Consider the following 72,089-nt stretch of genomic DNA (forward strand, 5'->3'; position numbering starts at 1 on the left):
GCAGTTTTGAGGTGCATCTTTGGAGGGAATTGAATTCAGTGCACTGAATACAACCGCTCGGCTCCGAAGAGAAAATCTGAATGAGTGGTTGCATACCAGCTCCTTTTATACCCATATGTCCGGGGGAGTGGCATGCAAATTCCACTCGGCAATTCTCATTGGCCTTTTTTAAAAAAAGCAGAGGTGTTTGGGGCTCCCAAGTGTGACCCCTAGTGTCACTACATTGACACAACTTCGAGTGAGTGACAGATAGGGAACTACCAATTGTCATAATCGACTAGTCAGTCGGTTGTTTGAAAGACTAGTCGACTAGTTGATAATAATGTATAATTAGGCTCCGTCATGGTCAGTGACCCCAATCAGACACTTTTTAGAGGAAAACACAGCTGCTAAGTGCAGCACTTCAACATGTTAACTAAAGGATATTCAACAAATAAAAAGCAGAGTCTTAATGACCGGTAGAAATACATATAACTGGAAAACGTCATTATCCATGAGTCGCTTCTTTAATAATGGCAATATTTGTCTGCACATACTTGTCTGCAGGTTAACCACCTGGCTTGAGTGTCACCCAGGGCAGATCCTTATGAGGTATGAAGAGCCTTCAAAAGGATAGTCTGCTCACATTACTTTATCTGCCCTTCACTCCATGCTCACTGATACTATCAGTGTCCTGAAAGCCCTGCTCTATGCTGCAGATCAAAGACCCTCTTTTCAAAACTCGCCATGCTGATTACTGTTAATTCGCTGCTATAAGTGGTATTTAGACTCCATTATCATCACCAAAAGGAAAACTTGTGCATGAAGTAAGGCATGGAGAGAAAGATAGATGAAGAGAAAGGCAAAGCAAGAGAGCAAAGAGAAAGAAGGAAAGCCTGTATCTTTCATTCTTACCCACTTTTATAAGAATGACAGCGTCCATAGTGTGTCTCACTTTCTGGGTGTCTAAGTGGAGAGGGCTTTGAAAACCGACATTTGAGACTAGCTGCACCTGCCGATCTGACCTGTTGTAGCAAGTCAAGCACTCATCACTACCATGAATATTAACACAGATAAACATAAAGCTAAATACCAGGCCATGCTCTGTTAACTTAATGTGATTAAGAATGATTGGGCTCTTGCTTCACCACACAGCAAGGATCAAAGAGCATGCAATGCCTATGAGAGTTCCAGTGGAACCCATTTCTTATTTCCCTCTACATCTAATTCATGTATCTAATGCATGTAAGCAACACTGTTCACTCCCATGGCTATCTGAGAATGTGGTGCCCTTTCACATAGAATGAAAGTGTTTGCAAGACATATATTAAAACATAGGCTGCAATGTATGGCTCTGGATGAATAGGCCTGTAAAGGAAACTTGTAAAATTTCTTTATGTGTGGAAAGTTGATCATTTGACCAAACAGGAAGAAAAGTCCACTAACTTTGTGATCTGCGTATATATGACATAATGCCAAAAGGAAAAAATTAGGAATTTATATTAAGTCTGTCCAACTTTTTGGTGTAGTGATATAATCAGAAGTATCTGCTTTTGAAGGGTTTTTAAATGTATTAAATGTGCATGTTAATTGCCTTTTAGTATATATTAGTATTGTACTTTATTTGCTACATTCTTTTGTATTAGGCATATAAGCAAAACAAGATAAGATTACTTTGCCTATATGAAGTAAATTGGCCATGTATCAAATCACTGACATTACAAAGATTAAATGACCCCACTGGATTAAGGGATAAAATTACTATCATATGCAGTTACAATATTTGTGTTAATTTTTGAATTTAAAACCTCACCGCTGCTGGCCAGGTTGAGCTATGTAATTAACATTTTGCACATACACATTATATCCCGCTTCTCATGAAGAACGAGTTTATATCAACTCGTACAGTATACAGTGTATATATATATATATATATATATATATATATATATATATATATATATATATATATATATATATATATATATACACTATATTGCCAAAAGTATTCGCTCACCCATCCAAATAATTGAATTCAGGTGTTCCAATCACTTCCATGGCCACAGGTGTATAAAATGAAGCACCTAGGTATGCAGACTGCTTCTACAAACATTTGTGAAAGAATGGGCCGCTCTCAGGAGCTCAGTGAATTCCAGCGTGGTACTGTGATAGGATGCCACCTGTGCAACAAGTCCAGTCGTGAAATTTCCTCGCTACTAAATATTCCACAGTCAACTGTCAGTGGTATTATAACAAAGTGGAAGCGATTGGGAATGACAGCAACTCAGCCACGAAGTGGTAGGCCACGTAAAATGACAGAGCGAGGTCAGCGGATGCTGAGGCGCATAGTGCGCAGAGGTCGCCAACTTTCTGCAGAGTCAATCACTACAGACCTCCAAAGTTCATGAGGCCTTCAGATTAGCTCAAGAACAGTGCATAGAGAGCTTCATGGAATGGGTTTCCATGGCCGAGCAGCTGCATCCAAGCCATACATCACCAAGTGCAATGCAGAGTGTCAGATGCAGTGGTGTAAAGCACGCCGCCACTGGACTCTAGAGCAGTGGAGACGCGTTCTCTGGAGTGACGAATCACGCTTCTCCATCTGGCAATCTGATGGATGAGTCTGGGTTTGGCGGTTGCCAGGAAAACGGTACTTGTCTGACAGCATTGTGCCAACTGTGAAGTTTGGTGGAGGGGGGATTATGGTGTGGGGTTGTTTTTCAGGAGCTGGGCTTGGCCCCTTAGTTCCAGTGAAAGGAACTCTGAATGCTTCAGCATACCAAGAGATTTTGGACAATTCCATGCTCCCAACTTTGTGGGAACAGTTTGGGGATGGCCCCTTCCTGTTCCAACATGACTGCGCACCAGTGCACAAAGCAAGGTCTATAAAGACATGGATGAGCGAGTTTGGTGTGGAAGAACTTGACTGGCCTGCACAGAGTCCTGATCTCAACCCGATAGAGCACCTTTGGGATGAATTAGAGCGAAGACTGCGAGCCAGGCCTTCTCGTCCAACATCAGTGTCTGACCTCACAAATGCGCTTCTGGAAGAATGGTCAAAAATTCCCATAAACACACTCCTAAACCTTGTGGAAAGCCTTCCCAGAAGAGTTGAAGCTGTTATAGCTGCAAAGGGTGGGCTGACGTCATATTAAACCCTATGGATTAAGAATGGGATGTCATTTAAGTTCATATGCGTCTAAAGGCAGATGAGCGAATACTTTTGGCAATATAGTGTATATACATACAGTTGTGCTCAAAAGTTTGCATACCCTTGGAGAATTGGTAATATATGTACCATTTTTAAAGAAAACATGAGTGAGCAGGCAAAACACATTTATTTTATTTCTTATGGGATTCATATTCAACTGTAGGTTATAACAGAATGGCACAATCATAAAACAAAACATGGCAACAAAGAAAAAAATGAAATGACCCCTGTTCAAAAGTCTGCATACGCTTAGTTCTTAATACTGTGTACTGCCCTCTTTAGCATCAATGACAGCGTGCAGTCTTTTGTAATAGTTGTCTATGAGGCCCCAAATTCTTGCAGGTGGTATAGCTGCCCATTCGTCTTGGCAAAATGCCTCCAGGTCATGCAAAGTCTTTGGTCGTCTTGCATGAACCGCACGTTTGAGATCTCCCCAGAGTGGCTCGATGATATTAAGGTCAGGAGACTGTGATGGCCACTCCAGAACCTTCACCTTTTTCTGCTGTAACCACTGGAGGGTCAACTTGGCCTTGTGCTTAGGGTTATTGTCATGGTGGAAAGTCCAAGAGTGTCTCATGCGCAGCTTTCATGCAGAAGAATGCAAATTGTCTGCCAGTATTTTCTGATAACATGCTGCATTCATCTTGCCATCAATTTTCACAAGATTCCCCGTGCCTTTAGAGCTCACACACCCCCAAAACATCAGTGAGCCACCACCATACTTCACAGTGGGGATGGTAATCTTTTCACTATAGGCCTTGTTGACCCCACTCCAAATATAGCGCTTATGGTTGTGACCATCAAGCTCTATTTTGGTCTCGTCACTCCAAATTACAGTGTGCCAGAAGCTGTGAGGTGTGTCAAGGTGTTGTCGGGCATATTGTGACCGGGCTTTTTTGTGGCATTGCCGCAGTAAAGGCTACTTTCTGGCAACTTGACCATGCAGCTCATTTCGTCAAGTAACGTCATATTGTGCTCCTTGAAACAACTACACCGTCTTTTTCCAGAGCAGCCTGTATTTCTCCTGAGGTTACCTGTGGGTCTTTCTTTGTATCCCGAACAATTCTTCTGGCAGTTGTGGCTGAAATCTTTCTTGGTCTACCTGACCTTGGCTTGGTATCAAGAGATCCCAAATTTTCCACTTCTTAATAAGTGATTGAACAGTACTGACTGGCATTTTCAAGGCTTTGGATATCTTTTTATATCCTTTTTCATCTTTATAAAGTTTCATTACCTTGTTACGCAGGTCTTTTGACAGTTCTTTTCTGTTCCCTATGGCTCAGTATCTAGCCTGCTCAGTGCATCCACGTGAGAGCTAACAAACTCATTAACTATTTATACACAGACACTAATTGCAATTTAAAAAGCCACAGGTGTGGGAAATTAACCTTTAATTGCCATTTGGGTGATTTCAGTTATCATTATGATTTAAAAATGAGCCAAACAACTATGTGATAATAAATGGCTTCATATGATCACTATCCTTAAATAAAAGAAAAAAGTTTTTTTTGCATGATCAGTCAGATTTTCAAAATCATTGCCAAAATTTCACAATTTCTGCCAGGGTATGCAAACTTTTGAGCACAACTGTATATATATATATATATATATATATATATATATATATATATAGTTGTCCCCAAAAGTTTGCATATCTATCTATCTATCTATCTATCTATCTATCTATCTATCTATCTATCTATATATATATATATATATATATATATATATATATATATAATTTATTTTTTTTATTTTTGGGGGGGGTGAAACCATAAATAATCTACTTTTAGAAGTTATTACTAGTGAGAGTTATTAGAAAATTTGTGTTACTGCCATTTTTCCCTTTTAATTTTTAATTTTTATTTTTATAAATTTGTGAACATGTTGTGTCACAAAGTCACACAACTTTGCATACAGTTTATTAATGTAGATAAATGTATTAATCTTTATGGGATATATAAATGCTGTGGTTGCTTAGCAACAAGTAGCCTATATACAATGTATATAGTTTATTAATGTAGATAAATGTATTAATCTTTATGGGATATATAAATGCTGTGGTTGCTTAGCAACAAGTAGCCTATATACAATTTTAAATCTTGAAAGACCAGCTTTGCCGACCCATTTGCACTACATATTTGAAATGTTGCAAGCATGTTGCTTTAAATGTCATACCACCAAAATCTGATTGGTGGAGTGTTGCAGACATATTTTAGCCCCCTCTGAAATAGCTTTTTAGGCATGAGGGGTAAATTAATGGAACAATAAACATTTTTCCCCAATTATCTCGCACAATCCACTGCTTACTGTGACCGATTGCTGCATAGTGGAAAAGCTGCATGTAACTGCTGGTCTAGGCATAGGCAGAGTGTGTGAAAGGCTTCCCCTGGCTACGGGCATGATGTGTGTATTAATGAATGTAGGTATCAATTGGGAATTGCAATTGCCGCTCCGATATAACATTTCTCGTAACTGCTGGTCTAGGATCAGTTTTCCAAACTCAAGTTCAAACTTTGAAATAAATGCTAATCAGAAGGAAAAGCTGTCTCTAGATCAGTGACGCTGTGGCCAAATTCATCTTCTCTTGAGTGGCACAAGGAAAATGTCTTCATTTCTGAAATAATTGTACATTTTTAAAACAAATATTAAAATTAGTGTAATTCTTGGATTAAACCATATTTATTCAATTATGGTAGGCTAGTACTGAAAATGAGTTCATCCAAGTTTGTAACATCAGACACATTCCTTGAATTTGAAGATTCTCTCCACTGGATTGTATCTTAACTTCCTACATTTTTCAAGTTATTGCTGCAGGACTGCTTGCAGTTCCAAGCGGTTCATTTAGTTTTGAGTCGCTAAAGTTTGAGTACTGGCGGCTGTGTAGATAAAGGTTCACATCCCATTCAAAACAACACTCCAAACAAAATATTTGTTATTGTTTACTATCACATTTATACAGGCCTAATCTTGCCATATTAATAATTTCATGAGCTAAATGAGCAAGCATAGCTATGTGTGTTTCCATCAGCATGGCAGCTGTCTTACCGAATTCTCCAAAATCTTGACAGCCAAGGAGACATCTGATTTCAAAATGTATAGTGAAAAGAGTAATATTTTGGTCTGTTCTCACCCAAAATGTGTTGGATCTCTTCAAAAGACATTAAATAAACAACTGAAGTCTTAATGATTACCTTTATGCTGACTTAATGTCCTTTTTGAAACTTGAAAATTTGGTCACCAATCACTTGTATTGTATTGAAAAACAGACAATCATATTTCCATTAAAGTATCTTAATTTGTGTTCCGTGGAAGAAAGTCATTTGAGTTTGAGATGACATAAGTGTGAGTAAATGATGAGAGTATAAGCATTTTTGTTAACTATTCCATTAGGGGTTCAGATTAAACACACAAGCCCTTATTTTGCATCAAGATCTTTTGGTGTGAATTTTAAAATATGTTTCTATCATCTTGTGGAGGTGAGGGTGTGGTCGAGCGCCCGTCTGGGGAGAGAGAAAGGGGTAAGGGCATCCGTGAGATGAATTGTGACTAATTACTGTTTCTGTGTACACAGTGAGAGTCGGGGGAGATAAAAGATGATCAGTCCACAGAAAGAGAGCAGTAACACACCAGAGACTGTGTATTTATGATCAGAGACTTTTTACGATTATTGCTCAAAAGCTGGACCTTGTTTCAGTTTATGTTGAAAAGCAGTCTTTTGTTTGATATACGCTGGAAAGTGATTTCTGTTCTATTTTAATAAAAAGCTGACTCACTTGGAATGCGGAAACCTGCTCCCGCTTCCTACTTTATCCCGGGTTTCGGCACCAGTGTAACAAAGGTTCATTGTTGGTCAGAAAAAGGAGGAAGCGGTAGCCGGTTTCCACGTTTCAAGTGAGTCAGCTTTTATTACATAGATACTGTATACACAGTATATATATACAATAAAAATAAAAGCATCAATTTAGGCTACTTATCTACAATATTCCGTTTCAGTTCTCACAGTTTTAGCTCACTTTTCTGCCCTGATACCTTGTACCAATGTTGATTTAATGTCACATTATATTGACAACTAACAATGTCAACACAGACTAATCCAGGTTTTGCCTGGAGGCTGATTACTCATGGATTTTTGATGTAGTCCATCCAACAGGCTGATATATTGCTCCCTCATATCCCGACTCTCTGCACCAGTCGCAACATGTTGCAATCTGAGGGAAGTTGGTTGGAAACTCCTTTTGGCACATCTCCCTGGGGCTATCAGATGAGACACAAATGAAATAAGCCAAGACACAGGAGACAACACTAGAGTCTTGGACTCAGATCCACTTCCTCCTCATGTTAACCAGCAAGTAACACAATCCTTTCCACATTGAGTGAGTGTAATTGTATGGTTTACTTTTGTGTTTTTGAAAAGAAGAGGTAGGGAACACTGAGGGAAGAATAACAAAATCCAGTATCCAATAGTTATGCTTTTTGAGTGCCTAACATGTTGTCCACCCTCTACACATGGAAATAACTAATCGGGCTGTAATTGCATGCCACCTTAACTTTCAAAGATAGCGTATGGGAAACCAAATCCAAACACCATTAATAATGATTGCCAACTTAGCATCAAATCTACAGAGGTTAGTGGCAAAATAGTTAACAGTTCATTGCTGGCTTAGAATGTAAGTGTTTCAGACAGCTTGGAGGACATTCTACTTATTCCAGTCGAATGAGCTTTAGCTTTGTTGAGGTGATTGAGGCTGTGCTCTTTGGTTCTGTCTGCCACTATTCTTCCCAAAACACACACAACAAGTAGAAAGAGAGGGAAAGACAGCATCCAAAATCTTGCCACCTGCTATTGTCTGTTTGTTTGTATGTTTGCCTTTTGCCCCCTTAAGAATTCTGCTTTGAATCAAATTAAATTGAGTTACCAGCACTGATTTTTATGTTAGCAGATTACATCAAATGACACACACAGGAGCAAAAATTACATTGGTGAGGGCTTTCACATCACTTTCAAATCCACAATAACGAGCGCAGAAATTACAACTTAACATGCATGATCTCCCTGCAAAGCCTTCTTATGTAATCAAATATGACATGGTGCAGAATTGTCTGACTCCACAAATTTGCGCAAAATTTGATGATCCATGTTATCCCAGCGTGATTTTAGAATGTTCAAACGGACATCTTGTGGGCTTGAATGGATGCAAGGAAATCTGACCCTTTGTTCAAAGGAGTTAACATGGTTAATATAATAAGTATGCTTACATTTAATTAGTGACCGAGAAAGAATGCAGAATGTTAAAGTCCCTGTGAAGTGCCTCGATGAGCACAGTTCGATTTGGTGTTTTGACATATTTCCTACTGAAACAGAAAGTGGGGGTAAGACATGTTGAACGACTTGTCCCTTTTCTTAAATAGTTAAAATGCTTTATTTTACAGCCACACACATACTCCTTTCCACCACACTGCTCCTGTCAGAGCTGCTTACCTGGGAAACTTGAGAAGTGATCTCAAAACTGGCCAGCTTTTCCAAAGACTTGAGAACTGAACAATGATCTAACTGACAACATTAATCCATAACCAGCCCACAAATGCATACAGCACATCATGGTCTTTGCTTAAGACGAGGCTGGAGCCGTTTTGCAAGTTCAATCCACATGATTGAAAAACAAGTGAGTAAAAGATAAAATATCCATGTTTTGAATCACAATACACTATGCATAAAGAATAATTAACACTTACTCGAGCTGTAATGTCCTCACATGTCCTCAGCTCACAGCTTCATTGAATTCTACCCGCTCAACACCAGTAACGAGAAGACTTATGCCTTATGGGAAAAATTGCAAAGAAAAAGCCACTTTTTAAACAGAAAAACAAAAAGAAAAGTTTAGAGTGGGCAAAGAAACACAGACATTGGACAACAGATAATTGTAAAAGAGTGTTATGGACCTTAACCCCATTGAGATTTTGTGGGATCAGGTAGAGTGTAAGGTGTGTGAGAAGTGCCCGACAAGACAGCCACATCTATGGCAAGTGCTACAGGAAGCGTGGGGTGAAATGTCACCTCAGTATCTGGACAAACTGACAGTTAGAATGCCAAGGATCTGCAAAGCTGTCATTGCTGCACGTGGAGGATTTTTTGATGAGAACTCTTTGAAGTAGTTTAAGAAGTTCTGAATTTCTTTTTTTTTTTTTTTTTTTTTCAAATTGTAATAGTAAATTATCACATTATTAATGTCCTGACTATACATTGTGATCAGTTGAATGCCACTTTGGTGAATAAAAGCATCAATTTATTTCCATAAGAACAAAATCTGTACATTATTCCAAACTTTTGTCTGCCAGTGTGTGTGTGTGTGTGATATATATATATATATATATATATATATATATATATATATATATATATATATATATATACAGGGTTGGGAAGGTTACTTTTAAAAAGTATTCCTCTACAGATTACAGAATACATGCTGTAAAATGTCATTTGTAACATATTCCATTAGATTACTCAAAGTCAGTAATGTAATCTAAATACATTAGATTACTTCTTCAGTACTGGCAAATTTGTCACTTGTTTTGAAAATTCACTTAAATTTATCTTGCTTTAAGGATTTTGTTATATATATATTTTAACAGAAAAACAATATTTAATTCTCATTAAGAATAAGATTTTTGCTGTACATCTTTTCTCTAATATCAAAAGTCTTACTAGAGAAAAAAAGTGATGTTCCAATGTGCATTTTTGTCATAGATATATTGGTTGTAGCTTTCTATACAATGTTAAAGTCTAGATTGGTTAGCATTTCTTGTAAAAATACCCTAACCTCATAAAAAAACATTGACAAGGCATGTAATCGTGTATTTATTGGATTTATGTTTCATCTGTCAAAGCGTTTCTAACTGTTTTGTTGTTAAGCTGTAGAAACATTGTGTAGCTCCTCTATTACGCTCCCAAGAGAAAATTCCTCAATGATGTCATATCCACCTTTTTACTCACAACAGTATGAATCATAACACATCATATTTCATCAGACTGCATCTTTTATATGCATAAACGTTTTTCAACTGAATAGTCTAAACAATAAATGAAACAAATGACAATAAAATGCAAAGTAATCTCTTCAGTAATCAAAATACTTTTTGAATGTAACTGTATTCTGATTACCAATGATTTAAAATGTAACTGTAGTGGAATACAGTTACTAATATTTTGTATTTTAAATACATAATCCTGTTACATGTATTCCATTACTCCCCAACCCTGTATATATATATATATATATATATATATATATATATATATATATATATATATATATATATATACAGTATGTAAAGTGTACACGTACTGTATACAGCATTAGCTCATGAAACTGAGGTTCTGAATCAATCAAAAAGAGTCAGACACTGAACTTCTGGCCTGTACGTTGTATTCAGCACCCTTAGTGTGAGCAGGATCTGGCCCTTGGCCTGCCCTGGGTTATGGTTTCTTTTTCTTTTCTCTTATCTTGCCCCCTGGTGCCATTACTGTATTTAAATTTAGACCATAGGGCACATGTGAACCAGCTGACTGGGGTGCTAATCTCTGGACCTTGAAGTGCTTCTCTTTACTTTTTTCTTTTTGTGAACATATATATGAGAGATCGATTACACATGGCTGAGTGGTTGTGTGACAATAGCCCTGCAGTGAACTTCACCTATGGATCGACAGGGCAGCTGCAAAGTTATGGTGACTGAGCTGTATTGCGCTGCCTTATAGCTACGATTTGAATCAATCTGCCCTCAAAGAAAGGTTCACCATATCTGCAGCGGGGTCCAGTGACATGGGCGACAGGTGGAGAATGTGCTGTGGGGGGGCTGGGGGGTAAGAGACACAGAGGAAAGTCTTAATTTCCACATCTAACTCAATATCCTGCTAACAGGTGGTCTAAGCTTTATTTGGAGGAGGAGAACAATGGAAATGTATTTGTTATTTTTTTATTATTATTATTCTGTTTATTTTACTATGACAGTGTCATTGATGTGTCTCTTTGACAGCAGACTCTGGCCTTCATTCTAGACCTTACATGTCCAAATACTCCCTATCTTGACTTCATCCAAAGGTTAGTGATGTGAAGCATCTGTTTTCCTCCACTCAAAGGTTTGACTGCAGGTTTTTTCTGACTGTCATTTTTGACACAACAATCGACTGGAGTGCGACAGAGAGATGTGTTTTGATTAAACATTTTGCAAAAACACATGAAAAGAGACTTAAAATTGATACTTACATAATTTTCATACCCTTGAAGACAATTTTTTTTGAATGCTTACATGTGAAACAAAACACTGATAACTATCAAAAAATAAGATAATTTTATAAAACTTGACAAAGCAAGAAAACTGTGTAAATTATCTGAAACTATTTAGTTTTTCATTAAGTAAACAAACCATAATGTATTCATATAATATCAAACCATATGGAAACCCTATCAAAACAGAAACAGAAATGCAGAGCGAAATCAGTAATAGACAAAAATCGATGTATGCCAATCGTTTTGGAAAGTTCACCCAAAAATCTAAATTTGGTCATAATTTACTCACCCTCATGTTGTTCCAAACCTGTATGACTATCTTTCTTCTGTGGAACACAAAAGGAGATGTTAGGCAGAACATCCTCCCTGGAATCTATGCCCTTGATTAGACATAAGCATAACACTATAATATTCATAAAAAAAGAAAGAAATTGAAGGTTGTAATCTGATTACAAGAATTTAAAATGTAATGCATTGCACTAAAAAAGTAATTAGATTACAGTAGCTAATTGATTTGTAATTGGATTACACCCAACACTGATGGTGACTGAGATGAACGTTCTGTCTAACATCTTGTTTTGAGTTCCATGGAAGAAAGAAAGTCATCCGGGAATAACATGAAGATGAGTGAATTATGACAGAATTTTATTTTTTATTAAACAGTTTACGACCTTTCCCAAATAGGCGAGCACAGTTTAAGGTGTTTACATTATTGCAAATTACGTTGTGGCATATTAAGCATAATCAGTGTAAGATTGTGCATGTAAAAACACTCAAACAATAACGTTTACGCAAATTCTGCGAGTTTCTATCATAGCCTTATGTTCCATTTCATTGACTCTGTTACTGACATGACGATAAATGTATTGTCTAATTCAAGTCATCCCTTTCTGCTTAAAAGATAAATACATAAGTGGTGGACAGGACCATTCCACTGACACAGAACTCCCAGAATAAACGTGTACAATATTACTCCATCCATCAGCGGTCCCTGTCTGCAAAGCGCTTTGGCACTCAGAGTTTAATCCATTAAAGTGCACCCTTTCTCTCACCGGCCTGACATTGAGAGGCTGAATCCAACTTTGTGCTGACATCTCGCACAGAGATCACCTTTTTATTCAACCAGTGCTGCCATCTCTGCCTCTTTCAATAATATCCTGACTCTTGGGTCACAGAATCAGGGCTCCTAGTCCCGTTGCAGAGATTTACTTGGTGAAAAGAGATGATGAGGGCAGCTCTACCTGTTGACAGGAGAGCACTGAGCTGTCTAAACAACCATCCCTGGTAATGACATTAATGAAGGGCCTCCCATAACTGCACAGGTTAAAGCAGGAGTGGTAGTCTTAATAAACATGTCTACAGGGGTTCAGCGAGTCAGGCAGGTGACTATTTCTGAGCAGTTTAGTTTGCATGCTAGTTTGCTTGACAGATTTTAATAAGACAATGTTGGGTGTGCTGACATATAGAAAATGCTGCAGAAATATTATGTATTTAGATAGTGATTGGGCATTGTGCAAATTCCGGGTACATTTCAACAGCATTATCTGTGAATCTTTAGGCTGATGTTTTAGGCTGTTCACATAGCATCATATTTAATCATTTAATCCCATTTTATTTTTTTAATAATTTTTTTTAAAGCATTGCGAATACAATGAAGCAAACTACATGGTTGTTGTTGTTGTTGTTGTTTTGTTTTGTTTTGTTTGTTTGTTTATAAGTTAGTAAAAGTATGTGATTTATTCTAGGTCATAAATGTAACTGGTGGGAAACCTCAGAGTCAAATTTTTTCTCAGTTCTTAATAAGACTCAATAGGATATTTGCATACTGTAAAGTAACATAATTATTTATTTCTTTATATTTATTATTATGTTTACTGACATGAAATTGTGGGGGGAAAGGAAATAATGAGCTAATAATAATTGCATATTTCTTTTTCATTTTTCTTTGTTTCATTTATTGTAACAACACTTTGAAATCTACATTTTATAATGGGACTTAATCTGTCACCTATTAAAACATTAGGCCCTGTGTTTTCCCACTGGTCACAATTGTGATCGCTTACATGTTTTGTGTCAGGGTTGTATGTGTTTTGTACCATGCCATGTTTGTTCCTGTTTCCTTGTCATGTGGTCCCCTGGTCATGTGATTTCATGTTTCCCTTCATGTTCATGTGTCTTGTTTTCATTGGTTTATTGTCTTGTTACCATGTTATCAGTTCTGTCTTGTCATTGGTTATCATTGTCATGTTTCTCCCTTGTCCATGTATTTAAGCCTCATGTTTGGCATTGTCCATTGTCAGGTATTGTTAATGTAACATTGTTTGGTGTAACCAAGTCAAGTCAAGTCAAGTCAAGTCAAGTCGTTCATGTTCATGTTTTGTTTTGTTCACGTTTGGTTTTATGATTTTTGGATTCCACGCTTGTAAAATAAACTGCACTTGGGTTCTTCAAATCATCGTCTCTTCACCTACATTACAACTTGTCCTGTGAGAATGATTTATATGAGCCACACAAATCTTATTTTTATATCAATAATAGACCCTTTATATATTATACAGTATGTACTAAATATGGTAGTTGTATGTGTATTACAACAAGTTTTACTTGCTTTCTTTAGCAGAGTTTTGACACAGACATCATCTTTCAGAGGGGCACAGTACTGGCCCCATTCACTTCCATTTTCAGTACCTTACTGTAACATTATTTAAATAAACGAGGGTCAAGTCTGTTAAATGTGCTTAACTTGTATTGAAGATTCCTTTACATGGCTCTGGTCATGTGTCTATTTGCACCTCCAATGTGGAAATGTTCACATGAAATCAAAACACTACACTGCAGTCTGCACTTTTATTTGCAGCTGGCAACTCTGTGTAAAATGCATCAACAAGTCTTTCTAGACCACTCAAGTTTGAAGATATATATATATATATATATATATATATATATATATATATATATATATATATATATATATATATATATATATATATATATATATATATTTCACAAATGTCACTGGTGGGATTAAATGGTTTAACTTACAAGGGTGAAGATATGTGACAGTTTTGAAATAAGTTACTAAATTAAGCAAAATAAAAAAAAAAATAATAATAATAAAATAAAACAATAAGAAAATGAATAAAATGGTAATATTCCATATTTTGATTAAATTAACATTTATCTCAATAGCCAGAGACATAGTCTAATGGTTAGCACACATGCTCTGACACACTGCATGGTGGCACTCATGCTGGTGACATGAGTTGGAATCCAGCTTGTGTCATTCCCCAGTCCCATTCCTCCCTCCTATCCCTTTCCATCAATGTATTGGCAAATCTCAAATCAATTACTGGAATGTTCTAACTATAGATTAAATATTTTTGAGAGAACAGAATTTCGGATTTAAAGAAAATACAAAAAAGTATACGTCCAAATGAATTTTTACACATGAATTATATGTTATACGTAATGGAATCCACACACTGCTTTTGACATCGTCCTCATTCTTAATGTTGTTCAGTTCATTCTCATGATCTAAAAATATCTTATAAGTATGTTGTCTTCCATCAGAAAGATGGGAAAGTTAGGGAAACTGGGGAGTGATGAGGTGGAGGAGGGAGTTTGTGGAGATGGAAAATGGTCAGCTTGTGTTGCTAATGGACAAAACTATGTGAGGAAATGTTATCTTTAGGAATGGAGAAAAGCAGACTCCAAGAGGGTATTCTTGTTGACACTATTTAACATATAACCTTTTGCCTTAATGTCCTCAGAGAAAAACAAAATAAAGACGACAACTGTTGGTGATTGGAGCCGCCGTAGCAACCTTATGCAGGGGAGAGAAAGGAAGAGGGCAGTAGCTGGTGCTTTAAAGTGTCAAAGTCTTTGTAGCTGTGACTAGTTTATGATGCTGAAGTCTAGCATCCCACTCAATGAGATCTTTGTCCTGGACTGAGACCAGGGCAGTGGGAAAACTGCCCACATTTAGTCGGCAGGCCCATCTATCTTGCTGCTAGGCCTTGCTGTCCCCTTTGTACCAAAACTCCTGTGTATTAAAGATCTCCCGGGTTAATGTGCTGGAAAATTGGCTTGCATTTAATAGGAGGGGGCCAGCTAAATGAAAGAAAAACAACTTTGGGAGGGCAGAGAAGGACGAGAAAAATATCTGAAGGAGTGATCTGAGAGGGCAGGCCCTCAAGACTTGTATCCTGTGACCTCGATAAAAGAGAAGCCTCTATGTCACAGTGGAGACGTTCCTGTAGTCTGGCAGAGTGTGTTTCCATTCATTTATCATCAGAGTCATAAGCAGTGGTTGTTACTGTAGATGTGTTGACCCGGTCACCATGCACAGAGAAATACATTACACATAAATCTAAGGGGAACACCAACGAAGGATGGAAAAAAGAAGAAAAAAAAAATCATAAAAAAAAAAATATTAAAGCAATCTAGAAGCAGGATTGTGTTCTACCGTCAGCTGGAAAGGAGAAACCAACATAGAGGGATCTAGTTGACCCAAAAATGAAAATTCAATAATCACATACTCACCCCAATGTTTTTCCAAACTTGAACGTATATAACTCCTTTTATAGAAGAAAATACTGTATATCATACAGGTTAGGACCAACATGAGGGTGAGTAAATTATGACAGAATTTTCAGAATCTTTTGGCATGAACGATCATTATATTATGGCGTGAACTATCACTGTCATTTATTCACCATGCCACTCCATCTTTGTCCAACTAATTCTTACAGAAGCTTCCCACAGACATCAACTCAGTAAAGTTGGTCAACGATAGTGGTGAAGCAGAGTGTCACCTGCCCGGTGGCTCGTTGTGAAGTCACACTCAAAATGGACCGATCAGTTCAATCAATAAGCTCTGGGTGTCCAGCTCATTGGACATGTTTATGGGTGTGGGGAGGCCAATAAGGAGAGTCTTCCCAGGCTTAGGGAAAAGAGCCCACTCAGCAGCTGGTCAATACTGGACTCATGTCCTTAGGTCAATTTTGTGGTAACCCCAGAGAGCCACTAAGACAGCTACAAGTCCACAGAGGCCGATTGGGTTAATAGCTGTCCTGATGGCCTGAGATTTCCAAGAATGTCTTGACTGAGGCACTGATGGTCAAAACATACATTTCCCATACTAACATGATATTTGCACATACTTTAACAAAAACAACAACAATAAGAAGAATGTATTATTAGTAGTAGTAGTAGTTATTAGCAGTATTAATGTTATTTTTATTAATATTATTATAAAATAATAATAATTATTATTATTGCTGTTAATGAAATTTCCAGGTGAGGTTTATCTTTAACTCCATCAGCCCTTTTTCATATTTTTAAAGATTTTTTGTTTATATTGTCAGTGTGTTAGCTTTATCATCAAAAGGGATCAGCACCGAAATATATTTTTGTACGTAAGGGGACAAGCTTTAAGCATGCACCCCTTGAGGACTACAAGTCAAACATTGGCCATTGACATCCTACAATCTAAACGCTTGCTTTTTCCTACTCTGTGACCCCCCGGGGTCAAAACGTTTTGGTCTGAGAACACACAGATGTTACAGTAACATTGCCAGGAAATCAGGGCCAAACAGCACCTCTGACCCTTCTGTCAGCTGATCCAGCATGGCCTCTTTTGAAATGGACTCCCCACTTCTATAAATGACCACATTTTCCCACCATCTTTCCTCCATTCATCCTCCTCATTCGCAGCCATTCGTTTGCAAGAGCCCTGCGGTCACCGAATAGCGATGGCCCAGTGGCCTTGTGAATCTGACCCCTTGGCTCAAGAAAGGTCAAAGGGCTCACACCAGGGTCAGGGCCTCTTTTTATGTCTCATCTCACCAAAGGCTCTGAAATGAATGGGGAGCCTGGGGGAAACAAAAGCTTTCAGGAGAGACAAGAAACTGTGCTCTATACATCAGCACAAATATCGTCACTTTCAAAGTGAGAAACCAGGAGCTGGAGGGAACATTAGATCTGTAAAAGTTTCTAAAGAAGCCAGGATAAAAAAAACAAAAAACAAAGACAGCATGCGGCAACTAACTAATGACATAATGGGCTACCTGATCCTACTCTTCATTGGATCCATCACTGTAGGGTGGAGTTAAAGAAGACATAGTAAAGATGGCAGGACATTTTTGCCATTTAATGTGACTGATCAACCTGCATTAATGATATATAGTTCCTGGATAACTATGCCTAGAAAATGTGCCTTGTACCTGAAAGGAATTCAGATGGGTTGTGTTTATTTACTGTGAGGATGTGTGGGACATTTCCCCACCACATTTGCCATAGCCAGTTTTCTCACCACCAGGGATTTGTCTTATGTAAAAGAAAATCCCCAGTTCTTAAAGAGGCCATATTATACTTTTGGGGATTTTACCTTTCCTTTAGTGTGTAACATAGCTGTTTGTGCATGTAAATGTCTGCAAAGTTACAAAGCACGAAGTCCACGCAAAAGGGAGTTATTCTCTCCCACAGACAACACTGCTCAAGAACTACAAGAAACGGCTGGACTGTAGTCCAGCCATTTCTTCCGTAAAGTATCTACATCACTATGAAACACATTTGCATAATGCCCGCCTAAGGGCTACTTTGGCCCGCCCTCAAACAAACATAGTTATAGCCGAGGCCAGGATGAGTTGGTTTAGTGTTGCCGTCATGTCGAGAAGATGCTGTTTTCTTCACTGCGAAAGCAAAACCTCTTTGTTTGGAATTCCAAAGGCAGATGAATTGAAGTATCAGTGGTTAAAATGTATTTTTACATATATTCCTCAGCAGTACAACCACAACTGATGCCAGAGTTTCAAGACGGTTACTCCTGAAAGATGGTGCATTTCGATCTTTGTTGGGACAATCTGGCGCTTCAGGATCACAACCTGTAAGTATGCTTGATTATTTGTGATTTATCTGCTACCGAGAGTTCAGAAGCAGAGTTTTATGTTGTAACTACGGTGTACACCCAGTGCACAGCTTTAGGCCTCTGCTAACCTGCTAGCTAATGTTATTGTGTTGAAATAGTTTTGCTAATCAGCTGCGAGCCCACTTTTACCTACAATTGTGTAGAATTATGCAGATTGTTTGTCATTCTTACTATCATGAAGAGTGATCAAGTGTGGAGATGGCTTTATTTTTACAAACGGTAATTTTACATCTGCAATCCACGATAGTGCTTGGCTAACTTGCTATGTAATGTTATTGTTTTGTAAGGGTTTACTATTCAGCTGTGGGCCGGCTTTTACCTAAAACTGTGTAACAAAATGGTCGATCACAAGAGTCTTATATAATTATATAATTACAAGCTGTAATGTTATGGCCGCTGTCGGTAGTCCACGGCTAACTTGCTCACTAACTCTCTAATACACCCGGTAATGTACAACCGGGAGTAAGCCTCTGTTCTCCGTTCATATCTCGGGCAGAAAAAGTTCGGCTACACCCATTTCAGCAAAAGATGACTAACTTAGATGCACTACTTGTCTAGAGCTTCCCAGGAAGACTCGGGAGCTGAAACTCAGTTATGGTAAGGGACGTTACATTTCTGACACATACTCTATGTGGTTGACCAATCACAACAGACTAGGCCAGCTGAACAATCAGAGCAGACTGGGCTTTTCGGAAAGGGGGGCTTTAAAGAGACAGGAGTTAAATCCAGAGTGTTTGAGCTAGAGGATGAAGAGAGGGGAAAAGAAATGTACAGTATGAGAAAAAAATAAAATAAATATATATATGTTATATCTATAGTGCTGGAATTTATTATTTTTAATGTTATTATAAGTGGTCATTTTGGCTGTTATCAGTGGCATAAAGTTACAGCAGCAATTCTCTAATGGACACAGATGCTCATCCCGCTTGTCAGCAGTTTGCATACATTCCAATAAAGTCACATAACAAAATGTATCCAAAAGTGATGTACAGATGCAGTTTTGGTTTATTAAAATAAAACTTTTTTTTTTTAGGCCTGACTTGAACCCGCATTTTATTGCAATCAGTGATTTTATTTGATATTTTTACCACTATCAGGAGTGTCAAACTCAGTTCCTAGAGGGCCACAGCCCTGCAGAGTTTAGTTCCAGCCCTGCTCCAAAATGCCTCCTTGTAATCTTCAAGCACTCCTGAAGACCTTGATTAGCTACTTCAGGTGTGTTTAATTAGGGTTGGAGAAAAACTCTGCTTGACTGTGGCCCTCCAGGAACCGAGTTTGACACCCCTGCCTAGATGAACATGTTTATAGTTTATAGTCATAGTTTATAACATCTGCTGGTATATGCATTTACCCACTGATTTACAAAGTCCCAGGACCAACAGTGCCAAATTAAGGATGAAGTTGTCAAATTAATTATGTCAAATATTTACTTGATTTGCTCAGCAAGAATGAAACGTGTGTGTGTGTGTGTGTGTGTGTGTGTGTGTGTGTGTGTGGGTGGGTTTAGGTGGTTTACGAGGACTTTTTTTTAGGTTACAGACTGGTAATTACAAGGGTATTATGCTAAAAAATTTGGTTTATGAGGGCATTTCTAGTGTCCCCATAATTCAAATCACTTAAAAAACATACTAAACGGTGTTTTATTGAAAATGTAAAAATGCAGAAAGTTTTTTGTGAGGGTTAGGTTTAGGGGTAGGGTTAGGGTTAGGGAGAGAATCTATAGTTCGTTCAGTATAAAAATCATTATGTCTATGGAGAGTCCTCATAATGATAGCTGCACCAACATGTGTGTGTGTGTGTGTGTGTGTGTGTGTGTGTGTGTGTGTGTGTGTACAGTATATGGTCCCACTTTATATTAGGTGTATTTAACTACTATGAACAAACATTAAAATACATCAAATACAATGCAATTATTGTGTAACTATATGCTGTTCTGAAAAATTTACACAAGATACATATTTGCTACTACTGAGGCTGAGGTAGGTTTAGGGGTAGGGTTGGGGTGGGGTTAGGTTTAGGATTAGGGGTAAGGTTAACAGTGTTACTACAGATGTAATTAAATGCAGTTACTTTTAATTTAAGTACAATGCAACAACATGCATGTAAATAATAAGTACATTGTATCAAATGCTTAAGTACATAGACATCTAATATAAGGTGAGTCCATATACACACTCAATGAGCACATTATTAGGAACATTATGGTTCTTATAAAGTGCCTGACGTGGTCTTCTGCTGTTGTAGACCATCCGCCTCAAGGTTTGATGTGTTGTGCATTCTGACATGCTATTCTGCTCACTACAATTGCACAGAGTGGTTATCTGAGTTACCGTAGCCTTTCTGTCTTCTCAAACCAGTTTGGCCATTCTCTGTTGACCTCTCTCATCAACAAGGCATTTGCGTTTGCAGAACTGCGTATCACTGGATGTTTTTTTTTGTTTTTGGGACCATTATGAGTAAACTCTAGGCCAGTTGTTCCTAACCCTGTTCCTGGAGGCCCCCCAACACTACACATTTTGGATATCTCCCTAATCAGACACACCTGATTCAGCTCATCAGCTCCTTAATGGAGACTCCAAGACCTGAATTGGGTGTATCAAAAAAAGGGAGACATACAAAATGTGCATTGTTGGGGGTCCTCCAGAAACAGGGTTGGGAACCACTGCTCTAGACACTGTTGTTTCTGAAAATCCCAGGAAATCAACAGTTACAGAAATTCTCAAACCAGCCCATCTGGTACCAAAAATCATGCCACGGTCAAAATGACTGAGATCACATTTTTGCCCCATTCTGATTGTTGATGTAAATATTAATTGACGCTCCTGACCCGTATCATGATTTTATGCATTGCATATGCATTGCAACGCTGCCACGCGATTGACTGATTGGATAATTGCATGAATAAGTACTGTAGGTGTACAGGTATTCCTAATAAAGTGCTCAGTGTGAGTATATAGTGTTTTTAAGTTAATGACATAGAACTTTTTAACACTCACAGCAATTTCAGTTCCTAAATTTGTTCTCTAGCCCAGACTGACATGACCCTAACAGACCATCAGTATTTTATGTCAATATTAATATGTCCTAAAGTGAGCTCCTATTCCCCTTTAGTAGTCACATTGTTTACTAAATTCAAGCTTAGCTGTGTTTGTTTGGAAAGACTTGTGGAATTGTCATAAATCGTTATGACAGAAAGGCATAATGTGTCTCATTGTTCACTGGTCATGTTCCGGTACAACAGCAAGAAAGCGCTGGCTTATTCTAAAAAAAAAAAAAAAAACATTTATCACATCATCAAACATCCGGAAGAAAGTTTCTTAACGCTGTGTGTTTTTTTTCCCTACAACCTGTTTTCTCAGCCATTGCTTTTGACCTCAGTAAAACTATATCAGCAAACTAATAACTGGGCAAACCACCAATCTACTGAGTCCTTATCCCTGGTCTTTTGCTGTAATGTGTTGCAGATTCCAGAGTTTATCGGCAGCAGAGTCATTTTTAAGCAAATGGCATGTGGTGAGAGGTCAGAGTCAGGGGCCCAGTGGGTGAAAGGTTGAATAACTCAAAGGAAAGTTGTAACTGTTCGATGTTCGATGTGGGGAGATGTTTAACAGGTTAAGACTTCTCCAGCTCTCATTGTTTTAATCCAAAGGAAAAAAACAAAAAACAGCTGGGCTGATTCCCATCCCTCTTTCTGTTTCAACATCAAATCTATAATTGTTCAAGACTTCTCCAAATCATGTGCTCTGTTAATCTAAATTATTCCATTCTGCTCTGTTTTTTGCTTTGTCTTCCTTGAGCAATCATCTTTATATAAATCACTCACGAGACCTTTATAATTTAGCTATTATAAATATATAAATAAATATCATATAACATAGTGTTTCTAAAGAGATTTGAAGACTAATGACCATTGCTGCAATCAAATCTTTTATAAATTAATTGTGGAAATATGCAATCATGCATAATAATTATCTAATAATTTAGGTCAGCTCAGAAGATTTTGGTTATACTGCAGCCATTGGAATACATTGTTGCTTGAACAATTATGTGGTGTATTTTAAAGCTTCCCTGAAAAAAAAAACAAACAAAAAAAAAACGTTTGATTGCAGAGGAGAGCAGATCACAGTTTCTGTAGAGTTCAAAATGCAAGTGTTTAGAGCAGAACGTATACTTTTCCTCTAAATTAGGTGTTGAGGGCTAAGAAATAGGGATAGGGAAAATGTGTGGAATTACTGGTTGATTTTAACCAGATGATTGCTGGAGTTGGACACCAGAGAGTTTTCATTAGGGGCCCTAATTTACAGGCTTACCTCTGCATTCCAGCAGATGGTTAAACTCCCCCAGGTCTTAAAGTTCAACCCAACACTAAATGTCTGGGACTGAGGAATTTCTCAGAGAAATAAAAATCACCAAGCTAGCAATAAAACACATTTGTTTGTGCACAAAATTTGGTATGGAGATCAGACACACAACATAGAGAACTCGTGTCATTAACACTTACCATCCTTTTTTTCAAAAATTTACTTTTATTGTCTTTGGGGGGCACGAAAAGAAAACAGTTAGCTAAGGATACAAATAGTAAAATGACAAAAATAGTACCATAACAAAACCAGAAAGTGCTTATACTATAAGAATAGAACTGGTAAGATTGTAATACACTCTGTAAAATTATAATCTAAAAGGCATAATTATGACTCGTTAAAATCTTGCAACACTGGCCAACATGATATGCTCTAGACACAGATACCATCCATTTATTTATTTATTTTATACTTTGTAAGGTTTTCCTTCTCTAAGGTTAATTTTAAATGCTGGGGAATTAGACAGATATACTGTCGATTGTTTAAGTATTTGGGTTGTCAATAATTCAGTCAAGTCATTAAAGAAAGGAAAACAAACATAGGATGCATGTATAAAATTCCATCAATATCTCAAATATCAAAAATAAACATGAACCCTTAATATTGGTAAGAAGTTTGCCCCCAGGTACCAGTCAACACAGGAAGCATTTGACAAAGACTCAGTAGAAGTTCAGATCTTTCAGTGTATTTACAAGCAAAATCCAGCGTTTTCCCACAGTCAAATATCTGCAAGAAATTTCAGTTCATATAGTTTCAACAACACACACAAAAACATCAGCAGCAGTCCAAGTCTCAAAATCAATTTCAAATGTTCAACACACATGATGCAATGAAGGGTGACAGAAAAGAAAAGTAGATATAGCAGTCAGTCGTTTGCAAGCTTAGAGCCTTTTACTCATGCCTGCCAGACTCCACATTTGTAATAGTCTGGTCTTGGTTTTCCAGCTTCTAACACTGTGGTGTGTACATTGTAAGAGAGTGCATGATTCCACTCCGTAACTCCAGATCGCGATTTCCCAGAACTCTGACTAACACTGTACACACTCCATTTTCACAACAACCAGCTGCAGAGAGATCGGATATTTCTTGTTCATTGTGCTGTCCTTAGAATTACTAGGGCAGAACTAACCCACCAACGGAATACATTTTGTGTCGCGAGAAACAATAAAATGCTACTGGAGGAGTCTGCTAAAGGAGCTCAGTCACAACTCTTATGGCCGCCGTCTTTTTCTGCTCTCATATCATCAAAAATAAAGGTATTCTGGGGTTGGGCAAAAACGTCGCCATCTTTGTTTTTGGTAACTACACTGAATGAATGACTGTTTTGAGGAATAGGTTAATTCTCTTGAACTGTAAAGAATATGCTGTTTTGTCTGGATGATGCTATTTTTATAATCTGATTGAGGATGAATAAATGTCACAATGACTGTTTTTATGATCAGGAACCAAATATGATGAGTGAGGTATAATTGATGAGGATTACTTTATTATGGAATGTAAATGCATCGTCACACAATCCCCTTCTGGGAAAATCCAACCTATAAAGGGAAGGCATATAAAATGCTACATGCTGGATATTCAAATATGTTTCTCTTTTTTTCAGTGGTCATGTCCTCAAATCCAAAAAAACTCTTCATCATCACTCTCCTCATTGAAAATGTCAAGGACACGACAGCACTGTTGCTGTTCTAATTCTTTCCCAGAGGGATAACAGGGTTTGAGTCTGGAGAAGTGTACCACTCATGTTTGCTCCATGACAATTTCATAATTGAGGGGACCCACTTGTTGCACCACACAATATGGCCCTTGCCACCTAGGAGCAAGTTTTGCCGAGAATGACTTCTCTGCCTTTAAATAGGGGTTTATAAGCAACAAGACTATGTCATTTTCTTCATATTGTACATCTCTCCTCTGTTTATTGTAATTTATTTTCTGTCTTCGGCGTGCCATCTTGAGTTTCTTTTTGATATATTCTTTCATCTGATTTAACTCTGATGTTTTGCTATAACAAGGATCATCAGGGGAGATGTCTCTAGGTTGCAGCAGCACGTCCATAGGCCCTTTGGGCGAACAGTTGAGATTTAGCTCAGCTGGAGTTACTCCAGTGGACTCATGGACAGCTGAATTGAGTGTAAATCGGAACTCTGGCAGGTGCTTGTCCTACTGTTTATGGTTTTCTCCAAAATAAGAGGCTACCATTGTTTTAAGCATCCGGTTTATCCTTTCTGTCAGATTTGTCTGAGGGTGGTACACAATAGTCATTTTCTGGGTGATGCCCCATTTTTGACAGATCTCTTGGAACACAGAAGAGACAAACTGCGAAACACGGTCTGAGATGAGATAATTTGGAATGCCCCATCTTGCGAGTATCTCTCTGATTAGCACTTGTTATATTGTCTCAGCATTGGCTTTTCTTAATCCAAACAGTTCCACCCATCTGGAATAATAGTCTACAAAGACTAATAGATATACATTCCCAGATGAGCTTCTTGGAAAGAGTCCCATCAAGTCTACACCCAGCATTTCCCATGGATGAGGGGAGGGAAAAACAAAACAAAAATGAGGAGAGGGAAAGGTGGAGCGATAGTGAGAGAGAGAGAGGAGAGAAAAAAAAAAACTTGCTCGCCGGTTTCCCAGACACGCCGTCGCCTGGTCCTCCATCACTCCTCCACTCTCTGGCGGACGACAGCTGCTCCTCCCCAGGCAGACCTGAGCGAGTCCTCCGACCCCTGGTGGATGAAACACCCCTCCGCGTTTTGGTGGCCGGTAGGGAACTCCTCCACCCCTGGCAGCGGCTCTACCACTCCAGGCGGCCGGCAGCGAGCTCTTCCTCCCCTCGCGGACGCCGGCCATTCCTCCGTGTCCAGGTGGTTAGCAGCAACTCCACCATCCCCCGGCGGATGCCCTCGGCTGTTCCTTTGGGTGGATGGCAGTGGCGAGGACTCCTCAACAGCACATCCCTCCTCCTTCCCAGGCTTCGGCACCAATGTAACATGGTAACTTTGGGAAAGGAGGGAACTGGCTGAAAAGTCAAAATAATATTTAATTTAAACAAAAAGATACACAACACAAACGCACACACTGCAGCTGCATGTGGCTCTCTCTCTTTTATCCCTCTCCTCAGGTGATTAGCCACCCTCCTCCTCGTCACACACTGACATGTCTGACCATTTTAACCTCATGGCTGAGATTAGGCCAGTAAGCCAAGGCTTGTACTCTCTTGTAGGTCTTGAACCTGCCAAGATGGCTGGCTAAAGGGTCCTCATGAAGGAATTTAAGAAGTAGCTGACGGAGAACACCTGGTATATAGACTTGATAGAAAGTTTAGTGGGAAGACTGCATAACTCTGAAGACTTTGTCCTCCAAGATGGTAAATGTAGTTGTTGGGTTGATGACAGTTTCACCTGATTCCACTGTCTGTTGATAGTAGTGCTGAATCTCAGAGTCTGCCTGCTGAGCTTTCCAGATGAGATGGTCAGAAGAGGGCAAATCTTTGCTCTTCTCTTGTTCCTGGGATAGCAGAGTAGAAAAGGTAAAGATTAATATTATAATGAGTATTAGGGTCCTCCACAGGAGCTCTGGAAAGGGCATCTGGAACAGTGTGTACCTCTGGAGTCCAGATGAATTTTGCACATTTCTTCAATGAGTTAAGGGGTTCTGCCAACTGGGAAAGATGTGGAACAAACCGATGGTACCACCCTGCCATACGCAAGAATCTATGGACTTCTTTAATATTTTTTGCCACTGGAAATTCCTGGACAGCCTTGGTCTTTTCTGGATCTGCCTCAATTCCAACAGCTGACAAAACATGGCCAAGAAATTTCAAAGAAGTACTGAAGAAGTGGGTTTTCGTCATGTTGACTGTGATGTTGGCCTCACAGAGTTTGCCCAACACTGACTGGATATCCTGGAAGTGTTGCTGCCAGGTTGAAGAATAGATAATTATATCATCCAAGTAGACAAGGTAGATCTTTCCTCGCAGCTTCCCAGGACCCTTTCCATGAGTCGTTGGAAGGTGGCTGGTGCATTTTTAAGGACAAAGGGCATGACCTTAAAATGGAATAATCCTTGGTTACAAATAAAGGCAGTTTTGTCTTGACTTTCTTTGTCCATGCGGACCTGCCAATATCCACTATTGAAATCCAGGGTAGAAAATACTATGGTTCCACTTAAGGATTACAAGATCTCATGTACAGTAGGTAGAGGATATGCATCAGAGTGGGTGATAGAATTGAATTTGTGGTAGTCCACTTAAAAGCGGAAACCACCATTTTTTTTATGAATCGGGACTACTGGTGAAGCCCAGGCAGAAGAGGAAGGTTCAATGATGTCAGCAGTGAGCATTTCATCTAAGAGTTCTTTCTGTACTTTTAGTTTTGCAGGTGAGACTCTGTAATGTTTTTGTTTGATGGGTAATTCTTGTGTGAGGTAGATTTTATGCATTAGAACATTGGTTTGTTAAAGTTGGGTAAGAAGACATCTTCTTCCACTCTTATCTATACAGATGTTTTGGAATACAGTCTGTAGAAGATCAGGTTCCTCATCCATAGCACATGGGACAAGAGCAGAAAATAGTGCTACAGATGATGGGGAACTCCAGTCATAAAAGTGATCAATTTCCTTCAGAAAATAATATTTTTTGTCAGAGTGGAACCAATAGATATTGTTTCAGACATCCAATTGAAGACCACTGAATAAAAGATCATCCAAACCTAACACAGCAGAGAAAGCAAGCATCTGTGGCACCAGCGCAGCTACAGGCAAGGTGACGGTCAGATTGTGTAATGTAATTTCTATTTCACTCCACCATAGCATCTTCCGTGCACCTCCCTCTGCCAGATATATAGGACAAGCCATATAGGGCTTTAATTCCTGATGTTGGTCGCATATACTTAACCACAGCTTCTCATTAATCAGGGTATAGGAGGATCCTGTGTCTGCTAATGCATGACCATTCCAGCAGCCAATGGTGACTAGGATGCTTAGCTGTTGGGGTAGAGATTAAGAAAATGGCTTGATAGAACAACATGCAGACTCGATATGAGTGACAGTACTAATGGTGGGGCCTTTAGATGTAGAATTTAAAGTAGGTTGATGTTGTGATGGTTGATGATGTGAGGGTTTATTGTCCTTGTGTTTTTCAGGACCACATTGAGGACACGAGGCAGGCAAATGGGAACCCTTGCAATGGCAACAAAAGAATGATGGAGCTTTGGATCCATTTTGAGGTATCTGAGCAGGATCAGGGTTATTTGACGGAGTAGAAGCAGGATTATTCACTCTGGGATTCCGGTATGGCCGGTTCCTTTGCTCATAGAGAATTTGATTTTCTCTGTCCTTTTCCAACTGTTGTCCCAGACGTACTAGACCATCCACAGTTGTTACTCCGAAGCTGGCTAGCCAACTGAGGAATAATTTTCTATAGAATCAGCTTAATAACCTCATCTTCCACATCTCGGGTTTTCAGCGCTTATAAAAAGCTTGGTACATATAGGCGAAATCGCGTATGCTTTCTCCCTCCTGCTGGACACAAGTTCTGACTCTCTCTGCGATTTCATCCTCATAATCCTCTGATAAGAAAGCAGCTAGAAATTGGTGCTCAAACTCCTGCCAAGAAGTGGTCTCAAAACAAGCGACATCCCACCTGTCTCTTGCAGTTCCATGAAGTGCATTTCTAATGGTAGCTATCAACTCATCATCAGAAAGAGGATAGACAGCCAAGAAATCTTTACATTTTTCAAGAAAGAGCAAGGGATCTGGACTATCTTCTATTCATCCAAAACAGGAAAATTTAATTTAATTGGATTTTTTTCCTAAATACCATCCCCCAAGTTCACCAGGGATGAAGGAGTCACTAGGGGAGAGGATCTCTTCTTCAAGCATTCCAGATTGTACTGTAGAATGCAGATGTTGCAACTGTGAAGACACCCCTGGTGTTTCCACTGCGTTGAGAGGGGAGGTGACAGTTTGAACTGAGACACTTGTCATAGCTGTCCTCTGTAAAGGCTTGACATTTTCCAGATCCAAAGCCAGTTGATCTAGATGTTGAGTGCACTGACTGAGTTCAGCCTGTAGAGGGCTTTTAGAGCCTGTCTTCAATACTAAGGTGTCACCTGCTGTGAACACTTGGTAAGTCCAGTTTGAATAAGTTCCAGGGAAGCAGCCATGGGAGCCAACACACTAACAATATCTTTAAGAACTTGTGTGATGATGTTTTAAATGCCAGTTCAGAAGGTGGTTGTGTTCCTTTCGAATGTAATCACACTGTTGCTATATAAGTTGTTTCAGTTCAGTGACTTGATGTACAGAAATGTGAGTCACATGTTGGGTTAAGGACTGAACAGCCTTTTTAAATTCTCCTGATTGATCTGTAATCATGTCCATAATGCTTTGATTTTGCGTTTTCATTATAGCAAATAATTGATGAGGAGTGAGATTTGCCACAGTCTCGGATGCATTCTCCAATGAAGGTTGGGGAGAAGGTTGCATTGGCTGTATCAGGTCTATATCTCCTGTTAACTCCATATCCAACAAAGAATGGTGTGTTGCAAGAGTGGTTGCTGTAGAATTTGGTCCATCTGCATTGGCAGTATGATGGACTCCATCCTGAGTAGATGCCACACTATGTTCCGCCTGAGTGGCTGCCATATTGGGTTTTGGTTGTTTCTCCTGAGTGACTGCCATGTTGGAGGTTGGTTGATTTAGCACATCAAACAATTCAGTGTGTGTCTCCATGAGAAGCCATTTTGTTTTGAGATTAATTGTTTGATTCTTCTTGTGAATAAAATGTGATCCTCTTTTATTCTGTTCACTTGTTTGTAGTGAGGTTTATTTAGATTTTTTTTTTGCTTACCAATTTTGTTATTTGGGTCCTACCTGGGGTGCCACTTTTATGTAAGGTTTCCTTCTCTAAGGTTCATTTGAAAAGCTTGCATGCCAAACAGATATACTGTTGATTGTTTAAGTATATGGGTTGTCAGTAATTCAGTCAATTCATTAAAGAAAGGAAAACAAACAAAGAATGCATGTATAAAATACCATCAATATCTCAAATATCAACAATAAACATGAACCTTTAATATTGGTAAGAAGTTTGTCTCTAGGTATCAGTCAACATAGGAAGCATTCGACAAAGACTTGGTAGAAGTTCAAGTCTTTCAGTGTATTTACAAGCACAGAGTGTCCAAAAAATCCAAAGTTTTCCCACAGTCAAAAAACAACAAGAAATGTCAGTTCATATAATTTCAACAACATACACAAAAACATCAGTAGAGCAGTCCAAGACTCAAAATCAATTTCAAATGTTCAACACACAAGATGCAATGAAGGGTGAAAAAAAAAAAAAAAAAAGTAGATAAAGCAGTCAGTTGTTTGCAAGCTTGGAGCCTTTTACTCATGCCTGCCAGACTCCACATTTGTAATAGTCCGGTCTTGGTTTTCCAGCTTCTAATGTTGTGGTGTGTACATTGTAAGAGAGCGCATGATTCCACTCCATAACTCTAGAATGTAATTTCCTGGAACTCCAACTAACACTGTACACGCTCCGTTTTCACAACAATCAGCTGTAGAGAGATCGAATCCCTATCTTATATAACATAAACAACTCTTACTGCTAAGCTTTAAACTATTTGATAATTTACTTTATGTGAAACAAGGCTTTGTTTTAAAGGAATATGGAAGCACTTTTCCTTACAATATCCATGTTACACAAATTACATGCAAATGTAATGAATTTTAAATAGAAATTATACTAGAAACTTGAAATTATAAGCAGCCCCACAGGACAATTACACATTAAGTGCATGTTGTTGTTAAGTATTGCTCAGTATACACTTATGTAATTATACAGGAAAATGAACAACATTATAAAAACTGTGACTAGGGGGATTTTACTATTACATTGCAATTTTGGCCTGCACTGAATTATGGAAGTCACATGTTGTTGTTGTTGTTGTTGTTGTTTTTACTGTTAGCTCGTTGTAAAAAATAATAATAATAAAAAAATATAATAATAATAATAATAATAATAATAATAATAATAATAAAATCTATATTTAGAAACTGCTTTAAAATACTGGCATGGTATCCATTTGTGTTAACACAAGCTGTCATCCTCTGGAACATCTTTACATGGGATATAATCTGACAGGACATTTCTGTGTCCACTGCAAAGGGGTTAGCCTATATAATAGCACACTGTGTTCTGGCAACCGAGTATTGTTTGTTACAGACTGCTTGTAACATATACATACCTCGAAAGAGTCAGATGATTACCTCTCCTTGGAGACAGTTCTGTTTTTGCAAACAGAACAAAACACAGGTGCAGTCATTTTCATAATTATTTTCTTGTGCGGTCATTGAGGCCACAATAACTAATAAAAGAATGGCAGTGTTTCATGTTGGTGTATTCATTGAAATGTATGAGGTAAAACTTCACAATAGCTCACAGTTTGTTGAATTTACATTTGTGAGCCACAAAACAGAACACGGGTTCTGTGACATCCATTAGTTCCTCTTTAGCCTCTGTGTCAGAATAAGAGAGCTATTGGTCAAAATTGTAACCAGCAGTCCAAACAACAGTCTGCTTCAAGACAGTTTAAAGTCTGGTAAACTTTGAACCCCCAATTACTTTTCCAGGACAATAAATCAAATCTCAGGCAGTGTTGTCTTGTCAATAACCTTTGATCTTGTACAAAAGGAGGTCAGCTTGACCGACGTGAATAGTAAAAAAACAGTCTGCTATGCAAACACCAATAATTTCTCCACTTTAAGGGTTGGGGAGCTGTACGTTGAATAAAAAAATGCCTCAGATGTCTGGAAATCTGAAGGTCTAATGATATTTCATTCATCAAATTGTCTGGCTCTGCTAATAGCTGCTGGCATTTAAGTTTTAACTCTGAATGGCTAGTTGATGACATGCTTCCCCCACACATGTGTTCTGATAATGCAGAATGCAGAATTATGTGGTATTTAATGTCTTATCTGCCTACTCTGCAGTGTTCACTGAGATAATTCTTTTCTTTTTTTCTTTTAGAAATTTGAGTTTTAAAATTTAATTAAAAGTCACAAATCTTTTAAGTTACACTTATCATTATTTGTGTCTTACTGTCCTTAACCCTCCACTCAACACACACACACACACACAAGATTCCTATCTCAACTACAACAGTAAGATCCCAATTTAATGATACAGATGACTAGCAGGGGTGTATTACATCCAAATGTTGTAAATCGTATTATTGTTTCCAGCCCATTACTTGCAAATGCAAGGGTAAATAAATCTGTAGGTTGCAAATAAGTTCCCCTAGCATGTACTTGTGAATAGGTGTGTAAACAGTAGACAGGGAGTGGGCCGAGCAGAGGGTAAGTACAGGGAGGAGCAGACTGTGATACGGCCCTGCTAAACAGACATGTTACTACCTTCTTATGTGTAATTAAGAGTCGCTGTCACCTGGAACTCTGCTGGGCCACTTTCTATACAGTAGTGCATGTTGTACCTTGAAACACACTTACTATCCCAGCTAGGGGGATTCATGGAGTCTTTTCGAACTTTATTATTTTGAGCTTTTTGTCAATGGCAGAGTAAAGCAATAAGCCACATGATGCCTTTTTCTAAAGGTTTTTCTAAAAGCCACTTAACCATGGTAAAAATCACTGTAGTGGTTTATTGCTTTTATAAAATTCTAGTGACAGCAATATGATAAAAGACACCAATGTTCAATTAATTGTTTTTATTAAAATTGTATTTATTATTAAAATGTATTAATAATAATCAAAATAAGCAATTATTCCACCATGTAACATAGCTCATTAGTCTAAGGTACTGTAGCAACTTGACTTTTTAATATCAGTCTGGTCTCATGAAATTTACATTTTTTGCAAAACTGAAATTACATGCTTCATAACACTTTTGACTGCACTTTTCAAGTGAAATGTCCAGCAGGGGGAGCCAAAACCAAGCAAAATGAGGTTGTAATCAGACAAGGTTTTTAAGGTGAATTTTAGATGGAGGTTTTAATAAAATGTACCTAACCTAAAACTTTACCCTAAACTTAACCAATAGTGTCCACAAAGAGAAATGAGAGTTTAACAAAATAGACATCCTTACCCTTAACTAACACCTAACCTTAACTGATAGTGTTTATAAATGCAGAAGCGAAATGAAAAGCACATTCTCTGAAGCAACCACATCGATTTGTGTCACTTCTATGTTTCTGTTGTGTCACGTGTCAGCTTGGTTTTGAACCGCAGTCCTCTGAGTCCAAAGTCCAACGCTCTATGAGGTGCGTTACCATGCAAGCTAATCATAATGGAGTTTTATAAACTAGGTTCAGAAGGAGCAAAGTAATTTAATCTGACCAATCACATCACCAGAGTAAGCGTATATAAACAGCAGCTTACCTCTACATGGTATTGAGTCTTCTGGCATTCAGCCCCACCCATTGCCCAAGAACAGACCCATGCAAGTGACTCAGACCATCAGATGCAACTTCGCTGCAAAGCATTCGCCTTCACCAGAACAGCTCTTCCATCCAAACAATCTCGTCATTCAACAGAAGCTGCCACAGCAGCTCATTTGTTTTCTTAGTACTGACTGCCACCATGTTAAGTGTTACATTTTTACTCTTTCTTTCTATGCTCAATTCGCCGAAGAAATTTATAGTGTGAAGTTACTTCCACAAACTGGCTGCTTCGGCACCGTATACATGTTAAACAGCCCCCTACGACTACTTATGTGTTCTCTTATCTGAATTTCCCACCCAGAATGGCCATCTGCATGAAGCTGCTTCTGCAAACCGGCTGCTTCGGCACTGTACACATGTGAAACAGCTCTCTACGACTGCTCATATGTTCTCTTGCAAAATTTCACCCAGAGCGGTCCATCGCACAAGCCGCCTCCGCGAACCGATGCCTCTCGAATTCTATCCCAGCTCCATTTGAACACAAGGGGAACAAAGTTTAACTATTTGAATCATCATTATTCCAACGTTCCCCAGCATTTCAATCAGGTTCTCCTGCACAGCTGATCCTGTCAGCCTCATTATCTCGCACACAGCCTGTTTAGGGCGTGATCCATTCAGTGATGCTGTTTGTCTACTTCTAACATGAATATCATGATCGTTCTCCCTTCAAAATGCCTTCCAGAGCACGATTTATCCCATTCGCAACACAGGGGCAATCATGCAACATCGACCTATACTCTAATTATAACTTCTTTTCACACCAACGCAGACATTTTGATGCAAGCTTGGTGCCGTGCAGCACTTGCTCCGATCATCACACAGCACACCACAGTTTTACGAAACCTCTGTCAGAGCAGACACAGCCAATTCGGCTCTGCAAGTGGCGGATCACACGCTGCGTTCCAACTCATTCATAATCATTCCGCAAACGCGCCTCCTCTCTGCATTCGAGCTCGCTTCGCTGCACAGCCTCGATAACCTGAAGCAAACACTGCTACAAACTTCCACTCAGCTCTACACTATAACATGTTTTTCCCTCTTCCTGTCAGGACAAACACTTCACACAGTTAAATCAATCTATCACTTTATTATACAGACAGTCTTCTCTACTTTTGCCTGAATCTTTGGATCACAAAATTTTATTTACAACTTGACATACAACTTAATTGCTGTATGGTTTTAAAAACGTGCAACATCTGCCATAATTTTATGCTCCACCCAAGCTTAGAGTAACAGGTTGTAATCGACGCCAAATGACTCAGCTTGGCACCTTGCTTTATACTCCAATATTTCAGTTTCCGTAGAATTATTACAAGTCATCAATATAAACAAGTTGTTTACACTACTACAAATGGTGCTCTTATAGTATCTATTAAATCCAACTCTCAGGCACAAACTCCCACGATTTCATACATCCTTGTCAAACGAGACGAGTCAACCCTTGCCATTTATATAGAGTCATGAAATGACTCGCATTACATTGGGAAACAAATCTTCAAAGCTCTAAACAATAAGCTTAAGTTAATAAACATCAGACCACGGTATTCATCTGGACACTAATTTCCAAGTGGCTTCTAATTTCATGACAAACCAACTTGAATTGATGTCGTTCGTATGCTCACGCAAGCATTTTTCCTGACAACGTTTCTCATGTTCCTGACATTTAATCTTGCAAACAATTACGTTCAGGCAGATGCTACTTCTTCCACATTACCAGGTTTTCTAATAGCTCAACATATCCCTGGTGCTGCAATTGTGGCATCTTTCAGGCCGTACAACTAAACCTCCCACTACACCGTAAACAGTGCAACGTGCTGTCCAAGCGCCACAACTGTGGTGTCTTTTTCGGTCATGAAACAAACCCCCACTTCACTGCAAACAGCGCACGTAATTTCCAAGCACCGCAACTGGTCACGCGCCGCAACTGGTCACGTGCCACAACCACAGCACGTCTATCAGACCATGCGTCTCAGCCTCCATTACTTTGTAACCCATATTATTGCCACTCATACCAAACAAACCATCACCCACCTAGCATCTGACAAGAATCTGGCTGTTTCAGGTCTTACCTAAATAGCTCACCATTAGCCTGCATCTTTGCACCAATCAGTTTCATTCGAACATAGCCTACCATATGCCCTCACGTCGAAGGCCATGCTCAACCCATTTGTACACCAGAATGAGTTTTTTGCTTATTTGCAGCATAATCATTTAACACGAAAGCAAGGGCTCTTCCTGTTAAATGCTGCGCTCGTGATTCATCCCATCCATCCTACCATCGTACGCCGTGTGGGTCACTCCTGCATGTCCAGCCGCTTGCAGCTTCAAGTGAGCTCAGTAAATTCAGTATAAACCTTCTCACATGAATCAAATTCTCTCCCATTGAACGGCATGCGATCCCACACCTGAGGATTCAGCCTGTTCATATCACAAATGCCATGCAAGCACGTATCCTGACATTGCCTCACATTTGTTCCAGATGCCTTAATTTTTCCACACAACCTATTCTCTCTGCTAACATCCATCCCTCTACCCCTTTCTATTCATGGGCCACTACAGCGGATTCCCACATGAGGCTGCCTCCGCTGGTGAACCCCACTCCAGACCCATTCACCTCTTCATTTTATCCCCCTCCCTTCTACCATTTTAATCTCTCCTACTCCGGACCCATTCCTTGCACGAGGCTCCATATTGATGACTCTTTCTTGTACTCCTCCAGAGATCCAGAGCCTTGGCCCTAGAAGAAAACCCGACACCAACCCCAGTTCCTCTCTGTCCAGAACTGAAATTCCCAGAAATCACCCTCCCAGACTCTTTCTCCACACCCCCCAGGACTCCATTCTTCAAGCCATTTCCCCCCAAACCTTACAAACATATCGGACAGCTTGGAAATGCTTCAAAGATTTTCACCTTATGTACAATCTGCCATTTCTTGATTTTTCTCTCCTCTCTGTATCCTCCTTCGCCTCACAACTCAACAAAAACAAAAACCTTCACCCTGGTACTATTAAAGGGTACCTAAGTGGCATCCATTTCTTCCACAAATTAATTTTTGGGAAAATTCCCCCACAATAAGCCATCCACAGGTCTCACTCCTTGTCAAGGGCATTCACAATCCCAACCCAACAGAACCGATACAAGGCTACCTCACCATTGACCTGCTCATCTAATGTCCAAATACCCTCCGCCAGGGCTCCATATCTCCAAACACCTCAAAAACACTAGACGCAATGTCCATCCCCGCCTTCTTCGGCTTCCTTCGACGTTCAGAACTCACTACCATGGAAAAATTTGACCCAAGAATCCATACCACCATTTTGGACCGCCACATCATAGACCACGAGACAATCAGATACCTTATCAAACAGAGTAAAACAGATCAGACAAAAAGAAGGCATCCAATTTTTATTTTCAACCTGCCCACTCCAACCCAGCCCTTTCAATTACTAGCACTTTACCTCCACTACAGAGGATCACAATCCAAAACCCTCTCGACCCACTCTTTGTGACCCCCGTGGTAGGTTGTTGCAGACCCTTCCAACACAATCATGCCAAGGGCTCTCTCCGTTTGATCTGTGGAAAGTGATTCCCTGTCTGAACACAACTTGAGCCATTCAAGTTCATTTGTATCATGGGCGTTAGGGCGTAAATATCCCTCCTGCACATTTCCCTGTGGCCAATACTGCCACTGTCCCTTCAGTGCTTCAACCTGAATTCACTCTCCAATCTCCTCCTATACTACACCTCCCAATTTCCTATCCCCTGACGCAGACCCTAGTGCGAGGCTGCCTCAGCTTGTGGCCCCACTCAAGTCTATTTTTTTTTTGCCACATCTGTCCACCTCACACAACATAAGCAAGCAACATCCCCCCCCCCAAAGACACAAGAAACTTCGCAATATATTTAATCTCGTCTCAAACACAAGGATCCGTAGACAGCTTGCTGTTTTGCTGGTATATTTTGGGGGGTATTCAAGCTCAGGTCAAGCCTTGAGCCTTGAGCCCTTCACCCAGGACAGCAAGCCACACATGTTTACACAATCCTCTAAGCAGGATTACATTAACTTGCAAACTACTGAATTGGAATAAGTGTATATATGTAGGTGGGTCTGTAATACAAGCGCTAAAATGTATAATTTTTCAAAAGATGTATTAGACTAAAAGTGTCTCAATATCATAACATAGCAGGGTCTGAGTAACAGAGAGAAAAATAAGTGTTTATAAAGTCATAATCAGCCATTGAAGTCATGATTTGAGTCAAAGTGAATTAAACACAGTTGATGTAGCGCCTGAAGGGAATTGTACCTGTAGACAAGTATAACACATTTTGCAAAATGTATATAGAATCACGTTTTCACTGTGAGACCAGGTTGCAAAATGTATGGTCACAGGTGTGTTTTTATCTGCATTTTACACAGGCTTCGAACACGTACAGAGCTATACATTTTATAATTAACTTTTCAATGCAATGTACATGTTATCGCTAATTCTATTTGCAGAGTCTTCCCACACCCAAATGTTGCTTTTGGCTCTCATGATGCTTTCAGTCTATTGTTTATTTGTTGCGATAATTTTTCCATACACTTGTCTATCTGAAATGTTTGAAATACTATGTCAGCCATTCAATTTGTACTTCTAATAAATTTCAAAGAATTATTTTTTTTATACTGTGCTACAAGAATATTATAATGAATCCTTTTTTACATTAACGGGTATGGAATGCAGAAGTAAATTATTTCAGGGTAAACTTCTGTAATGGTGAAAGGGAGACCACAGCAACTATTATTTTTGCATTTCCATTTGCTCCAACAGCAAAACAAAAATTCACTATTACATTTTCATGACTTTCCAAAGGAGAGGGCGAAAAAATGAGAGAGAGGATTCAAGCAGTCAGAAGACAGAAAGATGCCAAATGTATTGTCATTAGCCAGTAGCTGTTTTAGAAACCCAATTGCAGCTGTGTGGACTATTTTTATTTATTTTTTTACTAATGCCAGGGTTATATAATACAAAGTATAATGTTATAAATTTACACTAAATATAAGAAAGTTTTCTTTAACAAATGTTGTCTCGTTATTTTTTTAATTTAATTTTATTATTTTATTTTTTATCTCCACTGAAGACATAAAAAAATCTGAACCAAAGAGCAAAAATTTGTAGGTGTGAAAAGAAAATGGCACTCCTTTGACTGAACCTGAACAAACGAGAAACTAAGTACTGAGTCTCTCCTACTGTAAACCAATTGGGAAGCATTTAAAGCTCTATCCATTAGGTTTCAAATGAACATCCAGAGAGTAAGTCTATCCAAGGTCTTATTGACTGAAGATAATAAATAGTCTTTAAATTGTCCCTGAAATTGTGTCCAACGGTGATTACAACCGGAGCCATGCTGTGCCTGTGTACAATAAAGAGAGAGAGGGAGTAAGAGATGTAGAGAGTAAAGGAGGGATACAAGTGAAAGGATACAGAGAGAAGAAGGGGGAGGGAGTTAGAGAAATGTGTGTGTGTACTTTCCTTTAATCATTGGGCTGCATGTTAAGAGCTGGATGGGGGTGACTGTGTATCTCAGTGTCCCTGGAAGCCCATGCGTATGGAGTGGTCTTTCACACATCTCAGTCTGCATTTCACGAGCTGTCACTCCTCTTTTGAAATTCATTGGGGTCTCTCCCTTTGACTCCTCTATGTCCAATAGAGCTGGAGACAAGCCTCCTTTCACAATGTCTCTATTTTGTTCTAGTGGGATTCCTCACAGAAATATTTTGCAAGGAACATGGAAAATGGTCCAGAACCAATGATTACAACTAACGGTTATTGCCCTATTGAAGTACAGATAACAAGTTATGGAGATCATTTGTGGCTGTGATTAGCTCTTCTTGAAAGGCTTTTAATTAAAAATCATATACTCAAAGCAATACTGTTGACTATAAAAAAATAAAAAAATAATAAAAAAATATAAAAAGGTAAACCAGAAACAAAGATTCTTTGGTCAGAACTATTGATAAGAAAGTGGTAGATTTATATTATGTTCAGAATGCAAACATGTCACAAATAAAGTGATATCTACAAGAGAGGCAAAATCAGAGAGAGAGAGAGAGAGAGAGAGAGAGAGAGAGAGACATGCTTTTTCAGTAAGAGAAACTGCTAAGGGCCTCTATGGGGGTAGATATTTGGCTCCTCACTGTAGGAGCTTTCTATGCATTGTTAATCTTTGTTTAATAAGGAATTTAAGACCAGAAGTGCAAACACACATAACATCCAGTCATCAGCGGGTAAGTAGGGGGATAATGCAGAGGATAAGCCAAGGTGAAGCCAAAACTACTTTGTAGTGTTATGCTGTGTGGATTGGTGAAGGTTTTCCTAGTAAGAGTTTTATTCAGCCTAATGCAAGTGAAGACTTATCAGTCAATAAAGGGGGAATTTGCTTTGTCGTAAAAAAACACAACTATCCCTAAAAACACATCTAAATAATACCAGTTTTAACATGCATGAATGGGTTGCTTACAGGTTACATTCAACTCTTAATCTTAAATCTTAAGGTTTTGGTAATGATAATAATAGACCTTTAGATCTACACATGGGTCAGTTCCAGAAATTTGGGGTGTGTCTACAACATTAATAAAGAGTATGGATTTACAAAGCAGTCAAAGACACGACATTAAGCTTTTATTTAGAAAGTTTCTATTTAATATCTCTTTTTCAATTATTTTCTAAATGTGGGTGAGAAAATATGTATTTTTCATGTTGTCATCATCTCTATGTCATTCAGAGAAGAAATTCTATAGTAAATCCTGTAAATAAAAAGGCTACATGATGCCACTTGTAAATAATATAAAATGGATACCCCAAGGATCTGGAGAGAGTTTAACAAAAGTGCCTTTCGCCTGAGCTCAGTGTGTGCAGTCATATTGTGTATGGGTGTGAAGCTCCACTTTCATCTTTGTGCTTACCCTCTTGGCCCAGTTTGCTCTTGGCAGTGCCAAAGAGGCTACCCATCCACTGCTGCTCTTATACTCTGTAGCTTGAAGAGGCAGCTGATATCGACCGGATTCTAGGGCTAGGATAGGCTGAGCTAGAGAGTGAAAAGAGTGAGCGGGGCCAGGACAGCGCCATGAGTCTCACCAGCTGCACCCTGTCTTTAAGGAGGGGATGGAGAGGCAGCTCATTGAGACCCTGGCAAACGCTAGATCGTAAACTTTCCCTTGCCTCTCCCTTTGATTGTCCTTGGACATCTGCCTGGCCCTCCCATCAGGAATGTGTGGCAGCTGTTTGCTGCAAGTGCCTTCACCGTGTGAACTCGGGCCTGCACACGGGCCCCGGCTTAATGAATTGAGCCAACTCTAACCAGGTCGCCTGGGACACCCGTCTGCATTGCATAACTCTGCTGTGGAGATGACAGGCAAATGCAGGGGGCTAGAGGCTGGGAAATGTATATTATGGAGGTTAACCATTTGCCCTCTCATTGTAATTGGCTTAAATTGGCTTGGAACTGGATTTACTTGGGGGTGTGTTTGCGTGCACAGAGGTGTGTCTATTTATGCTGGAGGACGGGCTTTCCATACTCCAAAGCGGTGCAAAAGTTCAGTCGTGAGTAAGTGTGTATGTGTATGTGCCCCCATATTTGGGCAAGCCTGCGTAAGGACAGCCCTTACTAACAGAATACAGTGCTAGCTGCTTTTGTTGATGATATGCTGTGCAACGTTGAAGCGATCTAACGAAACCCTTCACTACATACAAGTAAAGTGGCCCCACAAAGTATTTGGAGACTTTTGGACACTTAAACAAGACTTAAAATGTATGAATTGCATTGCATAATACTGTAAAAAGTAGTAACCTGCAGTAGTTACCTTTAAGGAATATCAGGGGTTCAAAAATTAAGATCAGTTGACAGCATTTGAGGCATAATGTCATAAAATTACCACAAAAAAATCATTTAGACATGTCCCTCGTTTTCTTTATAAAAAAGAAAAAATCGAGGTTACAGTAAGGAACATACAATGGAATGAAGGGTGCCAATTTTTTGGAGAGTTTAAATGAAGAAATTGAAGGTTTTCAATTTGTAAAAGCACTTACGTGATGTTAAAACTTGTGTATTATTTGAGCTGTAAAGTTGTTTAAATCATTGTTTTTGCAGCGGATTACTAAATTACAGGGTTTACGGCGTTATGTCATCATGGCAACACATTTTAAAAATTGTATATAAATTTACACAGAAAAGGTTAGTATTGTCAAATATGTATTATTTGAGCTGTAAAGGTGTTTAAATCACAATTTTTAAAGGGTTTGTTTACATTACATCATCATGTCAACAAAGTTTTAAAATTGGCTGTAACTTTACACAGAAAAGGTTAACACACATATTATGTCTTGTGGCTATACTTTTAAAAGAGTGAGTATTTTAACGTTTACAGATTGGTCTCATTCACTCATCCCACATTTTTGCTTTGTTTTAAAGAAAAGGAGGGGCAAGTCAAAATAAATGTTTGTGGAAATCAATATTATGCCACAAATACTGGTAATTGAGCTTAACTTGTATTGAATCCAGAATATTCCTTTAAAGTTTACAGATAAGCCCCATTCACTTTTATGGTAAGTGTCTCAGATTTTTGCTTTTTTATAGAAATGGAAGGAAAAGCCTATTATTATTATTATTATTAACATAATTTTAATCTCTGTTCTGAGCCATTTTGTCTATTACATTTAAACAAATAGTGTCAAGGTGTTATTTGGAGTAAATCTGTGTATGTATGAACTCAAGTTCACACAGGTGTCTAGAAGAGTTTGACAGCCAGAAAGTATCCAAATACTTTTGTTATAATTTTAAAGGGGTCATGACATACTCTTTTTATATAATAGTGTTATCTTCCTTGAGGTCCACTTAGAATATTAGTAAAGTTTTTTGTTTGTTTTTTACCAAACAGTCATAATTTAGTCATACATAATAATTTTCCACCCTGTCTCTGGCCCTCTGTCCAAAACGCTCGGTTTTAAGATGTCTGGCCCTTTAAGACTTCAATGTAAATGCCCACTGTTGTGATTGGCTTACATCATGCAGCTCTTACAATTCAGCCATATTTGAAATTCAATCTAAAGAAAATGAACAAACTCCACACAACATTATAAAACTACATTTCAGGGTTAACACATAACTTAAACCAAACACATTCCATCTGAATGTATCAAACTCTTAAACTATCATATAGTCATGACATATGAAATACTCGTGAATGAAATTGGTTACTGTTTTTTCGTCCAATAGTCCAATTTTAACTGTCCCTTCTTTCAATAACAGTTCCTTTACAAAGCCTGAATCATATTGTGACTGTTTCACAAGCAATACATGCTGAAATCTTCTGAATACTCAAATGTAATCCAATCCACTGTGATTTTGGGTGCTTCAACCGGCTTCAGCACAGATATGCTGGTCTTCACATCACACATTTTCCTGGTTTGTTTACACACAGGACTGCATTTGTTTCTCCCAGTCAGTAGCAGCAGCAGAATGAGATGCGTTTTTAAAAGTTGTGCTTGTACTGCTCTTAAAACTTGGCGCACATGAATCTCCCATGACAGGCCCATCTCTCTCCTCTTCACCTGTGTGACTGACTGAGTATCAGTGGGCGGGTCCAAGGGTGCAATGACTAAAAATAGGCATCGATGTCTTGCTGAAGAGGCAGTCATATGCAGATGTATTTGGCCCTTGTGACTTCACAAGTTCCACAAATTAAAGCTTTGTTAAAATAAATACTCTTTTTCTATTGAGGAAGTTTTCAGTTCTGAAACTTATAGAATGTTTTTATAGTACAATGACCTCTTATACTGCATGTCAGAAGATCAAGGAAAATTTGATTCCGCATGTCATGACCCCTTTAAAGAGCTGTTTTGAACATCTATTGTTTGTTTGAAATTTTTTTTAAAGTGTTTTTTTTTTTTTTTTTTTTTTTTAATGTATTCTTGTGCTATCTTTCATTTAAATAAATAGCACTTGGTTTAATATTATGTTATGTAATGCAACGGCATTCGTAAATTTTTTAGTGTGGCTAAAATATCTAAATAATTTTTGGTGCCACTGTAAGTGTTGGGTATCATGGATAAGTCTAAGAGTAAAGTAGCAACAGAGGGTGAAAGAGAGACTGATTATTCGGTGGAGAGCCAGGTGGAGGAACACACTCTTTGAGAGCAAGCAGGGAATCTGTTAATTTGCCACACCTTATCTGCTCTCACTAAGACAAGCATGCAAGCACTGAAGAGGCAGCAGGAATACAAAGATTAATCATGGAGCAGGCAGACACTGCAACTAATGCTTCACTGCAGGAGAGGTGCAGCTTCTGCTCTGTACAGCGTACTGTATCAAGAATGGATTAATCCACAACACAATACCTTAACAAGCACACACAGCTTTTTGCTTAATTGTATGGCAGGTGTTCCAATCAGAATAATGTGCACCTGTGAACAGAAAATTAAGGATTACTTTAATAATTGATTTGTTTGATATTAGAATCGTCATTAGATCAGCATTAAGATTATTAGTGCTAGAACAGTCCATGGGAGTTCTGATCAAGTATTTGTGAATTTATCTGATTGCATTCGTGACTAGACATCTGTTGTTTTTTTGAAGCTACACACACCCAGATACACACCCACCATGCAAAAAAAAAAAAAAACACTTGATGGTGGCCAGCATATGTTTACGACAACACATCGCAGGATGAAATTACAAAGGTGTGGATGGTAAGCGGATGGGAATTCCCTGATGCAGTATGGAATGCTTTGATATCTCTCTGTCTTCTCACTTGAAAGCATGAAAAAGGTTTAGATCCCAGTTCCAATTCATCTAAGGTTTAGTCTAAAGTCGACTTAGGGATTACAGATAATGTGGGGAGTCCTTGTTCTAAACAAGCAGGCCAACAAGTCAAAGGTGCTGACAGAGGATGTGAGGAATCTGGCTGTTTATTTGAGAATCAGGATTAAATGAAAGGTGCTATTTTGTCAGAGCCCTGGCTTAACACACATGTTCTGACATGTTGAGCCTTGGTACTCACGAGTGTAATGTGAGTTTGAGTCTGGCTTGTGTCTTTTCCTTTTTTTGTTAACAAAAGGCCAAAAAAAAAGCAAAGTGCTGTTTTCAATCGTTCACAATATGTGAGAACAAAACTGATCTTCGCAAACTGCCCCAAGTATTGGTGGTGAACATTCAGTATATGGTGTTGAGTGGTGCAGATAAAAGCAGTAATGCATTTTATGGTTGGCAATTTTTTTTTTTTTTTTTAAATGACTTGTTTGTATCAACAATGCAGATTAATTCTTCAAGCTACAGTACTTCTTAAAGGGAAAGTTCACCCAAAAAAACTAAATTCTCTCATCATTTACTTACCCTCATGCCATCCCAGATGTGTATGACTTTTTTTCTTCTTCTAATCACAAATTAAGGTTTTTAGATCTTAGCTCTAGGTCCATACAGTGCAAGTGAATGGTGACCGAAAATCTGAAGGTCAAAAAAGCAACTTAAAAGTAATCCATAAAACTCCAGTGGTTAAATCCATATATTCAAAAGTGATAAGATAAGTGTGGGTAAGAGACAGATCAATATGTAAGTCCTTTTTTACTATGAATTTCTACTTTCACTTTCATATCTGAAAGTCACATGTGATGCCAGTTTAGTTTCACTTTCAGATCTGAAAGTGAAAGTGGAGTTTTATATAAAAAAAAGGACTTAAATATTTTCTTAATCACACCTATCATATCACTTTATAAGATATGGATTTAACTACTGGAGTCTTATGGATTACATTTATGCTGCTTTTATCTACTTTTTGGACCATCTGATTTTGGGCCACTATTCACTTGGATTGAAAGGACCAACAAAGCTTAGATATTCTTCTTAACATTTTCGTTTGTGTTCTGCTGAAGAGAAAGTCATACACATCTGGGATGGCATGAGGGTGAGTAAATGATGAGATAATTTTCATTTTTGGGTGAACTATCCTTTAACTTGTTATAGATTTGCAAAGAGTTTATATAGAGTTTTAACAGCGCAAAAGTCTTGTTTGTAAGTTTGTAGTTTATAGTTGTTTTGTTTTATTTGAGTTCTCTGTTTAGGTCTCTTATGAGGCAAGAGAAGCAACACTGTGCTCTCCTTAGGGCATGATGTGTTGTTTAAAACCTAATCAGAGACTAACTAGTCCACAGTTATTTGTTTCGGGGCCTTGACGCTTGAGAGTTCCCAGATGTTGTGGAAGGTAGGGAGTCGATTGTTTATACAGCAGTGAATCTTTTCCAAACACACACATTCTATCAGCCTGCACGGCTATCTATCAGGGGAGGCAGAAGTTACAGTTTTTCTGAAGTCAGGTAGACACAAAAGCCCTTCGGCAGCAAATTACTACTCCCACCCCACCTGCTGAAGCCAGCGTGCTGGCGATGCAGTGCTCAGACGTGAAACCTGCCTCCGATCGATCGGTTGTTGTTGCAGCTGGGCTCTGCTTGATGGTTTATTTAAGCGGCTCCACATGCTTGTGGAGGGGGGGGGAGCAGCTGAATACATAAAACAGGCTCTCAGAACCACTTTGTGGTCCGGGGGAAGAGTAAATGGAATAATAAAATCCAAATGGTTTCATCCTATTTTCTGGGCTCGTAAATCCGGGGAGTCACCATTTACCTTTATGATCCAGCGCATGCAGAGAGGATATGTGTGTATGTATTGTGGGGTGTGGGTGTGAGTGAGTCAGCGTGTATGTTTTGGGTGAATGCATGTGTGTGTGTTTTTTTTTTTTGGAAGGATTCACCAAGAAACCAGCTGAGCAACACATATGGCTACAGGATGGGACGTTAAGTGAAAGTGCAGTTTAAAATAATCCATACTATGTGATTTATCTGCAGGGGAATATTTTTGCAATACTAGTCTCAGTTTATGATTTGCCTTGCATTGTGTCTTAGGCTGCAAAGTTTGGAATAATGAATCCCATGGCTTAACTTTTAAGGGTCCCGTAAATACTAATAAGAACTTTATAACAGAAAAAAGGGCCTTTTTTTTTTTTTTTTGGTTTCTTTTCTCGGTTTCTTGATGGTAAAGTTTTTGGGGTGGAGTTTGGACAGTACAGGTGATGTTTTTTGAAAAATGACCAGCCCGTAACTGATGAATTGAGGTATACGCTTTTGGCAATGAAAAGGTATTCTGTCTTTTGAGAGTCAGTCTAGCATGGCTCTACAGGAATGGAAAATGCTTTTAAGCAACCAGAGTGCAGGGAATTGTGTTTAAGTAATATCAAATATTTGCAAAGTTTCACCTGCACGCTTAGCAAATTTGTGACTGTGATGAGTCCCCTCTGTCAAGTCTAAATGAATTACATGTTGCTTATGCTAAATTAAGTGGATTGTTATGTACTATACTGTTTGTACAAATTATTTTAATCGTTCCATTTAGTGTTGTATATTAATTGTTGGATACAGTCATATTATTCTTTTTTCTATTGTGTATAATGTTACACACATTTCGTTTTATGACATCAAAAAACAGCTCCACCAAATAATACACATAAAGTACATATACACTCACTGAGCACTTTACTAGGAATACCCGTACAACTACTTATTCATGCAATTATGTAATCAGTCAATAGTGTGGCAGCAGTGCAATTAATGAAATCAAGCAGATATAGGTCAGGAGCTTCAGTTAATGCTCACATCAACCATCAGAATGGGGAAAAAATGTGATCACAGTGATTTCGACCGTAGCATGATTGCCGGTGCCAGACGGGCTGGTTTGAGTATTTCTATAATTGCTGATCTCCTGGGATTTTCACATACAACAGTCTCTAGAGTTTACTCAGAATGGTGCCAAAAACAAAAACATCCAGTGAGCGGCAGTTCTGCGGACAAAAATGCTTTGTTGATGTGAGAGGTCAACGGAGAACGACCAGACTGGTTCGAGCTGACAGAAAGGCTACGGTAACTTTCATACTAAAAATGTTATGCTTTTATAATAAAAATAGTACTCTGTACAATTGTAGTGAGCAGAATAGCATCTCAGAATGCACAACTCATCAAACCTTGAGGGCTACAACAGCAGAAGAAGCTGTTTGGGCACCTTATTTGGACTATAGTGTTCCCAATAAAGTGCTCAGTGAGTGTAGTTCATTAGTACTTATTTATGTAAATATACAGTAACAAGTAACATGAATTCAGTAATTTGTGCCTTTACAGTATATAATGACAAAATGCGAACTATTTGCTTTTTGTAAGGGTCTTAGTAGAATGTCATCTTCAGCTTATGTCATTTAAATTATATTGTATAGGTTAATCCTAAAACCCATTTTATGAGGAGATAAATGTTTATGTGTAAGCTCTAAAAAGATCATTTCTGCTCTGGTTGGGAAAGATCTCTGCACTTCATACTGTATGTTGGGTAATCTGGTGGAGACCACATGTTTTTAGAGGCACTGTACATCCAGTCCACACACACACACACACACACACACACACACACACACACACACACACACACACACACACACATATTTCTGTTTGGGAGTGTCTGTGTGTAGTCATCCTGCCTGTGATGACTGTTGTGATCTGCAGAGGTCCAGAGCTGTCAGCGGAGTGCCAAGGTTGAGTCATGACTTTCCTCATGGAGGGGGTCACAGAGCAACAGCACAGTGCTCTGCCCATTTCCTTCCCATGGGGCCAAGGCAAAGATATGTCCCGGACTTCCACTGGGACTTTATACTGAGAGGAAACGACTCAAAGGAAACATTCCACAACTTTTACTTTGTCACAACACAGAATGGGCTTTTTTTTTTGGTTTTAGCAAACTAACAGATTGTCTTGTTTCTTTATGCAAGGTGTGCTTGCCAAAAGTATTATGGTTTGTTTATCTTGTTAATATGTCCCATTTGTTATCAGACAGCAATAAAATATGATTTTGGGAATTATATAACTTTATACTTTAAAATGTTTCATTTTAGCATCGGTGTGGAAGGGGAGACCGGGGCTATGTACAGATTTGAAAATATCAAACCATTGTTTTGGCTAGCAAATACTGCAATTAAAATAGTTTTATGCATTTCTAAAGTCTAACATCTAACAAATGTGCAATGTTCCCCAGTAAAAATGTGAAAAACAATCTGGCATTTATTAAAAATACCACAGTTGTTTTTTTTTTGTTTGTTTTTTTTGTTTTTTTGTTTGTTTTTTACAGTTCAACTTTACAGTTTAAATGTATCCTTATAGTATAGTTGATCCTTACCAAAATGTCTGTTTTATTGTGTTCACTCTTTTACCCAACAGCTATAAAAAAAAATAATAATAAAAAAAAAATAATAATAATTACTATGTATTGATTTTGGAATATTAGATCATTAGAATTCACAAATAATATGCTAATTTAAGAGGGCTTTGGACTAGGTGTTTCAAACCAACATAAAAAATCCCTGCTAGAGAAAATGCAATTTTTTTTTTTTTAATTGGACTTTTGACTCAAAACCTTATAGTAGTTACTGAGATATAGCCCTTGTGACAACTTCCCTGTAAAACCACTTGCATCAGTCTCCTCTATAGTAATTAGGATTCATGCTTTTACATTTTTTTAAATTATTATTATTTCATGATTTTCAGACACTTTGATCATTGTTTAAACAAATGAAATATTATGTATTCAGAAATATTTGCAAGATAATGTCATTCAAAGAAACAATACAGTATGTTGTTTGTAAATATGAGATGGATTCTTTAGAGCAGTCTGATCAAACTTACCCTGGAAAGCTTATTTAGTGTTTCTTAAAACCATCCCTACTAGAAAATATAGCACATATTTTACCTTTCAGGATAAGCACAAGCCAAAGTACATAAAAAATAATTTCTACAGTGGAAAATATAGCTTGGTCAAATGGAGTTTTATTTCTTTTGCTATTATTACAAATGAATATAGGCTTTCTTTCTTTCTTTTTTCTTTTCTTTTTTCCTCCTAAAGAATGTAATAGTACTTTTATATCATGGCCATACTGCACAGCAGAATCTAATTTAAGTTTACAGTCCATTTAATAAGAACACTGCAGAGCTTTGTCCACTAACTAGATGTTAAATATTGCTTTCATTTGAAATAAAACAATAATGGACATTAACTATAACCATTTCTAAAAGTGCAGGCTTTTTGATTGCTTTCTACCTTGCTAACAAACAGTTTCAGTTGACTTTTGTATCACTTTGAGCCAGCAGAGGTAAGCCTTGCAAAAGAGTCAGATGTTCTGATATTTGGGTTATTTCTGTAAAACCTTAAGAGACGGAGCCTGCTCCAGAAAACGCCGAGGGCTGAAATATATTATGAGAGAACTACTGTTTATGCAGACCTCAGGTTCACGGCAAAGAAACAGAAAATAGCAAATTCCCGTAAGAGCTAAACCTTCACCTATTTACAGAAATATTAGGCAGCAGGATGAAAACATGAAAATCAATGGAAAATAATATTTAATGTTCTGCCAATTTAACTGGGGTTATATTGTATCTATCTGTCTTGCATTTAGAGAAAGTCTTCCATTCATTACTAGCTATGCCATTAATTTTGTTGGTGTATTTGTGTGTGTTAATCTTTGTTTCTTTCTTTTTTCTTTCTTTCTTTACTTCCTAAAGGGATTTTAAAAAGTGTATATTCATATTCTGGCATCATTATTGATCATATTTTATATTTCAATCAAGTTAATAAATAATCCTATACATTGCTTTTTAAATGAGTACACATGATGGACAATAATGGTTTGTCCAATTTTTGGAGTTTCCTGTCAATAGAGAAGCAAAACACTTTAAGAGAAATAAATTCCGAAGCTGCCTATAAAAAAATAAATAAAGAAAAATTTAAAAATTTAAAAAAAATGCCCATAGCCCTGAGTTATAAAGTTATAAGCACTGATATCACATAGGGGATACAGCTCTCATGAAATGAGAATGCTATTTCACCTTGCAAATGGCTTCATAGAAAATGACCACTAAGTCTTGGTAGGTGTGGTGAACCATGCACTTCATTTTGGGGACCATGTCACACACAGTTTTTGATTTATTTTAAATAATAATAAATAAAAAACTTTTTAGTAATGATTCTTCTCCCCAAAATAGGCATAATTTCCAGCTGTGCTTACAATTACTGTTAGATTAATTGCAATAAAAGGGGTGTAAAGTAACGAATTACAAATACTCTCGTTACTGTAATTGAGTAGTTTTTCTCAGGAATTATACTTTATTGAGTAGTTTAAAAATAGTATACTTTTACTTGAGTACATTTTAAGCGCTGTAACGATACTTTTACTGCACCATTTTCCCTCGACTTGCTATTGCTACATGCTTTACATGTCGTAATTTACTCTTTTTTTTTTCGTCAACGGTGATTGGCTAAGGAGAATAACCAATCCCATCAAATCAAATTGCGCATTGAAAACTTGCATTAGACCTCGTGACACCTGCCGCTAATTTCTTTTAATCATGGAGGGGGAGGGAGGAAGTGTGGTGGTGGTGGATGCTTCAACAAGCAACAGTTCCAGTACAACAACTGAACATCCGTGGCTGCACCTGAAAGAGCTATTCGTGATGAAGATGAAGAAGAGCAGTTGTATGATTATGTCATTTCAGCTTTGTTTGCCTAAACCAGTCGAAATATCAACATTCAAGAATTCTACCTCTAATTTGAAAAAACATATCAAGGTAAGTTTCGGATTTCTGCTAACTAGGATATTTGTAAAGTATGTATGCATAACATAACCTGTCAATGACTGTACCTAGTTAGCGATTACATTATTGGGCTGCTGTGTGAGAAATATAGCCGCAGTGTTTACAACATTATGGAACTACAAGCTTTAGCTCGTTAGTTCTATCTAGTGCATTAAGTGAGGGTAATGTGTTCTCACTTTGCAATTTAACATGGTAGTCTGTGTATTGCAAATAATGTTTTATACAAAGCATCAGTTTTATATCTCTGTAATCATTGTGCATTCATGTTTATTTTTTTTTTATTTTTTTTATTGATGCAAGCAAATAGTTTTTATCATTGATGAGCAATGTGACATTTACTCAATTTTGAAATTTTTACAGAGAAAACATCTATCCAAAATTAATGCAGTACAATGAATGCATCTTGAAAAGAAAGAACGATTCGACGAGAGGTGCGATTCAGCTGTGAAACATTTGAAGATTAAAGACTACTCCATGTCATGCAGGCAGGTTGCTCAGGCCACAATTGGCAGGCTTGTAGTTGAGTTTGTCTACGAAAGTCTTCAACCATTTACCACTGTTGAACTCCAAACATTCAAAAATCTTATCCTTACAATGCAACTTAGCTGAACAGTTATGTCCAGACCAACTGTGAAGCTGAAAATCCAGGAAACAGCTGCAAAGCTCAAGGAAAACATGATTGCTGAGATGGCCAATTTCAACTATATAGGTACCACTACTGATTGTTGGACAGCATGACAACGGATTTACATTGGTCTACACTGGAAAGAAGGTCTGCCTCCATTGCCTTTAGACACTTGAAAGGTCAGCATACCTTTGATTTGCTCGCAGGGATCCTGGATGACATCCATTCTAAATACGGCATCACAGAAAAGATAGTGAGAATGACAACTGATAGCGGATCAAATTTTATCAAAGCATTTAAAGTGTATGGTGAACAGAGTCAGCAAGAGGAGATGAGTGCTGAGGCAGTGGCTGTGGAGAGTGATGAAGATGCAGAAGGAGTTGAGGTTCAGGACACCTGTTCTATTTTAAACGCAAACAGTGGGTTGGAGTATCACCTAACCAAAAATCAGCGTTGTGCATGTCACTTCCTTAATTTGGTGGCTACTGTGGCACATCCAAAGCAGAGATCAGCAGTGAGATATTTAAGAAGCTTTCCTTTACTACATTTGCAAAATGCCAGGCATAATACAATAAAACCAGCCGGTCTGCCATCAACGCTGAAATTGTGCAAGAACAATGTAAGCTGCAGTTCATACAGCCCAACCACACAAGATGGAATTTAGTGTACAGTGCTGCAGAGAGGATGACACGGATCTTAAAGGAGCAGGGAGAAGCATCCCTTCGAATGTATGTGCAGCATTCAAAATTAAAATGTAAGTCTGATTTTGTTCCACATTGTTCTAATTTGAATACTTAAAGTGGTTGGGTGTGTCAGTTGTTTGACTTATTAAAAGAAAACCTTCTTTTTTTATATAGGCTGTATCCTGCTGAAGTTGCTTTCCTCTCTGAATACTGCTGTGTGATGAAGCCTGTTGCCATGGCCTTGAACATCCTTCAATTCGAAACAAACACTCACATGGGGTGGCTGCTTCCCACCATCTACCTTCTTCATTCAAAGCTCAAAAAGATGCAGGCTTCAGTCAAGGTGTGTCTTCCCCTTATTCACGCTCTGCAGTAGGGTCTACAAAAGCGCTTTGGAGAGCTTATGGAAGATCCGGAACTCATCAGTGCTGCAATTCTTCTTCCCAAATTCAAAACGTCATGGACAGACAAGGTCCACATCATTAAAGCAGGTAACATTTTCCTAATGTTTTGTATATGACAGTAGAGTATTTGATGAAATAGATATGCCAAGTTCTGTTAAAAAGTGAGAACATGCATCATTTTTTTCAGGTTAGCAGTCATGGGACATTTCATTCATAATCCCACTTGTAACTGTTCTACTACTTCTGTGTGTGGGTTTGTGTGGAGTTAAGCTATCTGTTCAGTGTTTATTTACTTGCCTACTGTACCAGTCAGACTGTGCAACAATGTTAGAAAAGATAAGGGCTGTTAAGGGGTTGTAGTAAATACAGCAACACCTATGCAGCAAGTGAACAGCTTTATTTAACTTGTAAAATAACCATGACCACACTCATAGTTGATCTATACCACCCTAGTAAGCATATAATAGTTTGTCAATAACCATTATCCACAATTAATATTTTTATTTTGTGTATATGATAGGTACAGATTACATTCTGCATCATCTGATGCCATGAAGGACACACAACAAAAAGAATCACGGTGTGATGCCTCTGACGGGGATGACTTCTTCTCTTCCATTAAACAGTTTCATCCCCAACTGCATCTGAACTGGATGGATACTTGGCATGTGCCTCAGAAGAGATGGAACTGCTTCACTCATTCCCTTCAGTGAAAAAGCTAAGCCTCAGACTGAACACACCCTTGCCTGCCTCTGCGGCATGTGAGCGCTGTTTTAGTTGTGCTGAGAAGCTGTTTACACCTAATCAAGCCAGGCTGGACTGTTAAAATTTTGAGAATCAGCTCCTTGTGAAACTGAACAACAAATTCAAAATGTAGGCTCATTGTTGACCCCTACATTAAAATAGCTGCAAATCTGCATTAATGTTCATGTTCATGTTGAGAACATTGTCAGTTAATTTATATGTTGGTATATTTACTTCAGTGTGATTCTCCAATATGTGCTACAGACTCACCTTTTCAAGTTAAATTGTTAAGGTACAACACTGTGAAACCCTTTTCTCTTTATAGGATACAAGAACTTAACGTGTAAGAAAACTTTTATTAATGTCATGATAATCTATTGGTTGCTTTTTCAAATATTACATGCCTCTATTTTAAATGTTAGCAGTCAAAAATAAAAGTCTTATAAGGCGGAATAACATCCACAGAGCAATACTCACTACTCTTGAGTACTTTTAAAAGAGCTACTTTTTACATACTTTAAGTAGTATTTAGTACTTTAAGTACTTTTACTCTACTCACACTACATGTTTTGGGAAGTAACAGTACTCTTCCCACCCCTGTATATATATATATATATATATATATATATATATATATATATATATATATATATATATATATATATATATATATACAGTTGTGCTCAAAAGTTTGCATACCCTTGGAGAACTGATCATATATGTACCATTTTTAAAGAAAAAATGAGTGAGCAGGCAAAACACATTTCTTTTATTTCTTATGGATTCATATTCAACTGTAGGTTATAACAGAATGGCACAATCATAAAACAAAACATGGCAAAAAAAAAAAAATGAAATGACCCCTATTCAAAAGTCTGCATACCCTTAGTTCTTAATACTGTGTATTGCCCCCTTTAGCATCAATGATAGTGTGCAGTCTTTTGTAATAGTTGTCTATGAGGCCCCAAATTCTTGCAGGTGGTATAGCTGCCCATTCGTCTTGGCAAAATGCCTCCAGGTCATGCAAAGTCTTTGGTCGTCTTGCATGAACCGCATGTTTGAGATCTCCCCAGAGTGGCTCGATGATATTAAGGTCAGGAAACTGTGATGGCCACTCCAGAACCTTCACCTTTTTCTGCTATAACCACTGGAGGGTCAACTTGGCCTTGTGCTTAGGGTCATTGTTGTGCTGGAAAGTAAAAGAGCGTCCCATGCACAGCTTTCTTGCAGAAGAATGCAAATTTTCTGCCAGTATTTTCTGATAACATGCTGCATTCATTCAGATTCCCCGTGCCTTTAGAGCTCACACACCCCCAAAACATCAGTGAGCCACCACCACGCTTCACAATGGGGATGGTATTCTTTTCACTATAGGCTTTGTTGACCCCTCTCCAAACATAGCGCTTATGGTTGTGACCATAAAGCTCTATTTTGGTCTCATCGCTGCTGTGAGGTTTATCAAGGTGTTGTCGGGCATATTTTAACCTGGCTTTTTTGTGGCATTGGCGCAGTAAAGGCTTCTTTCTGGCAACTCGACCATGCAGCTCATTTTTGTTCAATTATCATTGTATTGTGCTCCTTGAAACAACCACACCGTCTTTTTCCAGAGCATCCTGTATTTCTCCTGAGGTTACCTGTGGGTTTTTCTTGTATAGTTGTGCTCAAAAGTTTGCATACCCTGGCAGAAATTGTGAAATTTTGGCATTGATTTTGAAAATATGACTGATCATGCAAATAAACTGTCTTTTATTAAAGGATAGTGATCATATGAAGCCATTTATTATCACATAGTTGTTTGGCTCATTTTTAAATCATAATGATAACAGAAATCACCCAAATGGCCCTGATCAAAAATTTAAATACCCTTGAATGTTTGGCCTTGTTACTGACACACAAGGTGACACACACAGGTTTAAATGGCAATTAAAGGTTAATTTCCAACACCTGTGGCTTTTTAAATTGCAATTAGTGCCTGTGTATAAATAGTCAATGAGTTTGTTAGCTCTCACGTGGATGCACTGAGCAGGCTAGATACTGAGCCATGGGGAGCAGAAAAGAACTGTCAAAAGACCCGCGTATCAAGGTAAAGTAACTTTAGAAAGATGGAAAAGGATATAAAAAGTATGGTTCAATCACATATTAAGAAGTGGAAAATTCAGGGATCACTTGATACCAAGCCAAGGTCAGGTAGACCAAGAAAGATTTCAGCCACAACTGCCAGAAGAATTGTTCAGGATACAAAGAAAAACCCACAGGTAACCTCAGGAAAAATACAGGCTGCTCTGGAAAAAGACGGTGTGATTGTTTCAAGGAGCACAATACGACGATACTTGAACAAAAATTAGCTGCATGGTCGAGTTGCCAGAAAGAAGCCTTTACTGTACCAATGCCACAAAAAAACCCGGTTACAATATGCCCGACAACACTTTGACACACCTCACAGCAGTGACGAGACCAAAATAGAGCTTTATGGTCACAACCATAAGCACTATGTTTGGAGAAGGGTCAACAAGGCCTATAGTGAAAAGAATACCATCCCTACTGTGAAGCGTGGTGGTGGCTCACTGATGTTTTGGGGGTGTGTGAGCTCTAAAGGCATGGGGAATATTGTGAAAATTGATGGCAAGATGACTGCAGCATGTTATCAGAAAATACTGGCAGAAAATTTGCATTCTTCTGCAAGAAAGCTGCGCATGGGACGCTCTTTTACTTTCCAGCACAACAATGACCCTAAGCACAAGGCCAAGTTGACCCTCCAGTGGTTACAGCAGGAATGCCCGACAACACCTTGACACGCCTCACAGCTTCTGGCACATTGTAATTTGGAGTGATGAGACAAAATAGAGCTTTATGGTCAAAATCATAAGCACTATGTTTGGAGAGGGGTCAACAAGGCCTATAGTGAAAAGAATACCATCCCCACTGTGAAGCATGGTGGTGGCTCACTGATGTTTTGGGGGTGTGTGAGGTCTAAAGGCACGGGGAATCTTGTGAAAATTAATGGCAAGATGAATGCAGCATGTTATCAGAAAATACTGGCAGACAATTTGCATTCTTCTGCAAGAAAGCTGCACATGGGACGCTCTTTTACTTTCCAGCACGACAATGACCCTAAGCACAAGGCCAAGTTGACCCTCCAGTGGTTACAGCAGAAAAAGGTGAAGGTTCTGGAGTGGCCATCACAGTCTCCTGACCTTAATATCATCGAGCCACTCTGGGGAGATCTCAAACGTGCGGTTCATGCAAGACGACCAAAGACTTTGCATGACCTGGAGGCATTTTGCCAAGACGAATGGGCAGCTATACCACCTGCAAGAATTTGGGGCCTCATAGACAACTATCACAAAAGACTGCACGCTGTCATTGATGCTAAAGGGGGCAATACACAGTATTAAGTACTAAGGGTATGCAGACTTTTGAACAGGGGTCATTTCATTTTTTTCTTTGTTGCCATGTTTTGTTTTATGATTGTGCCATTCTGTTATAACCTACAGTTGAATATGAATCCCATAAGAAATAATAGAAATGTGTTTTGCCTGCTCACTCATGTTTTCTTTAAAAATGGTACATATATTGCCAATTCTCCAAGGGTATGCAAACCTTTGAGCACAACTGTATATATATATATATATATATATATATATATATATATATATATATATATATATATATATATTCTATCTATAATGTGAGTGATAAGAATTCCTGATAGAAGCTTTTGGAATATGTAAAAGGGTCATATCATTAGGAATCCAATTTTACTCTTTTGAGATAAGAGTTATTTGTAAACATACTGTACATTTCAGAATGTACTTCTTTTTCCAAAAACAGTATTTACACCACAAGAACTAATAATAAGAGTAAAATGTGGGAAAAATATGCCCAGTCTTAAACTGTTACTGCTGTGTGTGACACCTGCTGTTCTGTTATTCTGTGTATGCTTCTAAAGCATCCCAACATTAGGAAAAAGTGACTGATGTGTATTTATTATTATTATTATTATTATTATTATTTTATTTTATTTATTATTATTATTATTATTATTATTATTATTATTATTATTATATAGTTATATGTCCCTGATCATCTAAATTTGAACTCGTTTGTGAGGCACATTTCAGCATGGATTGTTTTGTGAACATGAAACAACATAAGATCCGAGAGCAAGTAAGAATAGTTTTGCGCTGTTTCTCATTTCACAGGCAAAATTATTTTCTTAGAAGTAATAAAGGCACAGCAGCAAAAAAACAGCACATTTAATTCAAAACAGTCAGAGAGAGGATGGAAAATGGTCATGAAAACCTAAATCATGAATTTTGTTTTGCCACAGAACATTTAACAGACATTAAGTGGACATCAGGGAAAAAATAAAATAATTTAAAAATGTACGATGTGGCCCCTTTAAGCAGTTGGGAAAACTCTAGAAAATGGAAGTGCTCACACATGTCAGCAGTTGCCAACAGTCCTGTAATACATCCAGACAACTGGCTCCATAAACGTTTATTGTGTGTCATCACTTTTGGTACCTGTTACCTTTTTTCCTTTTCTTATACTACCAAGAACATCAAACCTTCCTGGATTTGTGACAGGCTCTCTAATTACCTCTGCTATTTACGGTGCTCGGCCCGTCTGCTACTGATTTCTCCATTATCTTGACAGACAACAAACTGGCCCCATTAGAACGGCAGTGCAAAAAGCTCGCCTGGGGCAGGCCTGGGCTTTGCCGACCACAAATCGCTTCTGTATTAAAAGTCACCGTGTAATAACTGCCTTTAGCTTTATCACTGAAGTGCCTGTTTTCTGAGTGAAGGGGTGGGAAGATGGGGTTTCTCTTTGTACAAGCTTTATTGACTGACCCACAGGTTCTGTTGAGAGAACCTTTGAAGGTTCTGGAAGACAGCTTGAACCTGTTTACCATGTCTCTGATCTCGTTCTGGTCCCTCTTTATACCATGCCTTATGTAAATTAAGTTTAGAAAAGGCCTTGTGGAAAGGAAGTTACCAGGGCAGAATTCTGCTTTAGGCTTTTGGAGGTTCTGAAATACAGGCCACAGTGTCTTTTATTTTTAACATTACAAGTAGGGATGTCCCGATACCGATACTGGTATCAGAATCGTGTCCGATACCACACTCATGTACTTGTACTCATGCTCATAAAAATGCTTGATAACAAAAAACGATACCAGTTGACATACAAATGTCAGTGTGCAAACATTCAGCCCACAAATAAAAATCACGTTATGTCCTAGAGAGATTATTTAGCCGCAAAAGCTGCGATTAAAGAGATAATATTTAGTTTTAATGTGCTGCGCTTGTGATTGTTTGGAGACAGTGTTGTTCCGACGCCGGTTGCACATACATTTTAAAGCTCCTCCTTGGCTCATACACAGAAAGCACCATCATGAGCATTGCGCGCTCTGTTTGTAGCAGATGACAATAAACAGAACGCAAATTCACTTTGTAGCACACACAAGTCTACATATTTATTTAATTAAATATCAGCCTTTTGCGGTTTAATAATCACTTTGAGTCATGTAGCAACTGGCTTTTCCAGATTGACCGCAGAGATCTTCTATACTGAGATAACAACCTCTGCGTTTTTACCACAGGAGAGAATGTAACGGTCAACTAGCATGTTATGACAATAAGTCACCATTTGTAGATACTGTACCATGCAAATGAGTGGGGAGAGCCACAAACTGATCGCAAAAATTTCCACGACTTCCCTTATAAAACAGCAATTTTATCGTAGTAAACTCCACACATAGTTCACTCCAAAAGATTGTTTAGTGTAAAATATGTTGAAGATTGGCAGACAGGCAGTCAATTCATTTAGTGTTAACACTTTATAATAATGGTCCATCATTAATAGGTAATTATGCAGGAATTAATGCAGGACAAATGAGTAGTACTACATTAACACTTTAGTTACTACTATTAACTAACATGATTAACCAATCAGTAAGTAATAGAAAACTGATGACTGAGGTAGTTCACTGTTAGGTAATTACTGAATTTGATCTGCCTCATTGAGAACTATTAGCTAACTATGGCTAATTTAAAATAACCACTCATTAATTACTAATCAAATGTGTCCCCCTCAATGTCTATGTCCCCCTCAGTGTCTATGGTGGTTATGGCCATGATCATAGTCAGCTTACCTTACAGAAATATAGGGATGTACAGTACCGGTCAAAAGATTTGAAACACTTACTTATTCTTTATTTTATATAAATATATATATATATATATATATATATATATATATATATATATATATATATATATATATATATATATATATATTATTATTATTATTATATATATATTTTTTTTTACATTTTATAATAATAGTAAAGTCATCAAAACTATGGAATAACATAAATGGAATTATGGGAATTATGTGTTTTAAACAAAATCCAAAATAAATCAAAACTGTGTTATATTTTAGCATCTTCAAAGTAGTCACCCTTTGCCTAGAATTTGCAGACACCTTTGTATCACCCTGGGATGCTTTTTAAACAGTATTGAAGGAGTTCCCATCTATGTTGGGCACTTATTGGCTGCTTTTCTTTATTATTTGGTCCAAGTCATCAATTTCAAAAACTTTTTTTTATTTATTTTTTTTTTAATTAAATTTTAGTTTTATAATGAAATAAATTAATATGGTGGCACAATTATATTTTTGTCTACAAAACTAATTTCAAACATTTAAGCATACGCCTTCAGATCAAACGATTTTTAAGATCATGAGAAACATTTCAGTCAAGTGTTTCAAAACTTTTGGCCGGTAGTGTATGTGCCCAAACCGTATATTCCTCAGGTCTCTTCTGTTCATTCAAAAATTATTAACTTCTGCATGTTTGATATTGCTGAAGGTCTTTTTTAAATAATTCTTGTAACCCATAAGTAATGAGTCAAGTGTTACCACATAAGTATCAAGGAATTACTAATTATCTGGACCATTATTTTAAAATGAGGGTGAATACTCAAGTGTTTGTTTCTACATTTTATTAATTTGATCAAACAGATAGTTAAGATAGTTTTTTTAATTCACAGACATTAAAAAAAAAAAAAATTCTGGCATTGAATTATGAATCATTGAAATAACTGAACATAATTGCATAGGCTACAAACCTTTAGCAGGATAATGCTTTTAATTGCTGGTGCTCACGGTTACTACATGTTTTAAAAGTCTTATCTCTTAACATAAAGTAAAATAATACAATTATATCTCTAATTATGTGTGTGTTGATCTCCACAAGATTTAAACTGAAAACGGAGAGAAAACTGGTGTGCAGCATGAGGACGATTCCACATGTGTACTTCTGCCCTAGACAGTCCACTCTGTAAATACATACAGTTTTTATCAAATTAATTTGATATGTTTCCTCCTTTGCCTATGTCCGGTATGAACAGAACAGAATGTATGTTACAGTTTACTGCGTGCAGGCAGGAGGGTGGAGCAAAATCGCACTCGCTCTTCTTTCAGTTTCAGCACGAGCACTGAATATGGTGAACCCTGATTGGATTAGAAGCTTGATGGACCAGACACTCATTCTTTTTTTTTTTTTTTTTTTTACATTGGATCCATTAAGTTACTCAGAAAAAAAATAAATAAATAAATAAATAAATGCACTTCACATAAATGTAAACACTTCTTGTAAGATTAACCTACCATATCTATGAATACAAAATTCATTTTTAAAATGTTTTGTAAAAAAATGTGTATATTCAAGTGTGTTTTCATTCATTAATAATGCGTTACCATGACCCTCACTTAAAAATAATTAGTAATTCCTTCATGTTTTTGTGGTAACACTTGACTCTTTACTTATGGGTAACCAAAATTATTTTAAAAAGATCTCCAGCAATATCAAACCTGCCGAAGTTAATAATGTGTAATGAACAGAAGAGATATCCCAAGGAATACACAGGTTGGGCACATACATCTGTAAGCTGACTATGATACTCTACCAGACACTGTAGCCATGATTTAGAGAGCTGTTATGTTCATAAATTAATTCCAGCAAAGAACACACATGAGGCATATGTTTCTCAGAAGGCGCATTTCATGATCATGTTCACAATAAAAACATAATCATTCACATTTTAGACACATGTTAATGTTTTGATTAGTAATTATTTAGTAGTTATTTTAAATTAGCCATAGTTAGTTGATAGTTCTCAATGAGGAAAATCAAATTCAGTAATTATTGATTACCTAACAGTGAACTACCTCAGTCATCAGTTTGCTATTACTTACTGATTGGTTAATCATGTTTCCATGCCTCTTGTCTCCTCGCCAGTGTATCGCCAATAGAATGTCTATGGGACTGCCGCGTTATGCAATTCTATGCTAATCTTGTAGGCTCCCCCTTCAGACAGGCTCTGTTGACCATCATAACAACACAGAAACACTTAAAAATAAAAAGTCAGCCAAAATAAAAACTCAATTTAAATGAAAAAAAGTATGACAGAAATATATCTCAGCTGTACTGTAGTGTAATGAAATATTCACTATACTGCTACTACTAGCTACTACTACTACTACTACTACTATTACTAATAATAATAAATCACTAGTAATTGTATTATATTTAAGCAATATCTCACATATGTGATGCTCTGTTATGCAGCACTTTATTTGTCCAATGTTGTATTTTGGATTGTGCTGTGATGTTCTGTATAAAAGCACTTAATTTGATAAAAAAATAATTATATATTATGTTGAAAATTAATGATTAGATTTTAATTTGATTAAAGTTTTTATGAATTCATTTATTTAAACACAAAAAACACAGATATCAGACTCTGTATTGGCAATTACCAAAAAGGAGGTATCGGTACTCATTCTAAAATTATGGTATCGGACATCCCTAATTACATGTATCTTTAATGCATTTCACATACTTTTTTGACATAAAGCTGCATATAACAATTTATGTACAATTAAATGAGTATATCGTGTTGTAATTATCCAATTGGAAAGAGCTTTGTGCAAGCTGAGCAAGTCGGTAGGCAATGGTCACACACTGACCTGGAAGAAATGTGTGTTTCCAGGTCATGTCTGGGCTTCACAGAGGGCCAATCCCATTTAAAAGGATTCTATATGTGTGGATGTTCTGAGCCAAGGCTGTGTCATCAAACATGACTTCATCACAGTAATATTTACTTGCTCTTATAACCCTATGTGGTATTAAGATGTGTCATCCTATGTATACGAGCAGATAAGCAACACTAACATGCATTATGTCATTGCGGTGTCTAAAGGGTATTGAAACTGTTTTGCCATTTACCATATTTTTTTCTTTATTTTTCTTTTGAAAAAAGATCAAGGATTTGTTCTTTGTTCTAATCAAGGTAAAGGGGGGTGAAAGGTTTAAAATGAAGAGGAAAAAACTTGAACCACTGAATCACTTCAGTATTATAATATTCAACACAGGACATTAATTTAACATTAAATGAGTTGGCCTGCAACCATTTTTCTTAGAGCTTGCATAGACTTTGCATAGGCTCTATTTACAAAACTTCTTCTTTTTGGCCAGTCATTGTTGATAACAACATAGACATACAACACCAAAGAGTGTGAAAGCCTCCATATTCAGTCATTTTAGTAATGCTGTCAGCCTGTCAGCTTTAAGCTTTGCACTGCAAATTAAACATCCAATGAAGAAAATTTCAATTAACTCTCTTTCTCTCTCTTTCTATAAACACATCTCCGTGAAGATGGACAGCTTCTTGACAGCATGACATTGTTGGGGAGATGTGACTTAGAGTAAAGGTCATTACTCCTCCTCCATGATGCCTTTACATGTCACTCACAAGAATGGTATGATGACCAATCATGTCCTTGCATGCCTAAAGCCACAGTTATGGCTCTAGGGGTGGTCAGAAGTCCTCAGGACTGGACGGTTGTGTGGAGGGTAAGGGAGGTCAAACCTTTGACATTTGCTGTGACACTAGCCCTCTATTTTTATGCTGAGGCCTTCTCGTGCCAATTACTTTTTTGCCCTGTATAGGGGTATCAAGTTGCAAATGTCACCAATAGAATGGACTTTGTTATTAGAGCCGTTGTGTGTGTGGGTCCTCATGCGTGTGCACACACACAAACTCCTGTTCCCTATTATTGACCTCTGTTGGCACAATTTAGTTTTCTGTTCAGTATAACTAAAGTGATGGCTACAGATAAACAGTCTAACAGATATCTGGAAAGACCAGTGTGACACTGGTGGAGGAAATTCTCACTGGTTTCTTGTATATAGTGATGATGAGCCAATATACGTTGGCAAGTTGGTAAACTTTAGCTCAGATTTCTCTGTTTAACTAGCTCTTGCACTTTGAATGTCATGGAGGAATTGGAAAAGAACATATTCGTTCTCTGAACCATATGAGTACAAAATGTGATTATATGTTTCTTAATCTTTATATCAATTCTATAAATTTAAGTTAGTAAAGTCTGAGTTTGTTTAATTTCAATGGAATTTACATGAATGTTGGTATGGTGAAAAGCATATCTGCCTTTGTTATGTGTGTATTTTAACACAAATGTTGTATAAACTTAAAATTATAATAAGAACACATCCACACAAATGTGTTTTTGTTTGAAAACACATTGTTCCCTGCCTGTCACTCACTCAACGTTGTGTCGATGTAGTGACACTAGGGGTTCGATCTTGAGAGACCCAATCACTTTTGCTTAAAATAGAAAAAGCCAATGAGAATTGGCGAGTGGAATTTGCATGCCACTCTCTGCCCTGGACATACAGGTATAAAAGGAGATGGCGTGCACCACTCATTCAGATTTTTTCTTCGGAGCCGAATGCATGTATTGTGTTCGTCCCATCACCTATGCTTACGCTGTTGGATTTACGGCGCATATTACAGCGGTCACTCTCGCACGGTCGAGTGTTGTGCTTCCCCTGGGCACTTCAGTGGCCAAGTCTACAGGTGCTAAAAGAGTATATTCTAAAGAGTATATTTTCTACTAAAAGAGCTCGCACAAACGATTGGCATCATTTTAAAGATGGCCTTTCGCCTTTGTGCTACTGGATGAGGCCATTGTCTCTCCCCTCCGGATAGCCATGAAATCTGTCTCGAGTGCTTGGGGCGCCAGCACACCGAGGCAGCTTTCGTGGAGGGGTCATGTTCTCATTGCGAGAACATGCCCATGAGAACGTTGCGGTCACAGCTCACTTCCTTCTCCATGAAGCAAGGAGCCACCGCGGCTGCTTCCCAACCCAGTCCGTCCTGGGCTGAAACTCAGGCGGCTGTGTCGGTGAGCGCCGCGGGCGATGTGGACATGGGAGCGTTTCCGCCGGCTCAACCCCCGCAGACCTCCCATCCCCCAGCACACTCGTTCTACCCGGAAGAGCTGTCGAGCGATGCAAGCGGTCCGCCTCAGGGCGGATTTAATGTCTCGTTCGCAGCTCGTGACGAGGATGAGTTATCGGTCACAACATCGGAGGGTGGGCTTCTGCTGTCGGTAGCAGACAAATCTTCTGAGCTCCCGCTCACGAGCGGTAGAGCTCAGGATGAGGCGGACGCTGAGATAGCAGCCGTGCTTGCCCGGGCAGGTGTGAACATCGGGCTAAAGTGGAACCCTCCACCCTGCCCTGAGCGTTTGCGGCTGGATGATTGGTTTCTGGGATCGGAGCGCAACTCATGGCCGCACCCCACCCTGGTGCCTTTCTTCTCGGAAGTGCACGAAGAGCTAACGAAGTCGTGGAAGGCACCTTTTTCTGCCTGTACACACTTTGCGGGTTCACCCATCCTAACTACCCTCAACGGTGGAACAGCTAAGGGATACATCGAGCTTCCCCAGGTAGAGCATGCTGTAGCGGTGCATTTATGCCCGCAGGGTGCAGCCACCTGGATGGACCAACCAAGGCTCCCTTCCAAGGCCTGTAAGTTCTCTTCCTCGTTGATAACGAAGGTTCACTTTCTCGATGCGCCCATCTCCCAAGGGGAGCTTTTTGGCGACACTGTCGAGGACTTCACCCATCAGTTCTGAACTGGTGTTCTTCCTGTGGGAAGCCCCATAGAGGTGCGCAGTCGGGTATGTGCTGTCTTTCTTACAGGAAGGGCTGGAGAGACAGCTGTCTCCCACTACCCTGAAGGTGTACGTGGCTGCTATAGCAGCATATCACGATACACTGGATGGGAGACCCTCACGACAGCACGACCTGATCACCAGGTTCCTCAAAGGCATGAGGAGGTTGAATCCTCCTAGACTGCGCCCGATTCCCTCTTGGGATCTCTCTGTGGTCCTACCTGCCCTACAGAGAGCCCCCTTTGAGCCCTGGAGCAGGCCGAGCTCAGCACCTTTTTCACTGAAGACAGCCCTCCTGGTGGCACTCACTTCCAGCAAGAGGGTGGGGGAACTACAGGTGCTCTCTGTCACCGGCGAATGCCTGGAGTTCAGGCCGGCACACTCTCACGTGATCCTGAGACCCCAGCCCGGTTATGTGCCCAAAGTTCCCACCACTCCCTTCCAGGACCAGGTGATGAACCTGCAAAAGCTCCCTTCAGAGGAGGAAGACCCGGCCTTGTCGTTGCTATGTCCAGTTCATGCCTTGCGCATTTATCTGGACCACACGCAGAGTTTCAGATGCTCAGAGCAGCTCTTGGAGCAGCTCTTTGTCTGTTTTGGAGGGCAGCAGAAGGGGAAAGCTGTCTCCAAACAGAGGCTGGCCCATTGGATTGTGGATGCCATTTCCTTGGCTTACCAATAACAAGAATTGGGCTACACCCAATACCTTTGCGAGGTTTTACAACCTACACATAGAACCGGTTTCATCCTGAGTGTTATGGGGTAACAGCAGGTAGGCCAGGCAGCCGGTTGGGTGTACCGCTTGCATTTATGCCTTTACCCTTTTTCAAGGTGATAATGTGTGCTTTTTTTCCACAACAGTTCCCCGTAACTGGTGAACCCTGGATGCCTCTTAAGTCTTAAGCAATATTCGGTGGCGAACCCAGTACTCGTGGTATGCCCCTTTTCAGGTGAGCCCATGTACTTGGGCTCAGTGCTCCATACGTGGTGATTCCCCCCTCGGTAATCCCGTATGACGCATTTCCACCGTTTGGTTTCCCCTCAGGAGAACCCTGTGTTTCCCCTCATCAGAGCTTCGCTCTGCTTCGGCCACTGTTGCTGTGTACCCTCTCCATAGATAGGGTCCTCCCGGTGGTATCATTCCATATGTGAACTTCCCTGTTGGTAAGTCCGTGTGAGGTATTCTCCACATGTTAACCTCCCTCTGGTAAGATGTGGTCTCCGTAGTGCCCTCCCTCCTGGAGAGGGAAGAGCACTTCCCAGCGCTATTCTAGAAGGTGCTCGGTGGGAAATTGTTTAACAGAAAAATCAGGAAAGGCCACCGCTTGTAGCCTCCTTGGGTAAGTGCCTCCTACCCCCCTTAACGGGACTAGGGAGACGCCTCGCCTAACTCGCTAGAACGTCACGACTTGGTCGAGCACTCGCTGCGAGGCATGCAGCAGCTTGCCCGCGTTCACTCTTCCATACCTCGGGACACAGTTCAGCGCCTGCTGCGTTTCCTATAGGAACCCCTAGTGTCAATACATCGACACAACATCGAGTGAGTGACAGACAGGGAACTTCTAGGTTACTGGTGTAACCTCTGTTCCCTGATGGAGGGAACAAGATGTTTTGTCCCTCCTGCTGCGGCGCTGAACCGGCCGCTGACATGGCTGGGACTCTCTATCGGCTCCTCAGCATAAATCTGAATGAGTGGTGCACGCCATCTCCTTTTATACCTGTATGTCCGGGGCGGAGAATGGCATGCAAATTCCACTCACCAATTCTCATTGGCCTTTTCTATTTTAAGCAAAGGTGATCGGGGCTCTCAAGATTGAACCTCTAATATCACTACATCGACACAACATCTCGTTCCCTCCATCAGGGAACAGAGGTTACACCAGTAACCTAGACGATTTCTCTACGTTTAAGCCTCTCATCCACACTGGAGCAGCGTTTTACTCCACATGCTCCTAGAAAATGCTCTCCATTACTCTCATTACAATACTTGAGTAAATTTTTTTAAGTATAAATAAATAACAGTACTTTTAATTTTACTTGAGTTGATTAAAAAAAGTATTCAACTTCGCTAAAATTATTTTTCACCACAATTACAAAGTACAAAAAAATACATAATATTTCAGATTTTTTGGGAAGAAGAAAGTTATACGCGCTAAATCTATTTATAAACTAAAACATGCTGTGCGTGGCATGACGGAAGCCCACAGGGCACAGCAGCTCTCATAAACTGCTGCCAGTGTCCTCTCATCTCTAGCTTCTTCAAGACTTTCTGCCCTGTCACTATACAACAACTGTAATATGGTGATTTTCTGCATATTTCATTTTATTCTGGAAAGGAGTCATTCATTCAGGTACGAGGGAACCGTCTGAACACATTTAAGCATTAATAAAGCTGTTTTTTAAGGTAGGCAATGTTTTAACTGTGTCAAACATTAACACAATGTAGTTTGACCAGTGGTGAATTCTCAGGGCCAGCAAAGCCTTCTCTGCTGGCCTAACATGCCAAATATATAAATATTTTTCATCCTTTCATTCTCAGTCACCTTTTTGCCTATGTATTTTTAATCGCTTTCCACTCTTAATTAATCTACAAACAAATAGAGAAAAACAAAAAGTTTATCCAGTAAGAATGTATTCCTTGATGCTTACAAGCGAAGTGTGACAGCTGTTTCACAAATCACATGCCCGAAGCCGAGCTCGTTAGCAGAAGCAGCGCGTGAGTTTGAGCTCCACCCCCTCAATTTCCACAGAATCCCTCAGCAGTGCAAATGAATGAGCAACTAAAGTCAGACAGGAGATTCACCAGCCAATCAGACTGATTTATTTGTTCTTGGTGGGTGTAATCTTTAGGATATGTTCTGGTCAAGGCCTTCTAGCTGGCATTGAGTGACGCAATCATGCTTTATGTGATTTAATTGATAATTTGAAAGCGAAGAGTGCGAGATCATCATCACTGCCACTATCGCCATTGAGAAAGAAATCCTTATGGATTTAAAAACATGAGATATTCTGCATGACTGTTTGATTGCTTAATTTATTAAATTGGAAAGGAGGACTGATTTTCAGCTCAAGCAAACTGGTAAGTGCTTTTTGCATTGTTATAGCAACATCAGGAGTTTTCTAAGTGTAAATTAGGCTGCTTGAGCATTCAGCAAGTTTTGAAAAATAGTGCTACGTTCCATTCAACTCGGAAAGTCGGATTTTACAACTTCCTACTAGGAAAAGTGCAATGGAATGCATCTTTAAGTCAGAATTACAACTTGTAGGCTCGTGCATAAATTCTTCGCAGAGATGCAGGGGCATGATGTCACACATACATGTCAACACTCAGGGAGATATACAAAGTAAGTGATAAACATTCACTTTAAGTAATATCGATAAATGAGTTCATTTCCACATTACATGATATTAAAGCATGTTTAACAAATGCTTACAGAAACAGATGTATAAAACATTATAAACTCTTTTGATAATTGTACACATGTAGCACAAATGCTACTGCTGCAGCACTGTTTATCAGTTGGGTTGCTATGAGACATCTCTAATGAGAGTCAAACCCCTGCTAAGCTAACGGGAGCATTGCAGTTTTGTTTCCTTAAACGTCATCTTCCGAATATCTGGGAATGGGATGCATTAATGGTCGGAGACATCAAGTAGGAATATCCCACATCCAACTTGAATGGAACGCAGCATAACTGTGTACCCTGACGAAACGAAATATATTGCAAGCAACATTTAAATCGTAAATATTATTAGATCGATTTTTCCAGGTATTATAGACCTCCTTGGTAGATTCATATGAAAAATTATGATTTTTGACATTCATTTCACAAAAAAACATGCTGCAGTTAAAATTGGGCTTGCTTGAGCATTAAGTGTCGTTTCAAGTTCTGGCTTTCGTGCGTGGATGTGTTTTTAAAAAGTCAGTTGGTATTATTAGTTGACTGCCATGTAATGTATGATAGGCATAGCGTTTTATTCATTATGAAACTGTGAAATCATTTTATTCATTTTCTTAATGGCATGAATCGCACTGAAGGCCTAAACTTAAAATGCACGGCCCGCGGCTGAGTTTGTCATATATGTGGGGTATCTTGTTTACTTGCTATATGTCTAAAACAAACTTTTTAAATACTTTAGAAAGATACAATGGCAATAGTGTCAGAAATTAACGGGGACTCGCAGCAAAAATGCCACCAAAATTGACAAAAACATCCCATAAATTCAAAATACGGGGGCAAAAAATGCCCACACAACGAGTTCCCGTGTTTTATTAATAAAATCTGATATAGTTACAATTACATACATTGCGATCTTCTTTTGACTTTTCACTGAACATTCTTTTTTTTCCCGCCATCCAGTTCCTCACACCACTGTGCTCACAGACAGGCTCTCCGCTTCTATCAATCCACATCAGTTCGGTATTGTACTCCCGCATTAAATTACGTAACTGTTCGCCCCTCTAGTTCAAAATAAACTGCCCTTGCGGGTAACACTCTTACTCACGGTGCTGTACTGTTCTTACATGCCCTGTCTCACCCGATAGAGGCAAAAACTGCGCAAGGGATGGATGTTATATAAAGAAGGAATGATAAATCACAAAACATAATGTAACCAAATGCTACAATTGACTTAATAATAATATCTCAATATGTTAAATAACCATAAAGTTAATTAATACTTTATTATTACAACTGTAATACAATAATGCATATACAGAACAGCCATTTTTAGTGTTTTATTCAATCATATCTCTCACTAAACACTGTGTGAAATGTTTATTTTTTCCTTATTTTATTCAGCTGGCATGTAGGAGTTGATAACAGTTTACTTAATAATCTCATTCCATATCTGGATAATTGCTGCAATATCATAGAGGATAAATATCCTTCTCTAGGATTTTGCATTATATTAGTTTTGTAAAGTATGTTAACTTAATAGCCTAAATACTTGGACATACATGAATGAGAATAAACCCGAAATTTCAAAAAAGTTGAACACTGAAAGTGTTTCAGTCACAATGCACATTATGTAGTTTAGAGACAATTTAGAGGCATTTAGAATGTTATAAATGGCTATTTCTATTTAAAAAATGTTGTATTTTTAAAATATTCTGTTTGTCCAAGAATCCTCTTGCAGCAATGCAGTTCTTTGGCATTTAGAAGCTGCTAATTTAGGACCTGTGAAGAGTTTGTTTCTCAAGCTAGAGACTGTGATTTACTTGTCTTTTTGTTGTGCATCTGGCCATCCACTTCCCTCTCTATCCTGGTTAGAGATTCTTTTTTTTCAAAACAGTAATACATGGAATAGCCTTTACTTCTCTAAAACAATAGACTTTAGGAGAAAATAGAATTTCAGGAGAAATATGTTTCTTTTTGCCTAGTTTTAAAACCAAAATTTGACTTGCAAGTGTAAAGCAACTTGTATTTTCAATTGTTCTAATAATAAGAACATTTTCTTCAGTACCAAATTAGCACTTTAGAATGCTTTTGTAAGGAATAGGTGACACAGTATATGTTTGCCATCATGGGTAAAGAAAAAAATTAATAAATACCACTTAAAACAATTATTTCATACCGTAATAATGTTGGCAATTAATGATTTTGATACTATTTTTGATCAATTCAATGCATCTTTGGTGAAAGGAAGCATAAGTTTCTTTCAAGAACAAAAATGTCTTTGTGTTCTAAAAATGGAAGCATATATACCATATATAATATAATTTTCATAAAGTAACTTGAAACGTAATTACTTGAGTAGTTTTTCGGCAAACTACTTATTTATTCTTACTTGAGTCATAATGTTTTTTAGTACTTCTACTTGTACTCAAGTTAATTATTTTTTCAGTAGCAGTACTTTCACTTATGTAATTTTTTTTTACAAATTTAAAAAAAAAATAATAATAATAATCAGCACTCTTTCCACCATTGTCCATTACCGCAAACTTTGGAAAATGATGCTGTTAGGAAAAAACAAAAAACAAACAGAGTTTTTAAACTTAAATGTTTTGATGTGGCTTAAGTTCATATTTAACTGCTACATGTAGTTGGTATAGTTTTTTATTTATTTATTTATTTTTATTTTATTCATTTTTTTTATTAGGTTTTGAAATATAAAAAAAGATTGTAAATACACATCAACACAGACATCAAAATGTTTCTTTTGGAAAGTAACAGCTTTGGAAAAGATGTTAACACTCTGGTGTCAATTGCTTGGCTTAGTTTGAAACTAGCTCTTTGTCCTTGGTACCTGTTTCACATTTTCTTTTTTTCAATGGTATTTACCAAAATCAGTCTAATAAAAGCAGATCCTCCACTTTAAAAATAAAACCAAGCAAAACAGGTAAAACAGTGGTATTGGATCCTTTATATTGAATGACTTTCAGGTTTTATGTAACCCCTCTGGGTAGGTGAAGTGTTACGGACTATACAATGGATTGTGTTTAACAGAGCAGGCATAAAAACAAAATTGCTATAAGATGCAATGGTGAGCACATCATTCAGATTTACTGTGCAGAACATGAGCCTCCACAATATATATATATATATATATATATATATATATATATATATATATATATATATATATATATATATATATATATATATATATATTTTTTTTTTTTTTTTTTTTTTTTTGTG

The 72,089-nt window shown here is 38.3% G+C and overlaps 3 long non-coding RNA genes across 3 annotated transcripts; all 3 read left to right on the forward strand.

The window, feature by feature from the left end:
• The first annotated feature begins 5,030 nt into the window (after window positions 1-5,030).
• On the forward strand, window positions 5,031-9,449 carry LOC127456115 (uncharacterized). Its single transcript, XR_007899794.1, has 3 exons — window positions 5,031-7,566; window positions 8,624-8,856; window positions 8,957-9,449. It is a non-coding gene; the product is annotated as an uncharacterized LOC127456115 (long non-coding RNA).
• Window positions 9,450-23,561: 14,112 nt separating this feature from the next.
• Window positions 23,562-29,577, forward strand: LOC127456113 (uncharacterized). The gene is made up of 2 exons (XR_007899793.1): window positions 23,562-24,026; window positions 27,915-29,577. It is a non-coding gene; the product is annotated as an uncharacterized LOC127456113 (long non-coding RNA).
• A 19,505-nt stretch (window positions 29,578-49,082) lies between these two features.
• Window positions 49,083-53,852, forward strand: LOC127456116 (uncharacterized). Its single transcript, XR_007899795.1, has 3 exons — window positions 49,083-52,320; window positions 52,424-52,740; window positions 53,174-53,852. It is a non-coding gene; the product is annotated as an uncharacterized LOC127456116 (long non-coding RNA).
• Window positions 53,853-72,089: the final 18,237 nt, after the last annotated feature.

This window comes from Myxocyprinus asiaticus, chromosome 18, assembly GCF_019703515.2.
Source record: "Myxocyprinus asiaticus isolate MX2 ecotype Aquarium Trade chromosome 18, UBuf_Myxa_2, whole genome shotgun sequence".
NCBI classification, from domain to species: Eukaryota; Metazoa; Chordata; class Actinopteri; order Cypriniformes; family Catostomidae; genus Myxocyprinus; species Myxocyprinus asiaticus.